This window comes from Suncus etruscus, chromosome 2, assembly GCF_024139225.1.
Source record: "Suncus etruscus isolate mSunEtr1 chromosome 2, mSunEtr1.pri.cur, whole genome shotgun sequence".
Classification (NCBI taxonomy): domain Eukaryota; kingdom Metazoa; phylum Chordata; class Mammalia; order Eulipotyphla; family Soricidae; genus Suncus; species Suncus etruscus.
The window spans coordinates 32,006,624-32,075,585 of record NC_064849.1 but is presented as its reverse complement, the minus strand read 5'-3'; the positions used below and the strand labels follow the sequence as shown (position 1 = coordinate 32,075,585).

General features: G+C 49.4%; 3 protein-coding genes and 1 long non-coding RNA gene across 7 annotated transcripts; 3 read left to right on the top strand and 1 right to left on the bottom strand.

Annotated features, from left to right (window-relative positions):
• Positions 1-13,387: 13,387 nt before the first annotated feature.
• LOC126001208 (tubulin alpha-1D chain) lies at positions 13,388-20,410 on the top strand. The gene is made up of 4 exons (XM_049768417.1): positions 13,388-13,405; positions 17,881-18,103; positions 18,391-18,539; positions 19,384-20,410. The coding sequence occupies exons 1-4, from the start codon at positions 13,403-13,405 to the stop codon at positions 20,365-20,367; spliced, it is 1,359 nt and encodes a 452-aa protein (XP_049624374.1). The 5' UTR covers positions 13,388-13,402; the 3' UTR covers positions 20,368-20,410.
• A 12,530-nt stretch (positions 20,411-32,940) lies between these two features.
• Positions 32,941-40,082, top strand: DNAJB2 (DnaJ heat shock protein family (Hsp40) member B2). 3 transcript variants are annotated; one of them, XM_049768573.1, is made up of 11 exons: positions 32,941-33,149; positions 33,383-33,481; positions 34,041-34,150; positions 35,471-35,524; positions 35,690-35,821; positions 37,342-37,434; positions 37,592-37,694; positions 37,808-37,878; positions 38,578-38,781; positions 39,593-39,621; positions 39,831-40,082. In XM_049768573.1, exons 2-10 carry the CDS (start codon positions 33,417-33,419, stop codon positions 39,613-39,615), a joined length of 855 nt encoding a protein of 284 aa, XP_049624530.1. In that variant the 5' UTR covers positions 32,941-33,149; positions 33,383-33,416; the 3' UTR covers positions 39,616-39,621; positions 39,831-40,082. The 3 variants fall into 3 exon arrangements, 2 of the variants coding, with proteins under 2 accessions (XP_049624530.1, XP_049624531.1); XR_007492873.1 differs by having other exon boundaries at positions 38,578-39,621; XM_049768574.1 differs by lacking the exon at positions 39,593-39,621.
• A 289-nt stretch (positions 40,083-40,371) lies between these two features.
• LOC126001340 (uncharacterized) lies at positions 40,372-40,776 on the top strand. The gene is made up of 2 exons (XR_007492874.1): positions 40,372-40,492; positions 40,560-40,776. It is a non-coding gene; the product is annotated as an uncharacterized LOC126001340 (long non-coding RNA).
• Positions 40,777-42,789: 2,013 nt separating this feature from the next.
• PTPRN (protein tyrosine phosphatase receptor type N) lies at positions 42,790-60,550 on the bottom strand. Of its 2 annotated transcripts, none has more exons than XM_049768397.1 (23): positions 60,380-60,550; positions 58,648-58,698; positions 58,371-58,457; positions 56,162-56,258; positions 55,011-55,266; positions 54,561-54,924; positions 53,830-53,961; positions 53,134-53,168; positions 51,552-51,826; positions 51,319-51,405; positions 50,979-51,058; positions 50,761-50,825; positions 50,088-50,306; positions 48,844-49,044; positions 48,604-48,751; positions 48,396-48,469; positions 48,138-48,215; positions 47,932-48,051; positions 46,790-46,956; positions 44,273-44,326; positions 43,759-43,823; positions 43,539-43,612; positions 42,790-43,421 (listed from the first exon to the last, which is right to left on the bottom strand). In XM_049768397.1, the coding sequence occupies exons 1-23, from the start codon at positions 60,495-60,497 to the stop codon at positions 43,350-43,352; spliced, it is 2,919 nt and encodes a 972-aa protein (XP_049624354.1). In that variant the 5' UTR covers positions 60,498-60,550; the 3' UTR covers positions 42,790-43,349. The 2 variants fall into 2 exon arrangements, with proteins under 2 accessions (XP_049624354.1, XP_049624353.1); XM_049768396.1 differs by having other exon boundaries at positions 58,344-58,457; positions 60,380-60,549.
• Between the last annotated feature and the right edge of the window lie 8,412 nt (positions 60,551-68,962).

Here is a 68,962-nt window from a genome sequence, read left to right as displayed (position 1 = left end):
TGGGAGAGAGGGTGGTGGTGGGGAATTCATCAGGAAGAGCCTACTGTACCGATTGTCACCTCCTTAGGTTACTTGTCACCTGGGACAGTCAGTCACGTGGAAAAGGACTCACCTGTCTCTCCTTTCATGGTGCTTCGCAGAGCCAGGGCTCTCTGACAACATACGCAAGATATAGTAGCAAGCAACAGTGACTGTTCACAAACAGACTTGTTGACAATTTCTCAAGTCAAGTAAAGAAAGGAACTTTGTGAAATAGGATCAAGTCTGTTAGGGAGAAAAAGACTCATTCATGAAAAGGGAAATTGACAAGCAGACTGGAGAGCAAGTACATGGGGTTTAATCCCTGGCACCACATATGGTCCTCAGATCACTACCAGAAACGAGATTCCCCTGAGTATTGTCAGATTAAAAGAAAAAAAAAAAAACAGTTCTATTCCTTTTAGCTACTAAGTTTGTTGCAGTTGATTACAGTCACAAAAGGAAAGCTGTCAGGTAACAAAAGTGGGTATCTGTTTCCTTAGATCAGCCACAAAGCAAAACAGGTTCTTGTTAGAGCCAGAGAGATAGTACATCGGGGAGGAAGGGAGCTTGACTCGCAGGTTGCTGACCCAAGTTTGGCCCTTGGAATCCCATATGGTCCCCCAAGCCCACCAGGAGTGAGTTTTGAGTGCAGATCCCAAAATAACCCCTGAGTACCACTGTGTGTAGCCTAAAAACAAACAAACAAACAAACAAACAGTAAAACCACAAAGACAGGTTTTTGACAGGGCTCTCTGGCACAAGAGATCCTTGTCTTGCCTTTTGGTATCTTTAGCTCACCCACGTCACATCTTTGGTGTTTTGTTCTGTTTGGTTTGGCTTTGATTTTTGGGCCACACCCAGCATTGCTCAGGGGTTACTACTGGCTCTGCACTCAGAAATTATTCCTGGCAGGCTTGAGGGACCATATGGGATGCCAGGGATTGAACCTGGGTCAGCCATATGCAAGGCAAATGTCCTACCCACTGTGCTCTCACTCTGACCACTTATTTTTTGAGGTGGGGGGCATACATGGCAGTGCTCAGAGGTTATTCCTGGCTCTGCCCTCAGGAATAACTCCTGGAAGGCTTGAGGGACCACATGGGATGCCGGGGATAGAACCTGGGTTGGCCGTGTGCAAGGCAAACACCCTAGCCACTGTGCTATAGCTCTGTCTTTGGTTTTATTCTTTAGTTTTGGTTTTGGGCCATATCCAGCAGTGCTTAGAGCTTAATTCTAGCTCAGTGCTCAGGCATCACCCAAAGTGGGCCCTGGGAACCCTATGGGATGCTAAAAATTGAACCCAGTTTAGCCATATGCAAGGCAAGTGCCTTCCCCACTGTACAATTGCTAGTCCAGACTTATTGCAATTTTTTTGGGGGGGTGGGTCACACCCGGCGGTGCTCAGGGGTTACTCCTGGCTCTGCACTCAGAAATTGCTCCTGAAATTGCTTCAGAAATTGCAGGCTCGGGAGACCATATGGGATGCTGGAAATAGAATTCGTCCTGGGTTGGCCACATGCAAGGCAAACACCCTACCACTGTGCTATCTCTCTGACCCCCATATCGCAGTTTTATGTTAGTTGTCCTGCATGGTTTTGGGGTCATACTCAGTGGTGCACAAGACTTACTCTTGGCTCTGTGCTCAGGGATAGCTCCTGGGGACCATATGGGAGGGAAATTGAATCCAGGTTGATGTCGTGCAGAACAAGTGCACTCACTATTCACTGTACTCTTGCTCTGGCCCCTTCTCCTTTTTCTTCTTGTTTTTGTTTTTGTTTTTTTGGGCCACACCCGGCGTTGCCCAGGGGTTACTCCTGGCTGTCTGCTCAGAAATAGCTCCTGGCAGGCACGGGGGACCATATGGGACACCGGGATTCGAACCATCCACCTTTGGTCCTGGATCGGCTGCTTACAAGGCAAACGCCGCTGTGCTATCTCTCCAGGCCCTCCTTTTTCTTATTGTCTTCATTTCCAAAGATTTTGGTGTGGGAGGACTGTGACTCCAAATATTGAACCCAGAGCTCCTGCATGCAAAGTCTGTGCTCCAGCCCTTTGTGCCATCCCCCTGACTTTAAATACAACTGCAATTTTGCACAACTCTGTACAATGTATGTCTAATAGATATATGTAGATATCCTGAATTAGCAACGTCAGCATTGAGTCAGAGTGCAAGTAATGTTTCATATCAGCAAAGTGAAAGCTTCAAGATAGTCACATACCTGAAAAGATTGTGGACATGACACCAGGCACATCGCCACTCCTCCCATTGAGTCACTGCTGTCCAGCAGGCCTCTCTCTCTTCGGCTATCCCTCTTGCACCCTTTCAGAAATTTCCCTCTGTGCTGTAGCACATAGTCTTCTAAATTCAGCCAGTTTCCCAATTTCAGCTGGGTGCAGCGCATGTCTTCATGGTTCCAGGCTATTGCAGCTCCCAACAGGGCTCCTCACAGCACTTTCCCAAGAGGGATTTTGTGTCTCCACCCCATGGACTGCTCTGGTCAATGCCCCAGTTCCCCCATTCTGGCTAGAGCTAAAACCTGTGGCTCTATAGCCATGTCAGTCCCTATGCACAGCTGTTTTTTTGTTTTGTTTTGTTGTTTGTTTGGGGGTTTTTTGTTTGTCTTTTTGGGTCACACCCAGCTGCGCTCAGGGGTTACTCCTTGTTCTACGCTCAGAAATCCTGGCAGGCTCGGGGAACCGTAGGGGAGGCGGGGATTTGAACCACCGTCCTTCAGCATGCAAGGCAAATGCCCTACCTCCATGCTATCTCTCCAACCCACACAGCTGTTTTTATACCTAGTAGTGCTCAGGTTTACTCCTGGCTCTGCACTCAGGGATTGCTTCTGTCTGGCTTGGAACCATATGAGATGTTTGGGATCAAACCCAGATGCAGGGCAATGGGTTGTACTATTGTTCTGGCTCTCCCCTTCCTATTCTAAGCACTTTCTTCTTGGTATGGACAATTTCCACTCATTCTGGTTTGGCTCAAGGTCTTCCTTCCTCACGGCTTACCTCTAAAGGGTATTTCCAGGCCTTCTACTAGTTTTCCCATGTCTTGCCCTTTGTTAGAAGTTGGCCATCTATAGCCCAAAACTATTTAAGGGGGTGAAGGGTGGGCCATTGTAAAATAAAATCACCACATTGAGAAATCACCCAACATGCCATGCTTCTAACCCCTTGACGAACAGGTCTGAATGAACAGGTCTGAAGCAGGTAGGATAGTCGTAAAGGATTAATAAACCAAGCCAATCAGAAGAGAGCCATTGAGTCAATCTGCACCTTGTGGTATCTCTCTGAGCACCTAACAGAACTTTATTAAACCAATTTCCAATTCACCAGGAGGGTGAAGATTGAGAGAGACACACACAAAAGTACTTATCTAGGTGGGCTTTTACATATCAAAGGAGATATTTAAGGGAAAGAGGAAGATAGGGGAACGCCTTTGTTTTGAGTTAATAGCTGGGTGTCATTTTACAGGCCACATCTTATGATTCCTGGGGCTTTCTTCTGACTCTGCTCAGGGAATTACCTTGATGGTGCCCAGGGAACCAACTATGATGCCAAGGATGAAACCCAGGTCAGATGCATGCAAGGCAAGTGCCCTTTCTTTGTACTATCTCTCCAACTGGAAGACAAAATTTTTTACACACATCATATTTTAAATGACCAAAAATTATAGTATGGCAATGTAGAATTTAGAAATCATGGGATTTCTATAGAATGCAAAGGGTTTTCTTCCATGGGGTCAAAATGGATTTCATACTTTGGGAGGAAGGAAAATTTTGTACATGATAGTGGTCCTGGAGTTGACAATATTTATCAAGGGCTATTTTGTAGATAAAAAGTTTATCATTTATTTGCTTTAATCTTAAGACCACACCAGGTAGTGCACAGGACTTACTCTTTGTTTGTTTGTTTGTTTTTTGGGCCACACCCGGTGAAGCTCAGGGGTTACTCCTGGCTATGCGCTCACAAGTCGCTCCTGGCTTGGGGGATCATGTGGGACACCAGGGGATCGAACTGTGGTCTGTCCTAGGCTAGCGCTATTACGCCGGCCCTCAGGGCTTACTCTTTTTTTTTTTTTTTTTTGATTTTTGGGTCACACCCGGCAGTGCTCAGAGGTTACTCCTGGCTCTACGCTCAGAAATCGCTCCTGGCAGGCTCAGGGGACTATATGGGACCCTGGGATTCGAACCACTGACATTCTGCATGAGAGGCAAACACCTTACCTCCATGCTATCTTTCCGACTCTCAAGGCTTACTTTTTTTTTTTTTTTTGATTTTTGGGTCACACCCGGCAGTGCTCAGGGGTTACTCCTGGCTCCATGCTCAGAAATTGCTCCTGGCAGGCACGGGGGACAGTATGGGACACCGGGATTCCAACTGATGACCTTCTGCATGAAAGGCAATCGCTTTACCTCCATGCTATCTCTCCGGCCCCAGGGCTTACCCTTGACTCTGCTCAGGGATCACTTCTGGCAGGGCTTTGAGGGACCATATTGATTGCCCAGAATCAAACCCATGTCAACTGTGTGTAAGGCAAATACTTTACCTGCTATACTATTGCTATGGTCCCTGTAGACAAAAAGTATAAATGCAGAGAAAATTGGAGCCTGGGATGTAGCACAATGGTAGAGGATTTACCTTGAGGTCTTGTATGTACAACCCCCCAGGGTCAATTCCAGCACTGAAAAAATAAAAAAAATTAAGTAGAAATGTAGTCACTTGGCTCTGTGCCAGCTTTCCATATAATCAGTGGTCCCCCATGCTAATGGCTGTCAGTCCTTCCTCACCTGCCCCAAGAGTGATACTGGCTGGGAAGTCAGAGGATGTGGTAAAGCCCTACCGACAAAAACAGAAGAAAGTCTGAGAAGTGTGCAGGGCCCCAGCTGCCTCTGGTGGTCTTGCTCTGGGGGGAAGTGGTCTCGAGCACTCCTGACCAGGCTTCCTTTGCTCTAGTGCTGATTATGAGCAAGACTATCTACTCCATCCAGTTTGCTTCCTTGCTTTCTGCTTTCTGCTGCCCTGTTTGATTGAGACCTGGGCGGTAGCACAGATCCAGAATCTTAAGAGTTTGCTTTCAACTTAAAAAATATTGAGCAGGTGCCTGATCATTGTACAATTGAAAGTCAATCATGAACAACTTTGCAGCTGTGTATCTCTTGGTGATTCAATTTAAAATTTTTTTTTGTTTAAAACAGTTTAAAAAAAGATCCTCCCTTCCATAGCCCAGACCTTCTCTCCTTTTTTTCATTTCCTTTGTGAAGGTAGTGAAGATACATTTGGCTGTGCTCAAGGCTTACTTCTGGCTCTGTTCTCGAGGATACTCCTTTTTCGTTGTTGTTGTTGTTGTTGTTTTGGGCCACAACTAGTGACGCTTAGGAGTTACTCCTGGCTATGCCCTCAGAAATTGCTCGGGGGACCATATGGGATACTAGGGGATCGAACCACAGTTTGTCCTAGGTTAGTGCATGCAAGGCAACAAATGCCCTACCGATTGCACCACCGCTCTGGCCCCTCAAGGATTACTCCTGATAGTGCTTGCTGGGACCATATGGAATTCTGGGGGTTGAATCTGTGTTGGCAACAGGCAGAGCAAGCACCTTATCTTTTGTTCTATCTCTCCAGGTCCACTTTTTCATTTGTTTTAATTTCCTGAGGTTGGAAGTGGGTATTGCTTTGTAAAGTTTTGTTATGTTATCTCTACTTGGGTTTATATTTTTATTTAAAAATTTTATTAAGCTACCATGAGGCCTGAGAAATAGTACAGTGGGGTAGGGTATTTCCTTGAATGCAGATATAACCTCATTTAGAGCCTTGGCATCCCATATGGTCCCCTGAGCCCCACCAGGAGTGATCCTTGAGTACAGACCAACCCTGAACACTGTGGAGTGTGGCCCCCCCCCCACTAAAAATAACCCTAAAAATATGTTTAAGGTTACTCAAAGGAATATACCTTCTCAAATTATTACAAAATAATAATAATAATAATAATAATAATAAGGGAAAAGTATCACTTATGAAGAACTCAAATGTGGAATTTCAATATTTTCCTTTCAAATTGTTATGTAAGCACCAGTGCTGTTAATAAAAAATGCTTTAGAGGCTGAAGAGATAGTACCTTTGGTAGGGCACTTGTCTTGCACACCATCTGTGTTGAATTAGATCCCCAGCACCCCATATAGTCCCCTGAGCCCACCAGGAGTGATCCCTGAGTGCAAAGACAGGAACAAGTACTGAGTGTCAGTTAGTGTGATCCCATCTTCATAATCATTATCATAAATAATATTAAAGCTTTAGACATACAAGACTCATTTTGGGCTATTCCATTGAATTCATCATTTTCACCGCTTGTCATGGTCAAGTTAAAGCCCATTAGCCATTTCAAACATACATCCAGTAGCTTTCATCACATCTCCTCAGCCGATTCCTTGTCAAACCAAGTTTCGGGATCTGAGAGAACAAACAGCACTGCTTTCCACTCTGGGACTTTAGCAGCTCAAAAGCATTCTGCCTGCAAGATTCTCCCTTCCTATCTCTTCCCTATCTTGTTTTAGAACTTATCAAGCAATAGAAAGCCTAAGATCTGTTTGAGCAATAACAATATTTATTACCCATAAGAAATCTGGGCAGGGCAGTTCCAGAGCTGCATGAATGAGATCACCAGAGCTCCGGTCTTTCCAGCTATCTGCGCTGGCATCTTCAAAGAGCCATTGGCATCTCCTCTCATGATGCCAGGGCACCTGCTGTGGCTCTGAGGATCACATTCTCCTGCAGTACATTCCAAGGAGCTTTTGTTCCTCCTCTTTTATTATCAGGAGGAAAACCTTTCTTTATTTTTTCTGTCCCTGGGTCTCCCCCATGAAAACCTTTCTTTCGGGCATCCCTGTTATTGTCAGAGATAGAACAGAAGTACTTGTTTTGTCATAGACACTTCTGTTTTGGACCCCAGCAATTAATATGGTTCACCAGCTCTGCTATGAGTGATTTCTGGGTACAGTAATGTGGGACTAACTCCCCAATCAATCAATAAGGAAAGCATTCTCGTGGGTGGCTCTTAGATCTCACCAGCCAGTTTCTAACTCAGTCTCTATAAGCAGGGCAGAATGAAACAGTCAAGAATTCATGAATGGACTAGTGTGGTTCATGAATGGACTAGTGTGGTTCAGCTCATCTATACTAACCTAGGATCTGGGGGGAAGAACATTGCCCTTGAGGAGTTCTAGGATAGATCATGAAACAGGAGCTGGAGTCTTTCAGCAAAGGAGAAGGGGGCAAGGGTGCAGAGAGTAGGGGTCTGTGCCACACCCCACACTGGCATATTTTGTGCTTCACTTCAAACCAATTCCTTCTCTGGCTTCTTCCAGCCACCTTCCCTCACTTCAGGATGCTTTCCATGAAATCACCCAGTGTCTTGCTTCTGCTCTTGAATTCCTGTAATGCAGAGTTATCCTTGGAGCTACAATAGTTTCAAACGCTTCATGATGGGTGTGGCTCCCAAGCCCAAACCAAATAAATATTGGAGCTGGGAAACAGTACAAAGGTTAGGGCAAGCTAGCATATGCCCAACCCAGGTTTGATTCATTATTATTTTATTTTCTGTTTGAGGGCCACACCCAACAATGATGAGGGGTTACTCCTGGCTCGGTGTTCCATTAGTTTTTTTTTTTTTTTAAACCACATCCTGTGGCACTCAGGGGTTACTCCTGAATTTGTGCTCAGAAATCGCTTCTGGCTTCAGGGGACCATATGGAATGCCAGGAATCAAACCCAGGTCCAACCTGCATTGGCTGCGTGCAAGGCAAACACTCTATCACTGTGCTACCACTTCAGTTCTTCAATGTACCAATTGGGATGCTATTGATCAAATCTGGGTTAGCTATGTGCAAGGTAAAACCCCTACTCACTGTGCTATCTCTAGTCCCAGATTTATTTTTATTTTAAAATTTTGAGGTTTTGGGTTACACCCACCCAGCAGTGCTCAGGGCTTATTCCTGGCTCTGCACTCAAGAATGACTCCTGGCAGTGCTCAGGGAACCATACGATGTGTTAGGGATTGAACCTGTGTCTACTGTGTACAAGGTAAAAAGACTAACTGCTGTACTATCTACAATACACACCAGTTTGACCTTTTCTTTTCTCCTTCCTTCCTTCCTTCCTTCCTTCCTTCCTTCCTTCCTTCCTTCCTTCCTTCCTTCCTTCCTTCCTTCCTTCCTTCCTTCCTTCCTTCCTTCCTTCCTTTTGCTTAGTTTTTGAGCCACACTTGACAGTGCTCAGGGATTACTCCTTGATCTGTGCTAAGGGATCACTCCTGGAGGTGCTCAGAGGGACCATATAGGATTCCAGGGATTGAATCCAGATCAGATGCGTGCAAAGCAAAAGCTTCTCTGCTGTACTACCACTCCCCATTTGATCCTTGCACCACGTGATCCCCAAATTTTGCCAGTGCAACCCTGGAGAACCCCAAACCCTCTAGGATGGCCTCTAAAACAATCCCTATCACTACAGGGCCAGAGTACTACCTGAGGATCTGAGTAGAACCATATCCTTAGGCCCCTAAATCGAAGCTCTGTCTTGGTTGGTTAAGAATTCTTGAGATAGCGGGGCTGAAGTGATAGCACAGTGAGTAGGGCATGTGCTTTGCATGTGGCTGACCATGGTTTGATCCCCAGCATTCTATGTGCTCCCTGAAATCTGCCAGGAGTGATTTCTGAGCACAGAGTCAGGAGTAACCCCTGAGCACAACTGGACACAACCAAAAAAATCTTTGGGATGGCTCCTGGGTGTACCTGAGCACTCCTGTGGACCCCCTAAATTAAAATAAAGTTGCCTTTCCTTTTCTTTGTTGTTGCCACTTACTGGGGTGGCACATCTGTTTGCAGTGCTTAACACACAGAGCCATGGGGCTCACCCAGGCTTACCCCCTTTATGACCATGCTTATAATGGACTCACCAGGAGGTGTATTCCTGGCTGTGGTGCTCAAAATTTTTTTAGTTGCAGTGCTCACCTGGGTCTTATCAGTAGTGTTTGAATCTCCACCTCAGGCCATGGGATGCTAAAGATCACACATTTTGTGGTGGATCCTGGGGTCACTAAGACCAATGTTGCCAGAACTAGGCTTAGCAAATGTGGGTCATACCAGGAACAAACCCTTGGCCTCACACTTGCAAGGAAGGAGCTTTTGCCTCTGATTCATCCACTGGGCCCCACATGCTAGCTTTCATCCCTCCCACCACATTTGTAATGACAGCCTTTCTTCTTCCAAGGCTCCTTCACTTGTGATCTCATCTTGTGGTACAACCTCCTCTGTCCCCCAGTTTCCTGAACACTAGAGTCTCACTGCTACCTAGGAAACTTTGCACTCAGTCCTGTCTCTGCCTGGGCCATATTTCAGACTTAGCCCAGACTTACTCCATGTCATGCAATTCCAGTTAAGTCACTCTTTCTTCCAAAGCTGTTGCTTTTCAATGTCATAATCCTTCTGCCAAGACTCTGCTTTGTTTTCTCTGTGTACCAATGGCTTTCTGAAATTGTTTTGCACTTTATTTAGTATCTGTTTTCCTCCCTTAGTCCATGTATCCTTAGTCCATGTGCCTAAGGATACCAACTCTTACTACCACTGTGCCTTTGGCATCTCTATAGTTCTTGGCTTAAAACAGACACTTGATAAAGATTGCTTGAGGAAATCCAGAGGGTCAGCCATCTCATTTTATAATGGAGATTCTTAAATGTGCCTTTACTATCTCTCTCTCATTCTCTCTCACTCTCTCTCTCTTGCTCTCTCTCTTATACTAACCCTCAGTTCCTGTTTGCTTTTCTGATAATATTTGTTCCATATGGAGTTATAAGTAGGTGGATTTGGAGAGGCCCAACTTGGAAGACCAGTTGGGGGGAAATGGAGTGTTAGGCAAGAGAATTTTGGACCCACCACTGGAACCCAAATTTCCCTGCCCTCCAATCCAAATGCAAATCTCTCAAGTTGATCATTCTTAGGGGCTACCACTTGAAATGTCTAAGTTACCACTTCTACCACCAACAGTTGGTATGAAAAGGTAGAAATGTCACATTAGCAACTTCTTGTTAGGGAACACCAAGGGAAATTCTTCACTGCATTGAGGTCCTTTAGGTTCTTCAGCACTTGAGGGTTCTTAAAAGGGAAGAAGCTGTGCACCCCAAGCAGAGCAATCAGCAGGATTCTGGAGAGTTTCTCTACTCCCTGTTGAGCTGGTGCAGGGTAGGCACAAAGGTGATGAAGAAACAGACTGAGCCAGAGCTGAGACTTAGTGGGCTGGGATTCAGAAGCTGGTGGGGAAGTATAGGCAATGGTGGGGCCATGGCCACAAGTTAGAAATTGAGATATGAAGGAAGGGAAAAAAGTGCTAGAAGCAGGGCCAGAGAGATAGTGCAATGGAAAAGGCTATACTTATCTTGCATGCTGCTGACCAAGCTTGGATGCCAGGCATCCACTATGGTCAATTAGGCACCATCAGGAGTTACTGCTGAGTGCAGAGTCAGGAGTAAGTCCTGAGTACTACCAGGTATGAGCCAAAAAATAGGAAAGAAAGTGAGAGAAAAAGGAGAGAAAGAGAAAGGAGAAAGAAAAAAGATAAAAAGAAAGAAAAAGAAAAGAAAGAAAGGAAGGAAGGAAGGAAGAAAGAAAGAAAGAAAGAAAGAAAGAAAGAAAGAAAGAAAGAAAGAAAGAAAGAAAGAAAGAAAGAAAGAAAAGAAAGAAGGAAGGAAGGAAGGAAGGAAGAAGAAAGAAAGAGAAAATGTGTGTGCTGGCGAGGGCCTGTATACACTCAGCCATATGGAAACACTGAGTCAAAGTTCTTGATGGACCTTAATTCCACCACTAATGAACCCCCATGAGCCTGGGGCACCACCCAGGAGACCTCAATTTCTTTTCTTTATCATGGGATTGGAGGCCCTGCTTTGCCTATTTCATCAAGTTCCTGAGGGACTCAAAGCAGAAGGACTGAAGCTGCCTCAAAAACTACTACAAGGCAAAGAGATCACACAGGAGCTAAAGCACTTGATAGCCAGGTTCAATCCCTGGGACCCCAAATGATCAGAAGCAGTCCTTGAGCACAAAGCCAGGAATTAAGTCCCGAGCACTTGCAGGTTTGGTCCCAAACAGAAACAAAATAAAAAGCTCGGGCCCGGAGATATAGCACAGCGGCGTTTGCCTTGCAAGCAGCCAATCCAAAACCAAAGGTGGTTGGTTCGAATCCCGGTGTCCCATGTGGTCCCCTGTGCCTGCCAGGAGCTATTTCTGAGCAGACAGCCAGGAGTAACCCCTGAATGCCGCTGGGTATGGCCCAAAAACCAAACCAAAGAAATAAAATAAAATAAAAGCTCCAGAGTAAATTTAGGATAATCTGCAGGGCTGTAGCAGTGCTGGAGATATGGATGTTCAAGTTTTGAGACCCGGAATTGCATAACCTTCGAGCATTGTTGGGAAATCACCTTTCCTCCCAACAAAGGGGCAACTAAAAGTACAAAGTAGGTCACCCTTGTGAGACATGCACATTCCTAGTCCTTACTTTTGCCCAGGACCAGAGGGAGATTGTAGCTAGGGAAGTGCAGCCAGGCTAGATCAGCAGGAAGCAGCAGGTCTGGAGCTTGCCAGGACCACAGAGGCACTGCCCTTATCTTACTTTCCCTGAATAACCTGCACTCTTCACTTTAGAAAGTTTATTGAGACTGGAGAGATGGTATAGGGATTCAGGCATTTATTTGTCTTATATTCAGTTGACCCTAGTTTGATCTCTGGCAATACATGGTTTCTGAGAGCCCCCCTTCAAGAGGCTCTGAGCAAAAAGGGGTGAGCCATGAACATGTCCATGTGTGACCCAGAAATCTTAAAGAAAGTTTATTATGTCCACACTCCTACCCATTTGGGAGGGTAGGAATATGACTCAAGAGCTGAAGTAGGGTTCGGCGTGATGGCGCAGCGGTAGGGTGTTTGCCTTGCACTTGACTGACCCAGGATGGTTAGTTCAATCCCCTGGTGTTCCATATGGTGCTTCAAACCAGGAGCGATTTCTGAGCACATAGCCAGGAGTAACCCTGAGCGTCACCAGGTGTGGCTCAAAGTAATTAAAAAAAAAAAAAAAAAAGCTGAAGCACATGCTTGTGTGTATGACTGTGGGTACTACCGATCCCTGGTAAACCTCATGGTCCCTGAGCACTGCTGGCACCCAGGGATATGGCCCCAAAACATAAGAATACTTCTGGGGGCTGGAGAGGTGGTGCTAGAGGTAAGGCGTCTGCTTTGCAAGTGCTAGCTTAGGACAGACCTCGGTTTGATTCCCCAGCGTCCCATATGGTCCCTCCAAGCCAGGGGCAATTTCTGAGCACATAGCCAGGGTAACCCCTGAGCCTCAAATGGGTGTGGCCCAAAAAACAAAACAAAAAAAACACAAACAAACAGAAAAAAAGAATACCACTTCTGGGCCAGAGTGAAAGTATAGTGGGTAGGGTATTTACCTGGCACAAAGCTGACACGGGTTCAATCTCTGGCATCCCATATGATGCTCTGAACCCTCTAGGAATAATTCCTGAGTGCAGAGCAAGGAGTAATCCCTGAGCATTGCCAGGTTTGGCCTCCAAACAAACAACAAATCTAACAACAATAAAACTACTACGTTTGAACAAAGCAAATAGTATAGCAAGTAGGGCACTTGCCGTGCATGCAACTGACCTGAATTCAATCCTTGGTCCCCCTTACCAGGGGACCCTGAGTGCAGAGTCAGGAGTAAATCCTGAGCAACACTGGTGCAGCCCCCCAAACCAACAACAGAAGTATCACCACTTCCTGCTTCATAGCTGAGAAAACAGGCTAGAGAAGGATCAAAATTCTGAAGCTAACCTTTGTCTCTCATATTCTATTATATCATGAAAGGCCTTAGGCTTGATCACTGGTCCAGGACTCATTATTTCTGATTCATTGGTAGCTTCTCCGAGCTCAGTCACACCCCTGGTTAAGGGGGCAATGCCAAGGCTGCAGTGGTATGGGGAGAGATGCCCACCAGTGAAGGTGAAGGTGAAAGTTGTACCCAGGCTGTGAAGCAAGGCAGTAGTTGCCAAGCAACTGCTGGTTTGGATAGGAGGGGTGACAGCCTCCTCTTGCAACACTGCTCCCCAGCCCTTATTCGTGTTTGGGCCCAGGCCTGCTGTTTACCTGCTGCCAGGTAACAGGTAACTAAGCCAACAGGTCTGCCCCCCTGGGGCTGTTTCTAACAACAGGCCCCCCCCTGAGAGCACAAAGAGAGTATAAAAGGCAGCCGCAGGGCTCCCTCACACATGTCCCTGCCACTGGAGTAGCTGTGGATACACACATACACACACAGATTCCCAAGAACCCCCCAGTCAGGCAAAATGGTAAGCAGGAGGACAGCCGAGGAGGTGCAGGAGGGTCCTGCAGTGTGTGTGTGTGGGGGGGAATCAGGGACATTGTGGGGGAGTGTCTGGTTATTCCGATACTGTGTAGGCAGTGAGGTGGGATGGAGGAAAGAGGCTCTGAAAGTGGGTTCTGAGATATGGGGAGTATTAGGAGTAGTGGGGGCCAAGGCTCTGAGCTCTGGGGCTCAGAGTGGGAAGTAGATTCTGAGGCCCTGCCTGCCTGCTGCATGAAGGGTCTTTTTCTGTTTCTGTACTGCCCAAGTCCTTGTCTTTTGGGCTTTGGTCATACCCAGTGGTGCTCAGGGGCTACTCTTGGCTCTGCACTCAGAAATCACTCCTGGTGGGCTCGGCTAACTATATGGGATACTGGGGATAACCTGGGTCAGTCTTGTGCAAGGCAAACGCCCTACCTGCTGTGCTATCATTCTGGCCCCTCAAGTCCTTGTTTTGATGCCATGTTAGGCATGGAGTGTGTTCCCCCTCCCATCAACAGCTCGGGTGGGTGTTTCTTTTGTTTTATTTTTGAATATATTAAACTAACCCTTTTTTCTGTTTTGGGGGGGGGACCACACTCAGCATCACTCAAGGGTTACTACTGGCTCTGCACTCAGAAATTGCTCCTGGGAGGCTCGGGGGACCATATGGGATGCTGGGGATCAAACCTGGGTTCGTCCTGGGTCAGCCATGTGCAAGGCAAACACCCTACCACTGTGCTATTGTCTGGTCCCTTAAACTAACCTTTAAACTAATCTTTTCTGATGATTCTCTCTTTACAATCTTTTGTTTTCTTTTTCCAGATTTTTTGGGGAGGGATGCTGGGCCTTATCCGATGATACTCAGGGCTGACTCCTGACAGTGCTCAGGGATCACTTCCTGCTGGGGCTCTGGGGACTGTATACAGTGGTGGGGACTTGAACCAGGCTTGACTCCTTGTATAGCATGTGTTTGACCTCTCTTAGAGGTGTTTAGCAGAGAATACTCCTGGTGCTGTGCTCATGTGTCATTCCAATTAATGTTGGGGGCCCATGCAGTGCTGAGGATTAAAGTTAGGTCTCCCACATGCAAAGCAAGTGCTACTTGCATCATCTCATCATCTGGCTCTCCAGCAGTCAGGATGGATGGGCAATTATTAGGAACATGGCTAGCACCAGGCTGTCCCTGCTCAGAACAGTCCCAGTTGTGCTCATGACCTTAAATAGGTGGCTGACCTCTCTGGGAGTCAGTTAACTGTAAAATGGAGGTTGTCAAAGTTCCAGGAGTGAAGTGGGTGCAGGGAAAGTTCAAAGGGTTAAATGCATATATGCGGGCCCGGAGAGATAGCACAGCGGCCTGTTTGCCTTGCAAGCAGCCAATCCAGGACCAAAGGTGGTTGGTTCAAATCCCGGTGTCCCATATGGTCCCCCGTGCCTGCCAGGAGCTATTTCTGAGCAGACAGCCAGGAGTAACCCCTCAGCACTGCCAGTGTGGCCCAAAAACCAATAAATAAATAAATAAATAAATAAATAAATAAATAAATAAATGTATATATGCATATGAGCTCCATCTTTGGTCCCTAAGAGCCTCAACATGGCCCCACACCCCCATAAAGGACATTGGGTGAAAACACTTAGATTATATTGGATATAAAGTATTTAGAGCATTACACGGGAGAGGGATAGAGTACATAGATCATTACCCTGGAGGGGTTTAGAGCATTATACTGGGAATAGAGTTAGAGCATTACACTGAATGTGAAGCATCTTGCCAGCACTGCATTCATGCTTCAGATGCCAAATAGCAAAACAAGGGTCTTCTGTGCCTGGGAGTTTTGGCAATAATCTGTCTTATTTGTTTGTTTGTGGGTCATACCCAGCAGTTCTTGGGGCTTAGTTCTGGCTCTACACTCAGGAATCACCCCTCATGGGGCTCAACAGACCATATAAGGTACAAGGATCTAACCTAGGTTAGGTTGTTACAAGGATCTAACAAGGTAAGCATCTTACCTGCTGTACTGCTGCTCCGGTCCCAAGGCAAGTGCCTAAACTCTTGGACTATCTCTCAGTCTGGAATCTTGGGCTTTCCTAAAATCATACAGGTTAGCTTAGTCCCTTAGTCCTGCTTCAGGGGCCAAGAAAGAGTTTTGTGTTTGTTTGTTTGTTTGTTTGTTTTGGTTTTTGGGCCACACCTGGCGGTGCTCAGGGGTTACTCCTGGCTGTCTGCTCAGAAATAGCTCCTGGCAGGCATGGGGGACCATATGGGACACTGGGATTTGAACCAACCACCTTAAGTCCTGGATCGTCTGCTTGCAAGGCAAACACCACTGTGCTATCTCTCCGGGCCCAAGAGTTTTTTGAGCAGCAGCCTTGAGTCAACTAGAGAAGAAATTTCCCTGCCCCAGCTGCATGTCTATAAAGGGGAAGGTACAGCCATGCACAGCCATCACAGGTCCTCTTGTACTGCCTCACTGGCATTTATAGCTGTGACATGTTCTTTCTGCTTTTCTAGAACTCTTATCTCAGAGTCCCAGAAACTTCCCTTGGACCTTGCATGCCTTACCAACAGCAACTCCTTTTCTTCCTTTCTTTTCTTTCTTCTTTCTTTCTTTCTTTCTTTCTTTCTTTCTTTCTTTCTTTCTTTCTTTCTTTCTTTCTTTCTTTCTTTCTTTCTTTCTTTCTTTCTTTCTTTCTTTCTTTCTTTCTTTCTTTCTTTCTTTCTTTCTTTCTTTCTTTCTTCTTTCTTTCTTTCTTCTTTCTTTCTTTCTTTCTTTTTTCTTTCTTTTCTTTCTTTCTTTCTTTCTTTCTTTCTTTCTTTCTTCTTTCTTTCTTTCTTTCTTTCTTTCTTTCTTTCTTTCTTTCTTTCTTTCTTTCTTTCTTTCTTCCTTCCTTCCTTTTTCTTTCTCTCTCTCTCTCTCTCTCTCTTTCTTTCTTTCTTTCTTTCTTTCTTTCTTTCTTTCTTTCTTTCTTTCTTTCTTTCTTTCTTTCTTTCTTTCTTTCTTTCTTTCTTTCTTTCTTTCTTTCTTTCTTTCTCCTTTCCTTTTTCCTTTCCTCTCTTCCCTCCTTTCTTCACTTCTTTTTCTTTTCTTCCTTTCCCTTCTTTTTTTTCCTTTATTTATTTTTGTCTCTTTTTGTTTTCAGCAATGCTCAAGGATTACTCCTGGTTCTTCATTCAGGAATTGTTCCTGGTGTTGCTTAGGGGACTATATAGGATACTAGGGATCAAACCCAGACCAACAGAAGCAAAGAAAGTATCCTATCTGGGCCTGGAGAGGTAGTACAGTGGTAGGGTGTTTGCCTTACACACGGCTGACCCAGGACTGACCTGTGTTTGATCCCTGGCATCCCATATGGTCCCCTGAGCCATAAGCAATTTCTCTGCATAGAGCCAGGAGTAAACCTTGACCACCATTGGGTGTGGCCCCAAAATAAAAATATAAAAAAAAAAAGAAAGTAGCTTATCCACTGTACTCTCTCTCCTGCTCTGGTGTCTCATTTCTTTCCCAGGCTGAGATGGTTGATTATCACATTCTGCCAGAGTTTTCTGAGCCCTTTAATGTTCCTCCAGATGCATAGTCACTGAACAAATTAGAATCTATTTTTTTTCGGGGGGAGGGAGTTTGGGGCCACATCCTGCAGTGCTCAGAGCTTACTTCTGGCTCTGTGTTCAAGGACTACTCCTGGTGGTGCTTTGGGAACCATATGTAATGCCAGGGACTGAACCTGGGATAGTCTTATACAAGGCAAATTCTAAACCCCTGTAGTACTCTCTGATCCTTTTAAAATTGTATGTACTTGGAGTGGGGACACAAAGAGAGAAAGCACAGCAGTGCTGTGGCTAACCTGAATTCAGTCTCTGGCATCACATGGGGCCCCTCATGCACCTTCTCAAGTGATCCCTAAGTACAGACCCAGGGCTACATGAAAGGCAAGTTGCCTTAACCTCTATACTGTAACTGGCCACCCTACCCACCTATTTTGTTTTTGAGTCACTCTGAGCAATACTGGAGGCTATTTATTTCTCACTCCCTGCAATATTCTGGTAGTAACCCAGGCCTCCTGAAAGCAGTGAATGCTTGGGCTCTAGCTCTTTGAACCATCTCTCCAGCCCCTGTAAGATGTTACAATCAAATGCACCTTCTGTTTCCTAGAGGATTTTTGGTCACACCTGGTTGTGTTCAGGGGTTACTCCTGGCTCTGTGCTCAGAATATGCTTCTGGTTTGGGAGAGCATATGGGATGCTGGGAATCGAACCCATGCCTTTCCTGGGTTAGCCACATGAAAGACAAATGCCCTACCACTGTGCTACCACTCCGGCTCCTCCTAATTGTGGGTAGCTGAAGCCTAGGAGATGGGGTCAGGAGAGCCAAGCCTGGGAAATTTTATTCCCCACTCAGAGTAGCATTCAAGGTAGGTGGGCTCTGGCCAGGCAGGGCATTCTGCAACCCGCTTCAGCGTGTTCCCTGCTCTCTTCCTGCTCAGCGCGAGTGTATTTCTGTGCACGTGGGTCAGGCCGGTGTGCAGATTGGCAATGCCTGCTGGGAACTGTACTGCCTGGAGCATGGGATCCAGCCGGATGGGCAGATGCCCAGCGACAAGACCATCGGGGGAGGGGATGACTCCTTTAACACCTTCTTCAGTGAGACCGGAGCTGGCAAGCACGTGCCTCGGGCTGTGTTTGTGGATCTGGAGCCCACTGTAATCGGTGAGTGATGGGCATGGTCTGCCAGGGCTCCCCATCCCACAACCAGTTCATCACCACACCTGGAGACCACCCGGATGGGACCCACAGCTAGAATCCCAGCTGTGGTGCTACTACTTAGAGTCAAACCCTGGGGGCCAGATCACATTCCCTTTCCACCAAGACTTCAAAGTCAAGGGATCTTCTAGGGTTGTATTTGGGGGATGCTGATCCCATTCCTATGGGGGTAACTGGAACTCCTGGGGACCAGCTGTGAGGGGAGGGAATTCCTCAAAGTTGGCTCATTGCAGATGAGGTTCGGACGGGCACATACCGCCAACTGTTTCATCCTGAGCAGCTCATCACCGGCAAGGAAGATGCTGCCAACAACTATGCAAGAGGGCACTACACCATCGGCAAGGAGATCATCGACCTGGTGTTGGATCGGATTCGAAAGCTGGTACAAGGGAGGAGGCTGGGAAGGAAGATGACAGACATCAGATGGGAAAAGGGCAGCTTCTGCCTGGGAAAGCTTCCTGAACAAAGATGGGAGAGGGCAGGGTGCAAGTTCTTCTGGCTTGAAGCTAGGCAGAATAGCCTGTAGCACAAATGTGACTACCTGGCCAAGAATTGGAGATTTGGTTGTTGGAGAGATAATATGGAAGCTAGGGTAGACTGAGGTTCAATCTTGAGCACCTCATATGGGCTTGAGTCCCATCAGGCCTGAGTGCTGAGCCAGGATTAAACACTAAAAACTGCCAGGTAAGGCCCCAAAACTAAAAAGGGAAAAAAAATGTAGGGACCAAAGAGATAGTATAGTGAGTAGAGTTCTTGCCTTTAATGTAGCTGCCCAGGGTTTTATCCCTGGCACCCCATACCTTCCCCAGTTCCTACTGGGAGTAAGCCCTGATCACCACCAATAAAAAAAAAAAGAGAAATAAAGAATGGGGTGTGGGTCCGATGAATGAATAGGTATTGCCAGAATATTATCTAGAACTGTGAGGCTGCAGGCAGAAGATCCTTGGAATATGCCAAGATCCCGACAGCACTGACCCAAGGTGTTTGAGACCTTGAAGTTCAACAAAGGGTGGCAATCAGGCACGTAAATTGTTTCAATCATTGGAGACGCGTGTGAGGTTAAATCAGCTCAGTCTGAAGCTGATTGTATTGACAAGAGGCTCGATTTGCCCAAGTTCAGATCTAATTTGAACCCTTAGAAAAGTCTTTCGTTTTATGATACTTGGGCATTGGAAACAACCCTGGTACACTGAGTTAGTCCATTTCTCTTGGCCTTCGTTCCCCAGGCTGACCAGTGCACAGGCCTGCAGGGCTTCCTCATCTTCCACAGCTTCGGAGGGGGCACCGGCTCTGGCTTCACCTCGCTCCTCATGGAGCGCCTCTCCGTTGACTATGGCAAGAAATCCAAGCTGGAGTTCTCCATCTACCCAGCCCCCCAGGTGTCCACGGCCGTAGTCGAGCCCTACAACTCCATCCTCACCACGCATACCACCCTGGAGCACTCCGACTGTGCCTTCATGGTGGACAACGAGGCCATCTACGACATCTGTCGCCGCAACCTGGACATCGAGCGGCCCACCTACACCAACCTCAACCGCCTCATTGGCCAGATTGTGTCTTCCATCACTGCATCCCTGCGCTTCGATGGGGCCCTCAATGTGGACTTGACCGAGTTCCAGACCAATCTGGTGCCATACCCCCGCATCCACTTTCCCCTGGCCACCTATGCGCCTGTCATCTCTGCCGAGAAGGCCTACCATGAGCAGCTGTCTGTGGCTGAGATCACCAATGCCTGCTTCGAACCGGCCAACCAGATGGTGAAGTGTGACCCCCGTCATGGCAAGTACATGGCCTGCTGCCTGCTATACCGTGGGGATGTGGTCCCCAAGGATGTCAATGCCGCCATTGCCACTATCAAGACCAAGCGTACTATTCAGTTTGTGGACTGGTGCCCCACGGGCTTCAAAGTGGGCATCAACTACCAGCCCCCTACAGTGGTGCCTGGGGGGGACCTGGCCAAGGTGCAGCGTGCCGTATGCATGCTGAGCAATACCACCGCCATTGCCGAGGCTTGGGCCCGCCTAGACCACAAGTTTGACCTGATGTACGCTAAGAGGGCATTTGTGCACTGGTATGTGGGCGAGGGCATGGAGGAGGGCGAATTCTCTGAGGCCCGGGAGGATATGGCTGCCCTCGAGAAGGATTATGAAGAAGTGGGGATGGATAGTGTTGAAGGAGAGGGTGAAGAAGAGGAGGGGGATGAATACTAGGAGAATCCTGTGTGTTCTGGAATAAAGTCCTCTGGCCTCCTTGTCTCATGATTACTTTCTTGGGAGAAACCCTGAGTAGTTTTCTTCCTTCATGAGAAACCAACACTGGTAATTCTCTCTGGACTCCCAGAAAGCAGGTCTGATTTAGATTTTACAAAAGACAGAGCTGGAGAGATGGTAAAAGGTTAAGGAGCTTCTTTGCCTAGGGTTGACCCAGGTTCAATAACTACACTGAATACAGTTGTCTGAGTTCTTCCAGGAGGGATATCCCAATACCTTCATCCCCAATAAGTTGGTTAAAAAGTGACATCAGATTTTATTAAAGAGTGCAATTAGATGACCAGAGAAATAATATAGCGGGTAAAGCATTTGCCTTGCATGTGACCCACCTGGGTTAGATCTCCTGTACCACATATAATCCCATGGGTCCTTCCAGGAGTGATCCTTGAGCAGAGAACCAGCAATCAGCCCTAGATATCACTAGGTGCATCCCCCACAAAAAAATATGGTTTTAGGGAATGAAATAGAGATTTAGGGGAGCAAAGAGCAAAACAGCACCAGAAAGTAGGAAAAATAGTCTCAATTAAATAGGATTTGTTGGGGCAGAAGTGATAGCACAGTGGGTGCCTCCTATGTGGCCAATCCAGATTTACCCTCTGGTACCTCGAGCCTACCAGGAGTGATTACTGAGCATATCACAGTGTAGCCCAGAAATAAAAAAAAAAATTAAAATAATAGCATTGACTTGCAACCCTCTGATTCTGGTAATACTGCTTGGTACCACATAATCCCTAAACACCACCTTTGCACAGTGCCAGAAATAGATCCTGAGCACCATGGGTGTGACCGCCAAACCCTAGTACCCTAAAAAAAAGCAGGTCAGGAAAAAGACTCTCCCCTAAGTACATGGAGGGAATACAGTCATTCCTTGGGAGGGGGAAGGAGGTGTGGAGTGGGGGTGACAAAGGAGGATGTAGGGTGAGGGTGGGTAGGAGAGGAGGAGGTATGGGGGTGGGGTTAGACAATTGCATCACTAGATGAGGCAGGGTCTGCTCAGTTGTACTACAGGAGTGTGGAAGGGGGTTCAGGGAAAGTCTGTATTTTGTAAATGTGAGGCCTGGGGTTTGTTCCATGGCCCCCCAAATTTTAAAAATGGTCCTTGAGTGGACTGAGAGTGGCACACAGAACCAGTAAGGCCAGCAGGACTGAGGGTCCTGAAGCAGGGAGTGTGCTGGTGCTCACTAGTCTGCACTACATCATCTAAACTGCAGTCTGCCAGCCTACTCTGCAGAGTGGGGCCTTGTCTCCTGCATGCAGCTTTCGGTACAGAGAGTCCCTGGCATGAAGACAGAATAGAGTCCCAAGGGATAGCTCACTTACCAGCAATCTCCATCCAGGATCACCACTTTGACTGGGTTTGTTTCGGGAGCAACACTTGGTGATGCTCAAGAGCCATTCCTTCCTGGCTCTGTGCTCAAGAATGACCCTTGGTGGTGCTGTGTTGTATTAAATAATTAACAATGGGGCTGGATGGCGATAGATGGAGGCCTTTGTGCTTAGGCCCCAGCCACGTGGCTTCATTCCCCATCCAGCTGGCGGGTCCCAGGCCCAGGTGAAAGGCGGAAATCAGACATTCAGAGACAGGCATCAGGAAGCATTAACTTTATTCGTTCCCTGACCACCACAGGTGTGTGGCCTATCTCATAATCTTTTAAGCATTCAGCCATTCTAGGCTACCCTGCATCTTAACCCTTTCAGCAATCTTCCCTTTGGCCTCCATGCTGGTCAAAGACCAGAACACAGAGGCCCACAAGCCAGAGCGCCCAGCAGCGCAGAAAAGGCCCGAATCCCCTTGGTCCAAGGCTTATCTAACTTTTCCAAGACCCCTCCCAGGAATGGGCCGGGTCTTGCAGGTAAGGTCACACCTAATATCTGGTTCCCGAGACCCCTCCCAGAAATGGGTGGGTCTTAGGTATCTACACCAAATTCAGGGTCTCAGGTACACTACAGTGCTGGGAATTCAAACCAGCCTTGATGAAATGCAAGGCAAGTGCTTTATCCCCTGAACTTTTTCACAGGTCCCAACACTCACCACTTATTTTTTTTTGGGGGGGGGATCACACCTGGCAGTGCTCAGGGTTTACTCCTAGCTTTGTGCTCAGTAATTGCTCCTGGTAGGCTCAGGGACCATATGGAATGCTGGAATTTGAACCATCATCCTTCTACATGCAAGACAAACACCCTACCTTCATGCTATCTCTCCGGCCCCATCACTACTTATTTTTTGATGAGGAGTGGGAGAGTCACGCCAGTGGTGATTAATGGGACCATATGCTATGCCAGGGATGGAACCCAGGTTGACTACATGCAGAGCAAGTAGCTTCTGCCTGTGTCACTCAGACTCTTCCCCACTTTTTATAAAGAAGATGTTGACCTTAAGAATATAAAAAAAAAGGGGGTGGAGAGATAGCATGGAGGTAAGGCGTTTGCCTTTCATGCAGGAGGTCATCGGTTCGAATCCCGGCATCCCATATGGTCCCCCGTGCCTGCCAGGAGCAATTTCTGAGCCTGGAGCCAGGAATAACCCCTGAGCACTGCCGGGTGTGACCCAAAAACCAAAAAAAAAAAGATATTGACCTTTCAACCTAATGGCCCGTGCACATTGAGCCCAGCTTCAATGACAGCCCAGCTGTCATGCCAGGACTGGAGGAGCCAGGATTGGGATGGTGATGCCAACGACTTGCAATTGGGTCCCTCAGAGCTACCAGAGAAAGCAGATGTTTGGGTGGACACAGAGCCTAGGAAATAAGGGGACTCTGTGCTGTTTGAGGAGCCATCTGACTTAGAGAAGAAATAGCTGGCCTTGGCTGAAAAGAGAGTTTAGCTGACTAGAGTATATACTTAGCATGCAAGGACCTGGGTCTAATCCCCAGTACCAGTGTCAGTCCACTGAGAATGACAGAGTGACCCTGGGAGTACTGAGCCAGAAGTACTACTATGTGTTGGGGAAACAGGAAAGAGAAGAGAGAAGAAGGGGAGAGGAGAGGGGAAAGGTGAGAGGAAAGAGAAAGGAAAGGAAAAAGAGGAGGGAGAGGAAAAAAAAAGAGAAAGAAAGGAGGGAGAGCGAAGAGAAAGATATTCTGGCCTCTTTCCCTCAGTCTACAAACACACCCACCTGCTGTGCTAACCCTAGACAGAAGTTCTATGGCAGGGGGTACCCAGGAAAAAAGGGGTATAACCTATGTGACACACAGTGGGGATTGGGGCTTAAATTTCAGAGAAAAGATGCCAGAAACACATGCTCTGTGAGCTCTAGCACTGGGGAGGTAGGCAGGGCACATGGTTGGGGATCTTGTTTGCTCAGTCCCCTCCCACCCCACCCCTCCCATCTTTGTCAGGCAGTCCCTGTCTTGATGACATGGTATAGGAGAGAGGATGGCCTGGAAGCCGCAGGACAGCTGGCAGTGTCGATGGGGCCCTGGAGGAAATGGGCAGGTCCTACACAGGAACTGGGTCCCTCGATGGTAGCCCAAAAGTTGACATCCCCACCTCTTTTGTGAGGTTTATGGGCAGCTGTGTCCTGTGAAGAAGCAGTGTGCATGTGTGTAGGGTAATGGTGGGGGAGGAGTCTTGCTAAAAACTGAGCATGTCTGGTCCAGGGTCTGGTCCCTCAACGTCCCATCTGATCCTGAGAAAAGAACAGGGAAGGGAGGGCTCTCACTAGACAGAAGGGCCACAGGGCAAGGCCTGTCCTACTGCAGCCTAGAATGCCTGCCAGTTGTCTTAGGCCCAATACATGGAGCTGGTATGTCGTGAAAACACATGTTAGAGGGGCAAGGATATGGTTCAGAGGTGGCTGAGACCCAACCTGGGTGAACCACCTTGTCAGTGGGGGAAGCTGGAACACAGGGACTCTGTTTCCTCACTTCCTGTCTTCAAAATATTAGGTACACTCCACCCACCCCCAAGCTGCTCCCTCTTCCTGGCCAGCCAAATCTTCACCAGGGCAGACAGTGACTCAGAGCCTCAGAGGCAGGGAGAGGGTAAAGTCTGACACACCTCTATCTGGGCCTGTGAAGAAGGAATAATGGGGGGAGGGTCAGGAATCCAGTTTTTGGCACACAACAAAGGCAAGGGTTCCCTCAGGGCTACTGGGGCCTCTGAAAGAGAACACCACTGTTTATACCTTCAGAAAGGAAGGCTAGGAGGGGAAAGGGTCTTCTGGAGTGGTTTGTGGAGACAGGACTCAGTGGCTCCAAGTGGCACTCTCTGATTCTGCTAACACCAGGGTACAATCTCCTGCAAACAGATGTGAGCAAGAGGGCTTACTGGGGTGCCACCTCTGATGTATGAACATGCCTGCCACCAAAGGCAAGGTGCTCAGTCCTTCTAGAACATTCCCTACTGGCCCCCCCCCCCCGGCCCAATTCTGCTCAGGGTCACCATTCCTTCCAGCTTTAGGTCACAATCACCCTGAAGTACCTCCTCCTCTCCATTCTCCCCTACCCCTCCCCAGCACCTACTCTGTCTCTATCACTCCTTGGCACTTGCACTCTGCTGTGACGGTAACATTCCACTCTTACCTGTGGCCCCAGCCCTATATTATTTTAAAAAAACAACATGCTGTGTGTTTGAACAACTACTCCACGTACAGGCTCGATAATTCATAAGATTAACAAACCCAGAAGATCTACAAACAACAAAAATAGGTCTATACTGTAAAGATCAATCTCCTTCAGGCTGCTTCTTGGCAGTCAGCCCTGGGACTTCTCTGGCTAGTGTTTCCTGCCAGTGATATCGTCTATGCAGACACTCAAGTACGTATACATGTTTAGGTACTCTTTGTTCTACTCCTAATTTTCTTCACTTAACCAGAATCTAGAGAATGGTCTAGATCATCATATAGATATGCCTCCTCCTTTTTGATGGGTGGGGTCAACACCCAGTCAGGCCCAGGGCTTACTCCTGGCTCTGTGCTCACAGGATCATATTTGGTCCTGGTGATCAAAATGGGTCTGTTACATGCAAGGTAAGCATCCTAGCTCTCTGTCTAATCTTTCTGGCCCCAGCCACTCCTAATTTGGTGACAATACAGAATTCCACTGACTGTGGGCCTTTGTTCATATAACTCGAGGGCTATGATTTAAGTTGTTTCCAAGTCTTGGCTCTGGAAAAGAATGTTGCAGTCTTTGTAGGTATTGCTTTGCAATAGGCACATTCGTATGTTTTTAGAATTGCTGCTTCAAAAAGTAAGCCCCTGGGGCTTTAGCGATAGCACAATGGATAAGTTGTTTGCCTTGTATGTGGCTCACCCTGGACTGACCTGGTTCGATCCCTGGCACCCCATCTCCTGGCCTGTGAGGAGAGATTTGTGAGCACAGTGACAGTGACCTTTGAGCATTGCTGTGTGTAGCCTGAAAACCAAAAAAAAAAAAAAAAAAAAAAAGTAAAATAAAATAAATAATAAAAAAGTAAGCCTCTTTTAACTTTGCTATATCCCTTATTGTTCCTTTAGAATTTATACCAAATTACTAGCTTGTGTATGAGAATTTCTGCCCCCCACACCTTTGCCTGTTACATTTTGTTCAATGTTTTTCCAACTTAAAAAAAATCCTCACCAGTAAATGAAACAAAATGTTTTGCAGTCACTTTCCTTTATATATTTATTATGACTAAGACTTCTCTTATGTTTAAAATATAATATGAGAAGAAAAGATAATATTGGGGCCAGAGCAATATTTCAGCAGGTAGGGAATTTTCCTTGCTTACCCCAGGTTTGATCCCTATATGGTCCCTGTATGGTCCCCTGAGCCCTGCCAGGAGTGATCCCTGAGTACAGAGCCAAGAGCAAACCCTGAGCACAGCTGGGTGTGCCCTCAAAACAAAAAATATCCTAAAGCAAAAGGCAATATTTTCTTCTGCAATCTCTCTCTTTCTCTATCTCCCTCTCTATCTCCCTCTTCCTTTCTCTATTCCTCTCTTGTTTTAGAGCCACAACCAGCCATGCTAAGGGGTTACTCTTGGTTCTGCACTCAGGAATTACTCCTGGCAGTACTTGGGGAACCATATGGAATGCCAGGATTGAACCTGGGTTTGCCATGTGCAAGACAAGTGCCCTGCTTACTGTACTATAGCTCTGACCACCCCCTCTCTTGCCAGTAATAAAAATTGCATGGACTGGGGGCTAGAATAAGACTGAAAGCACTTACCTTGATTACTGATGACCCTAATTCTTGGCACTGTATATGGTCTTCCAGGCACTGCCAGGAGTGATACCTGAGTAGAGAGGCCATGCATGCCATGTATGTCCCCAGTTGCCTAGTGGTCCATATTGTTAATTTCATTTGTAAACTTTTTGTTCGGGGTGTTCCAGGTAATTCCATAACTATATTTTAATCTCCTGAACACAAAACAAGAGCTTACAATTCTTTCTTTCTTCCTCTCTTCTTCCCTCACTTCTTTCTTTCCTCTGTTATTTTTTTCTCTTGTATTTGGATTACACCCAGCACTGCATAGGAGCTACTCCTAACTATGTGCTGAGGAGCCACAAGCTCTTTACTCCATGTTCTCTCTCTCTCTCTCTCTCTCTCTCTCTCTCTCTCTCTCTCTCTCACCTCTTATTTATATTATTGTTCTTAATCTAGTTTGTTTATTTGGCTATACCTGGCAGTGCTCGGCAGCTATACCAGCTCAGTGTTTGGGGGCTGCTTCCAGTGATGCTTTGGAGGACCATGCGGTGCTGGGGATCAAACCCAGGGCCTTCCATATTCAGGCAAGTGCCCTATCATTGAACCACATCTTTGGGCTCCTATTCTTATTTTTATTTTAGGGGTAGGCACACCTGTCAGTTCTCAGAGCTTATTTGTAGCTTTGCATTCAGTAATTACTCTTAGTGGTGCTCAGAGGACCATGTAGGGTTCCTGGGATCAAACTTAGGTCAGTCATATACAAAGCAAGTACCTGCTGTACTGTCTCTCCCATCCTGGAGAACTGTAAAAAATTTGGGGGGGGTGGGTTTGGATCACACTCAGCAGCGCTCAGGAGTTCCTCCTGGCTCTACACTCAGAAATTGCTCCTGGCAGGCTCGGGGGACTATATGGGATGCCGAGATTCGACCTCCATATTATCTCTCCAGCCCCAGAACTGTGAAATTTTGAGCGATCTAACCTACTCCTTCTGCTTTTACCAAGGCCATTTAGTATCCTTGCAGTTGCAAAAACTTAATTCTGGCAAAAACAAACAAAAACCAAAAAAAACCCCAAACAAACAAAAATCTAAATTCAAGAGATATTGAACTGCATATAGAAATAACAAGAGGGCTACCAAACAAGAACTCTAAAGGGAAACTGGGAAACCAGCACCATGGCCAAGGCCAGGGCACTTCAGAGTTTGGCTCCAAGATCCTGTTTCTCCCAGCACAGAGGGTCCCATCTTACCTAGGCAGTAAGACAGACATTTCCTCCTCCGGACACTAGGGGTCGCTGCGGGCCCCGCTGCTCCCACCCAGGAATTGCCCTAGCTTCTTTGTGACTTGCTCCAGATTCCAAGTCCCAGTTGCCGCTTCCAATTTGGCAAAGCTTTTGTTTTTTGTCCGCATCTTTGGAGCCGAAAAGTCTGGGAGAGCAAACTGGGGTTCTGTGGCAGGTGGTGACCTGCCTTCTAGCCATGGCCTATGCAATGGAATTCCCCAAATGTAGGCCAAAGGCTTAGTTTGTGGGTAGCCAGGAAAAGTGGACAATGATGTACCAGTTTATTTTTCCAACCGCCCTAAACCATACCTGTTTTAAGGAGAAAAAATAATTCTCAGAGATCTTCCCAAATCACACAGTGTAGTGCAGATTGCAAACTCGAGTCTCTCTGCTTCTGAAGCCTGGGTGTTTGCCTGAAGCCTCCAGTATAGTCAGGCTCCCATTTTGCCCACTTGGAACTGTGAAGGCAGGAATTGATCTACATTCTTCCTAATGTATGCTGGAGGCAACGAAAATGTAGAAGATATTCAATTAATACTCATGGGTTGGTTCGACTAATCTCAAGTAGTAGCCAAATTTTGAAAGCTTTTCTAATTCTTCCATGAGACCTGAACCCAGGAATCATTTTCAGGTAAAAGAGGTCACGATAGAATCAAGTTGGGAAGAAAAATATGGAGCACATCTTCCTTTTATCCCTTTTACTCCACTGCCTCCAAATGGGTCAACATTGTCAACAACAGGGGCCAGAGCAATAGTACAGCAGGTAAGGTGCTTGCCTTATATGTGGCCTACCCAAGAATGATTCTAGCTCCCTAAAGGGTCCCCTGAGTCCGTCTAGAAAAAACCCTGAGCACAGAGCCAAAGAGTAATAGGAGTAAGCTCTGAACACAGCAGGTGTGGTATATACACACATGTGTCAACAAGAGGTTTGAATTATGAATCATTCAAACATACATGAACACATTGATTTTTTTTTTTTTTTTTTTTTTTTTTTTGGTTTTTGGGCCACACCCGTTTGACGCTCAGGGGTTACTCCTGGCTATGTGCTCAGAAATCGCCCCTGGCTTGGGGGGACCATATGGGACACCGGGGGATCGAACCGCGGTCCGTTCCTTGGTAGCGCTTACAAGGCAGACACCTTATCTCCAGCGCCACCTTCCCGGCCCGAACACATTGATTTTAAATTCAAGGTGAATGTTTACCCATATCAGAGACTCCAAAATCTTTTCTTTCAAGTCAATTTTTTACCACTTTGTTTTTAGTTTTTGCTGTTTTGTTTGGACTTTTAGCTTTTGTTTTTTTGGGCCACATCTGGCAATGCTCAGGGCTTACTCCTGGCTCTGCACTCAGGAATTATCCCTGTGATGCTCGGGGAACCATGTTGGATGCTGAGGATTGAACCTGGGCAGGCCACGTGCAAGGTAAACAACCTACCACTGGATGGTACATCTCTCTGGCCCCATATTTTTTTTTACCTCTTTATAACTAATTAACAAGATATAAGGGGCCGGGTAGGTGGTGCTGGAGGTAAGGTGTCTGCCTTGCAAGCGCTAGCCAAGGAAGGACCGCGGTTCGATCCCCCGGCGTCCCATATGGTCCCCCCAAGCCAGGGGCAATTTCTGAGCACATAGCCAGGAGTAACCCCTGAGCGTCAAACGGGTGTGGCCCAAAAACCAAAAAAAAAAAAAAAAAACAAAAAACCAAGATATAAAAATTCAAATTCTGGGGCTGGAGTCATAGCACAGTGTTAGGATGTTTGCCTTGCAACATTGCCAACCTGGAATGAACCCAGGTTCAATCTCCAGCATTCCATATGTTCCTCTGAGCCTTCCAGGAGCAATTTCTTTCTTTTTTTTTTTTATTATTATTTTAATTATGACAACAAAGATGCAAAGAAAGAGGACCGGGTAAAGTTACAGTGGAAGCCCAATCACCCATAAACAGAATTCTCGGTAGTCCCATTGATGATATCCCAGCCTTGAACTTTCAGCCAAAGAACATTAAGAAAAACAAAACTGAACCCCTGTACAATACAATTACTTTGTCCCTCAAATCCCCAGTTGTAGTACATACTATTTCTTAGCAGCACACAATATAATCTAAAGACATTAAACTTATGTAACTCCTTAAATATTGAGGGCAACGTACATTTCTCTAGTTCCATGCACATGCTAACTAGTTTAAGTTAACATCAAAAGTTTTAGTGGCTTGTTTTTCTTAAGAATTGGAGTCAAGGGAACATAGTAAAAAATGGAATTAAAGTGGCATTTGTTTGCATAGGCCCACCAAAACATAAGGGACATGGAAAGACAAATTATGGTCTAAATACAAGGAGACCTTACCCCTGAAGTTTCCTGGCACAGGACTGACTCTGGCTCCAGGCAAATTAGTTTGTTCAATTCAAGTCATCGTCTGTAGTGGCAATACACCTCCATTCCTCACATAGTCTCTGTTGTTGGTATCATGCTTCTGTATTAAAGATCCTGGAGTCTGCATCTCCCGTATTGCAGTCGGGAAGGTGCAGAGCATCCTCTCGTTTCACCTCACACTTAAGGGGGACTAGAGAGAACCATGTCCTGTAGAGCAGGTCATTGTTGCTGTCAAGTCTTCTCAGTGTAAACGGAAGTCTCTTTTTAAGAGGTCGATGTCAGACCCTTGGTAGTGTCTTTCCTGGTAGAGGACTGCTTCCAGCTGTTGCTGTAAAAGACCTTGGATGTTTCGTAGTTAGCTTGCCTGTTTCCGTCGTGAATGAAGGATGCCCATTCTTCTGAGGCCTGTGCCAGGTCATTATATCAATGTTCAGGGTGTAAGGTACATTGTACTGAGATTTATTAGATAAGAACTTATCTGTATGTATGATATTTTCCCATTTTAATGCGTCTATGCAAACAAGAATCAATGCCATGGGGCGTTATTGGTGCATCTAGGGGCACTAGGAACAAGACCAGCAATTTCCATGACATAGTTCAATCATAGGCATCAAACTGGGGGACAGTTCCACCAACAATCCTTACTGAACAGCTTACAAAGAAAAGACAAGATGAAAAGTGAATAGAAACATCCTGGTAGAAGACTATATAGAGTGTTACATCAGCTAAAGAAAATACCATTAAAATATTCAAAAGATATATGTGTTCAATTTATGTCCTTCTAAATAGTTCTGGGATTTGTTACATATACTGTATGTCTTAGGTCAGTGATTAGAACTATGTGTTACTGAAGTTAAGAAGGGTAAATCTGGGGTACTGATGGTTCGAAGGAGCAAGTGTTCCGCCTCCGCGCGGTTTACAAAATGTAGACTGGTATGAAATTACCAGTGACAGACTGAGTATAACTAAGCAGCTATCTGCCACCCACCAAATCAAACTCCACCCCCTAAGTCCCACCCTAGGCCTGTCCATGCCGGCTAAAAATCCTGCTCCGGGAAGGGAGGGAGACCCTCCCAAGCCCGGAGTTCAGGGATTTGCTCCCCACCCTAGGCCAGGGACCCGGCCCGGACCGGCCTGGGAGTGGGGAAAACCCCGGGTGCCCCATCAGCTCCTCCCAGGAACCCACCTGGAGATCTGGAGGAATGGGGGAGAGGGGCAGGAGCAATTTCTAAGTGCAGAGCCAGCAGTAACCACTAGCACCACTAGGTATGGATCAAAAACAAACAATAAACAAAAAATCAAGTTCTTCCACATTCTGACACTTGCTATTATGCTGGCTTCTAATCTGAACCTTTCTACTGGGGGTATAGTAGCTCCTGGTAGCTTAATATTTACCTTGCTGTTGTCTAATGATGTGAAGCACCTTTTCATCTTCTAGATGGACAGAGGACATTTGTTTATGTTCTTTAATAAGGGGCCTCGTTTTTATTGGGTTATCTTTTTTGGGAGGGTTCGTTTTAGGCCACCCCAGGGGGTGCTCAGGGCTTACTCCTGGCTCTGTACTCAGGTTGGCCACATGTAAGGCAAATGCCGTATCCACTGGACTATAGCTGTGATTGTAGGTTATATGTCTGTTTGTTGATTTGGGGATCCACTTTTTTGTATTAACACAGTTTAGGTTGTGGGGATCAACCTAAAGTGCCTTATAGGCATATAGTATATACTTTACCATCAAGCCAAATCATCTGTCCATAACACATACAGTGAGGATATGTGTGGATTTTGGAGCTACTCCTTCTAGGCTCAGGGGCTACTAAGTTTCTTGCTTGCTAGTCACTCCTGGCAGTGCTCAGAGGACCTGTGGGGAGAACTGGACACAGCAAAGATGCTCTCCAGCCTGTTGAATTATACCTCTGCCCCCGCCCCCAACCTATTTCTGACCCAGCTACTGTCCTATGTTTTTTGGCTAGGGATGGAATCCAAGACCTCACACATGAAAGGCAAGTGCTTCCCATCATCTACTCCCACACTTGTTTTTGGATTGTTTTATTTTGGGGCCAGCACCAGTGATGCTCAGGCCTTAGTCCTGGCTCAGCTACTCAGGAATCACTCCTGGTGGTGTTTGAGGACCATATAGGATGGCAGCGATCAAACCAGGTCGGCTGTGTCCAAGGCAAGCTCCGTCTAGACTCTCTTCGGACCCTCCCATTTTGCACCTTACTGCAGCCTTTAGATGCTGATGGGCAAAAAACAAACAAACAAACAAAAAACCCTCTATGGAATGTGCATACATCCTAGTGGGGGAGGTGAATTCCAGGAAACATCACAAACATCACACACACACACACACACACACACACACACACACACACACACACACACACACACACAGTAGTTTTTTGTTTTTGTTTTTGTCTGAAAGGTGGACTCAAGTAGCCAGGAGGTGGGGGAGCACAGCCTTTTTCGGGAACCCGAGGCTGGCGGAGCGGGGGCGATGATTACTTCGGATCTAGGCCCTGGGGGGTGCGGCGATGACCTGGGGACTCAATAACCCTCAATCAGAGGCTTGTTTATGGGGATGCGACCGAGGAACCTGGAGGCGGGCGGCTCGCTTGCGGCCAGCGCGTCCACTCCACCGAGTCCCCCACGACCTCCCGAGTCCCGGCCCCGGGTGACGTCGCCCTGGGATCAGCCCCAAATAGCTGGCTCCGCCTCTTCTCCCGGCAGCCCCTGCAGCCGCACCCCGCCCCGAGTGACAGCCGGCCGGGCCTCCCGGTGTCCAGGGGTTGCCGTGCAGCTGACGCACCCTGGTGCGCACCGCGGGACGCCGCGTCCTACGCAGCAGCAGCCGCCGCCGGCAGCCGGGCTGCGGGTGCCGGGCGCTTCCCGGCTCGGGGGGCAGGCGCCGGGCGCTGCTGGAGAACAGGGACACCCGGCCGAGGAGGTGCGGGAGGGGTAACCCCGGTCAGGCTAGGGCTGCCAGGCTATCGGGGTTCCCAAAGACTGGCAGGGCCTGGACCCTAAGATAGCCCTGGCAGCGGCTGCGGGAACCGATAAGGGCGCCTTAATCACCAAATCCTGTGATGTGTTTTGGCTGTCACCTGGGATGGGGGTGAGGGTTTCCAAAGCCCCGGGAAGATGGAAGGGGGCTCGGGTCCGATTCCTTCTCTCCCGCAGCCCCAGAAGGCCCGCGTGACACTGACCAGTTGCTATGGCATCTTACTACGAGATCCTAGATGTGTCCCCAAATGCCTCGCCTGATGACATCAAGAAGGCGTAAGTGCCTGGATCGAGCATAGAAAGCTTCTCTTTCACCCCGTGTACCCGGCCCCCCTGCAGCCAACCTGGGTGCCAGGACTGCAAGAGGGCGTGGGTGGGTATTGGAGATGACACCTGTCAGGAGGAAGGAGACCCCTAAAAGGGGAGAAAAGCCTGGCGTGGTGGCGTTTTGGGTCATCCACGGCTTCCTCCTGTTTCAGTCTTTCCCCACCTGTGGCCTTTCTCAGCTGCCCTTTGATGTAAGCAGGAGCCCGTGCTCAGGTCCCCGATGTAAGCAGGAGCCCGTGCTCAGGTCCCCTCTTTCCACCCCCACATTCCACAGATACAGCATGGCAATCTTCCCCATTCAGCCCTCATCACGGTACCTTATTTTAAGACACATCAGAGGGGACTGTGGAAGGGTGTTTAGATCCCTGCGCAGGTGTGTGTGTTTGGGGAAGGGGTGTAAACTGTAAAGGTCTTGGGTGAGCTGATGGGAAAGTGGGTGCAGCTGGCCCCTAGTGGGCTGCGCCTGCGCTTGACCCCTGACACTTTCCTCTGAACCTTCCTCCTGCAGGTATCGCAAGAAGGCTCTGCAGTGGCACCCTGACAAGAACCCGGATAATAAGGAGTTTGCCGAGAAGAAATTTAAGGAGGTGGCCGAGGCCTATGAAGTGCTGTCGGACAGTAAGGGTCAGGGTGGGCGCAGGACTCACCCATTTCTTACCTCAGGCCCCTCCTCCCAAAGCTCTTGTGGGGTTGTGTGGAAGGTGTGGGGGATACCCCTTTGGAATTTAATAAGCACTTAAATTCCAACCTAGTATTTAAATGTCCCTTCCCCCACTTTTTATTTTTGGACCACACCCGGCAGCACTCAGGAGTTACTCCTGGCTCTGCGCTCAGAAATAGCTCCTGGCTCAGGGAACCATATGGGATGCCAGGGATCGAATCTGTGTCTGTTCTGGATCAGCTGTGTGCAAGGCAAACACCCTACCACTGTGCTACCATTCCTAGCCCCCTATTTCCCCTTTTATGGCTCCAATTCAAGTGAGCACTACATTGTGCAAAGCAGTTTTTATCGCTGTTGCCCAGTTTTCATGTCTGCACCTTGATTGTGGGGATTGCGACTTGGATCCAGATATCAAGGATTAGGGTTAGGGCTCTCTTCCTAGGGAGTGTGGGGTTTTCCTCCTGGGATTCATACAGCCAGGTAGGAGGTGAGATTAATCACTCCCATTTTACAGGCAAGGAAACTGAGGAAGAGAGAGGTGCAGTCACTTGCTCTAGGCCACACAGACCTGGCATAGGGAATCCAGGTCTCTTGTTCCTTCATGCATAGAAACCAAACCTAGTTCCTTAAATGGTTGCAGTCTTGAGTGTCTGTGGGGAACTGGAGAGTAGGAGAATCCAGGTGGACCCAGGTCTCATTCCCATGGATTCTCTGATTCTGTTCAGGGAAGACCAGCATTAACTAAGTAAATTCACCTTCAAGATGCCCCATGTGGGGAACCAAGGAAAAAGTACCAGGGTTCAGGCATAAGCCCTCCACTGTGTGATCCCTGAGCTCTGGGAGCCTCCAATCACCACACAGCAAGCACCACCTCTTCCACCCTCATATTCAACCTCTTGCCAGGTTGACCCCTGAGCATTGCTTGGGAGGTCCCCCTTGCCCCCAAAATGCTCCCTAAAAAGACTATCACAGAGGGAGGAAGGTAGTGATATGACGGGAAATGATGGGTAAGGAAAAGACATTAGGCAGGCCCTGGATACATAGTACTGTGGTATTTAGGGGTCCGTATTGTTGATAAATGTCCCCTATAGACTCTCACCTGTCACCACCAGGCCGATGCTCCATTGTACCCACTTCATAGATGAGCCTCTGAAAGGCTTAGCTGAGTTCCCGTGCACCCCACTGTCTCCTCCTCCTTCCCCAATGCCAGCGTCCATCTCTGGGCAGTCTGAAGGTCTCACCCAGTGCAGGAAAGTGACTGAGAACTCTCTTTGCAGAACATAAGAGGGAGATCTATGACCGCTATGGCCGGGAAGGGCTGACTGGGGCAGGTAAGTAGAGCCTAGGGGTCCTAGGTGAGTGGAAGTGGGGCAGGGAGTGGGGCAGGAGGTTCTTGGCAAGCAAGCAGACTCTCATTTCTGCTTTGGAGAGGGACTAGGTGGGTTCTGGCTCATGGCATAATCCACTTGCCTGTCTGCGCCCCTTCTGCTCTCCAGGATCTGGCCCATCCCGTGCAGGCACAGACACTGGCCAGGGTGGGGCCCCTGGCTTTGTCTTCAGTTTCCGTAGCCCTGAGGAGGTCTTCCGGGAGTTCTTCGGGAGTGGAGACCCATTCTCTGAGCTCTTCGGTGAGTGGATTCACTCTGCCCCTTGCCCCATGGGTGGCCTGACCTTCCAGTAGGGAAGGAGACCTCAGAGTTGTGGGCCAGGAAGGGAGTGATGTCCCATATACAGGAGGTTTAGCAGGGGTGGACCATGTGACAACTGGGACAGACCCTTTCAAGTCAATTACCTATCTGGCCCTGGATGGAAATTTCAGACTCATGCCTACTTAAGTGACAGAAACAGGCTGGAGAGCTAGTACAAGAGCATAGGGTGCTTGCCTTTCACACAGCCAAACTGGATTTGATCCTGGTATCCAATATGGTCCCCTGAGCACTGCCAGGAATGATTCCCGAGAACAGAGTGATGAGTAAGCCCTGAGCATCACCGGGTCTAGCCCAAAACCAAAAAAAAAAAAAAAAAAAAAAAAAAAAGAAAGAAAGAAAAAAGTGACAGCAACAATAGCATATTGTTAGGTCACCACTAGGGCTAGTCACAGAGCATTGTCACATGACATTGGGCACGGCCCAGCATACCACAGATGCTGTTTGGGAGAGCGCTAGCTAAATCGGTCGAGAATTTCCCCCTCAGCTGCTAATGAGTTCTGCAGAGTGGGGACCTGTGTCCCAGTTACAGAGAAGTAAATAAAGGCACAAAAAAACTTGACTCCAGTCACAGAGCCACTGGCAGGCTCTTTGAGACCTGTACCCTGTCTTCCTCATACTGAGCCCCGTTATTCCCCACATTCCCTTTCCCTCCATTTGTTCTTTATTCTGGGAATATCACATGACAGAGGGAATCAATATGAAAATAAGCCCCAGCAAAAACATTAGTAAAAGGATCCGAAGTGATAGCACAGCAGTTGGGTGTTCACCTTGCACGCAGCTGACCCAGGATGGACCCGGGTTTAATCTCCAGCATCCCAGATGGTCCCCCGAGCCTGCCAGGAGTGGTTTCTGAGTGCAGAGCCAGAAGTAACCCCTGAGCGTTGCCAGGTGTGATCCCCCTCCCCCCAAAAAATTGGTTAAAAAAAAAAAAAAAAAAGCAAAAAGCTTAAAACTGGATCCTGTTATTTAGGAGCTTTGAGCTGTCAGGGGCTGGAGAGATAGTACAGTGGTTAAGACCTTGCATGTTGGGCCCGGAGAGATAGCACAGAGGTGTTTGCCTTGCAAGCAGCCGATCCAGGACCAAAGGTGGTTGGTTCGAATCCCGGTGTCCCATATGGTCCCCTGTGCCTGCCAGGAGCTATTTCTGAGCAGACAGCCAGGAGTAACCCCTGAGCACCGCCGGGTGTGACCCAAAAACCAAAAACCAAAAAAAAAAAAAAAAGACCTTGCATGTTGCCAACTCAGGTGGTTTGATCTCTGGCATCCCATAGGGTCTCTGGAGCACTGCCAGGAGTGATTCCTGAGTGCAGAGCCAAATACCACCCCAGCCCCCCACCGAAGCCTCACCCAAATAACTCTGAACTATAAAGCAGGGTTCTCACCTTTTGGTGTCCCCCTTCGCTCCCCCAAATAGTGCCTAATAGTATTGTTTGTTGCAGATGATCTGGGCCCCTTCTCTGAGGTGCAGAGCCGCCTCTCCCCACGCTCTGGCCCTTTCTTCACCTTCTCCTCCTCCTTCCCAGGCCGCTCTGGTAAGTGCTGGATCTTCCCATCTTTGCAAGTTCTGCCCTCTGCTCCAGGGCAGCTATTCAGAGGACACACACCCCTAGATCCCTCAGAGCAGGGTCTCTGTGACTGCAGCTGCTAGGAACAGCTCTGTCTAACAAGCATCTCTTCTGTCTCTGCCAGATTTCTCCTCCTCATCCTTCTCCTTCAGTCCGGGCGCTGGGGCTTTCCGTTCTGTTTCTACATCTACCACCTATGTCCAAGGACACCGCATCACCACACGCAGGTGAGGCCTCCTTCTGGAACCTTCCATGAGCAGGGGAGGGTCGTCAGAGACTAGCACCATCAGGTGCCCCAGGCCCCAAGGTGCTCTAAGAGAAATCTCCCTATGTCATGCAGAATCACGGAGAATGGGCAGGAGCGAGTGGAAGTGGAGGAGGATGGTCAGCTGAAGTCAGTTTCAATCAATGGTGAGAAGCCAGTTCTGCACCCCAGTTCCTGATGGGAAGCTTCCAATCCCAAAGTACCCCAATTCCAAAGCAGGGTGGGGGAACAGGGATGGAATGGGGACACTGAGTGATGGGAATTGGCCACCAGAAACCACTGCATGTCAGAGAGCTGCCTGGAATCCCAGTAATTTTGCATTTGCTGCTGTGCCCCTCGTTTCTGGAGCAGCCAGGGACAAACTCTGTGTTGTGTGTGTGTGTGTGTGTGTGTGTGTGTGTGTGAGAGAGAGAGAGAGAGAGAGAGAGACAGAGAGAGACAGAGAGAGACAGAGAGAGAGACACACACAGAGAGAGACACAGAGAGACAGAGACAGACATTTACCCTCTGTTATTTGAGGAGACTGTGACTTAAGTGATACCCTGTGAGGGCCATAACTGGCTGTCTCACCCTTCCCATGCATAGGTGAACGTGTAAGTGCCTAGGTCTTTGGGGGCAGCAAGTGTGCGTGCATGTGTGTGTGTGTGTGTTGGGTGGCTCATCACCCATCACACACAAAATTAAATGGACTCTCATTTAATCACTGCATAGTTTGCCTAGGGTGGCCTGTTTTTGTTTGAGAGAAAGGAGGGAGGTGGAGGAGCTAGCCCCACATCCCATGGTACTGAGCACTGGCTCATGTTCACAGCCCCTACCGTGGACTCACACCACCTTCCCTCCTGCAGGTGTCCCTGACGACCTGGCTTTGGGCTTGGAGCTGAGCCGGCGGGAGCAACAACCGTCCATCAGCTCCCGGGCCGGGGGCGCGCAATCGCAGCTGACCCCTTCCTCTCTCCGTAATGACATTGACCTCTTTGAGGATGAAGACCTACAGCTGGCCATGGCCTACAGCCTGTCCGAGATGGAGGCCTCTGGGCAGAAGCCGGCAGGTGGGCGGGGGGTGCAGCCACGCCGCCGCCAGGGGAGACCCGCGACCCAGGGCCAAGACCCGGGCATGGGGGGCCACCAGGGCACTCAGGGCGAGGCAGCCAGACCTGCTTCATCCCCAGAGAAGACCTCTCGTTGCCTCATCCTCTGATCACCAACCCCACCTGGTTGCCCGCCCCCCTTAACGCTCAGGCGAGCAGGGTGCGGCCTGGCCTAAGCCCCAGAAAGCCTCTCGCCATCTTGGTGCTCCATCTGCAGGTGTCCAGTCTCCCCCCCTGGAGAGTCCACTCAGCCAGGGTTGGGGGGACCCTCAGGTCATCAGGGGACAGTGGGGAGCCAGGATGTTCTTTATGGCACCTGGGACTTTTCTCAGGCGGGGGGTTCTGGCAGGGTCTTCAATGCCCAGGTCTCTGCCTCCTGTGTGACTGGGGTATCAAGGAAAGAGACTGGACTCGGCTGGGCAGGGCAGTGGGGTGGCTCTGAGCCTGAGCTACGTCTCAGCTCCCCAGGCAGTCCTGCTGCTCTTACTGTCCACACACCTCACTCCGGTCCTGTGGCCACTGCGTGTGTGCACACTGACCATCTCTGCTTCCTCCTGGCGCTGCTGCTCCTTCCTTGCTCGCTTGCTCGCATTTGCTGTCCAGCTAGGACCCCTACTTTCCCCCTCCCCCCCGAGAAGCTGCCTGCGTGGTGCAGATGTGGCTGTGTCCCCCCCCCCCCCCAAATAGGCTAGCTAGGTGGGGCGGGCGCCTCTCTGCCCGTCCAGATTCGGAGCCGGAACCCACTCCTCCTCCCTTCCTCTTGCTGCCTCAGCCGACCCCAAGCCTCAGGACTAGGCAGAGGTGAGGCCGATGAACCTTGAAGAGGTGGGCTAGGGCCAGGGTGACCTGGAGGGAGGCCCAGGATGGGGACTGGGTCCAGACCGACTTGGCCATGCATCAGGGCGCAGGGAGAGGTCACAGGGCTAGCCCAGGTCTGCATGCATGGCTTCTCCCTCCACGGCTGGCCACTGACCCTCTCTTCTGTTGCCGTTTCTTGCTCTTCTTCCCAGATGTGTTCTGAGCACGATGTCCAGGATCCAGAGTCGCTGCACACTTACAACAGGACAGCACCCGCACCCCTGTGCGCTGGGAAGGGGGACCTTCCATTCCTCTCCCTGACCCACCCGTGCAGCGCTAGAGCTGGGCCTGAGTGTTGGGGGGCGGGGGCCGGGGGGTAGGTGCCCGTAGTCTGTCTTAGCCTGTGAACTCTAAAACTGGGTGTTTGGTGCTGTTTCTCGGAGACTACAAGTCCCAGAATGCAACGCCTCCGGCCTCATTTCTGATAGGTCAAGCTTGTGGGAAGCGGGGACGGGGCCTGGTGGGCATCTTGGGATATGTAGTTCCAGCGCAGGTGGCTAGCCTAGCCTGGGGACATCTTCTTGTCATCAGATTTGTCCTTGAAGGTGGGTGGGGGACGGGGCAGGCGGATGTAGATGAAGGGGGACTGGGTTGAGCTAGGGTCTCTCTGACGCCTCTTACTAGTTAGTGCCCTTGTGCCATCCACGTGAGGCTGTTTTCTTGGGGCAAGCCTAGGGTCTGAAGAGCAAGCCAGGACAGGATAGCTGAAGGCTGGCAGAGAGCTTGGAAGGGAGGGCCACTCTCTGGTGGGGTGTGTGTGCGTGAGTGCGTGCATGTGCGTGCGTGGCCGAGGTTGGCATGTGATAGGCGCTGCGTGGGAGTGCATGTGCGTGCATGCATGCGTGTGCGTGGCCAGGGTTGGCATGTGATGGGCGTTGCAGCATGTTGCTGCTTGTCTCTGGCTTTTTGGCCTCTGACCCCACCGCCCAGTGCTCTCCATCAGCACCGCATAGCTGCCTGGGAGCCCTTGGGCCAGGGAGGGGACTTTGCTAGTCCCTGTGATGAGTAGTCTCAGAGACCTGCCCAAGCTAGCCTGGCTGGCTGTGCTGAGACAAAGGGGAGTCTTGGAAGTAAATAAAGCTGAATTGTGAGAATTGGGGTGCTGTGTTCCTGAGTCTCCCAGGACTTGGAAGCCAAGTGGGGCCAGTGTGGGACACGCCTGCCTTTATTGCCCAGATGGCTCCAGGTGGCTCCGTGGATAGAGGTCTTTTCTCTCAGGACTGCCATTGACTGACTCATATAGCCATGGCCATAGCCAGAAACAAGCCAGATAAGATGCAGAGGATGGGGCCCGGAGAGATAGCACAGCGGCCATTTGCCTTGCAAGCAACCGATCCAGGACCAAAGGTGGTTGGTTCGAATCCCGGTGTCCCATATGGTCCCCCGTGCCTGCCAGGAGCTATTTCTGAGCAGACAGCCAGGAGTAACCCCTGAGCACCGCTGGGTGTGACCCAAAAACAAACAAACAAAAAAAAACAAAACAAAACAAAAAAACAAATAAAAGATGCAGAGGATGAGGAGAAGGGGTAACTGGGTAGCAAGAAGCAGGTGATAAATGTGTGTGGCCCTTGGTCTTTCCCCTTTCCTTAACTCCCAGTAGGGGCCCTGACTCAGATCTACCTCTCCCAGCAGCTGTGGCAATTCAGTCTATCCATGGGGTCAAGCCACCTCCCAAGTCCCTAACTATGTTTTTTTCTTGGGGCAAGTCTTCCATGTCACTCTCAGTGGCCCCCTTACTGTCACGCTGAATCTCTATGGAGGGTGGGAGATTATCTTTCAGCTGTGTTAGCTGTGGCTTGATTCAGAAGTACTGCTCCACCTTCTGCTCTCTGGGCATGGTCTGGGGCTAATACTGGGTGCTCTCAGCAGACATGGGAGTATGTCCTGCATGTGCATTTGGAGACGAACTTTGGAACCCACCAATCCAAGAAATGCCTGCAGATGCCCTTCCAGCTACAGAAGTCTTACTGGGCAGGGTGGTCGCTTTCAACACCACCATCTCAGATTGTGCTGTTTGCTTCACCTTCCAGAGCCAGAAGGCCTTGTCTGGATCTCCCAGCTGGAGCTGCTCTGGGGGGCATTTGAGCCTCTATCTCGGGAGACAGGCTGCTAGAAGGCTCTAAGGTGGTGGATTTGTCCCTCGGTTGCCTGTAAAATGTCACTTGTATGGGGCAAAGTCTTGGCAGAGATAGTCCCTGTGTACAACAGACGGTTCACCTCTCCTCACCACAATTTTTAAATTTTTAAAAATTCTTTTGGTTTTTGGGTCATACCTGGCAGCGCTCAGGGGTTACTCCTGGTTATGAGCTCAGAAATTGCTCCTGGTGGGTTCCAGGGACCATATGGGATGCCAGGATTTGAACCACTGTCGTCCTGCATGCAAGGCAAATGTCCACCTCTATGCTATCTCTCTGGCCACCCACCACCACACTTTTTAATTTGCAGAGATGCAGTCTTGGTAGGGTTAAGAGAATGTAACTCCCAGGATGTCTAGTCTCAAGACTTTTTCCTCATTTCTTGCCTTTGTCTTGGGCCATGTCTATTAATTTTGCCAAGGGCTGCCTTGGGTACTACAGAGCAGAGGTTTTCAGAACCTCTGAAAACCTGGAGGGAAGGGGACAATAGAGCCCCTGGCCACCACTGGGTGCCTGATCTCAGAGCCATTATACACACACCAGTGGTGCAGAGCATGGGTGGTCTGAATCAGCACAGGGCTTAGTTCCAACCACCCCCAACCATCCCTGTTTACATTATATGGTTCCTGAGGCTGAGAACAGGAAGCAACTGAGAGCAAAGCCAGAGGAGAGGAAAGGAGAGGGGGTGGGAAGAGGCAGCTTGTGTTTGGAGACCCAACTTTGCCCACCATATGCCTCTCCTGTTCTGTGCCATCACTGAAAGTGTGGCCTGCAGGTTAAACAGGCCATGGAGAGACTCAGTCTGCAGAACAACCTTATTGTGTTATTGGGGTCCCTGGATATGAGTTTTGGGGAATTGATTATATCACCACATGCTCCCATTTGCTCTGACAAAACTGTGTAGTCCAGGTTCAGCCTGGAGACCAAAAGCAGGAGAGACAGAACAGGGTGAACAGAATGTGGAGGAGTCCCAGCCATAGTTGCACACAGACACGCACTTTATTCACATGGATACAAAAGTAGATTTTTTTTTTCTCTCCAAATGTTCTATATGGTGCTCAGGAGAGAGTTGAGCAGAATGTAGTGAGAGGGCCATGGTGGGGAGTGTGGAGGACAAGACAGGCAGGGCAGGGGTTGAGTGGAGGTTCTTGGAGTGGGCAGTAGGGATTGCAAAAGCTGGAAGGGCTGGAGGTGGCAGCCCTTCACCTGGTTCTGCCTGTACTGGAGGGTGGCAGGGGTGAGGTGTGGTGGGGGAACCACAGCTTCCAGAATGGCAGAGGCGGGCTGGGGAGTTCATGGAGGACGGCTCCAGTGGGACAGATCCCCTTGACTTACATCTGCAGATCAGCAGCCAGTGTGCCCCCACCTCAGGTCAGTCCAGGGTGCCCGCAGGGGTGAGGCTGGTGAGTGTCCATGCTCCTACATCCCCTTCTTTACACATTCCTCTGGGAAGGGCTGGACTTGTTCTGGGGGGCCCAGGGTAGGGTGCACAGGTGCTTACAGAGGCAAGGAGAGGAGCTCAGGCAGTCCTGGGCATCACTGGGGCAGCGCCTTGAGGATGGCGTTCACCTCCTCCGCCACGGCTGTCAGGGCGAATTCGAACTGGTCCTGAGGGAGGACCATGGGGCAGTCACAGGGAGGCCTGACCTTCTGCCCCAGAAGGGATTTGGGGGGAGAGGACACTCCTGGAAGATCCAGAAGCAGGAGGAGAGGCAGGCATGGTACCTTGGAGCGGACAAGGCCTGGCCGCTGGTCACGGACGTGCTCAAGAGTGGCGGCAATGTCTATCTCCTTCACTCCTGAGATTGGGGTGCAGAGATGCTCAGGGGGGCATGCAGAGGGACAGCACCCTGAGATCTGGGGGCTGGGAAAAACTAGACAGGAAGTTACATTTTGCCCCTGTATGGGCTTCTAGGGCTTCGGGTCTGGGACACACACATCTCACCTTTGGCCATGCGGTTGAGGACCATGTCGATAAGGACGTAGGTGCCTGTCCGCCCTGCCCCGTCGCTGAAAGCAGAGACAGGGACAGGCGAGGTTGGGGGAACCCAGCAGAGAGGGCACATCAGCATGGGGACTGGGACATGAGGGAGGAGCTGGAACAAGGGTGGGGGCTTGGGGGTGTTACTTGGGCAAAAGGACAACCAAAAGGAGGAATCCAGCTTAGTCCCAAAGGGAGGTAGCAGGAGGGAAGGGAGTGGTCCTTCCCAGCCCCTAGATGGGCTTCAGTCCTATAGATGTGCTTGTTAGTGGCCAGAGAGGAAATATTTTTGGCATCACTCACAGACACACCCCTTAGGAAGGTGAGGCAAGAAGCTGATGGGAGTTGTAAAGGTTTGGGCGCTGCAGTTTACTGGCACTGGTGAACAGGAGGGCATGTGTCCTGAGATGGGGAACTGAGAGAGGGTGAAGTTCAGGGGATCCCCTCCCCAACCAGGCTCTTCTGTCTTCCCACGCACCTGCAGTGCACAATGATGGGGCAGGAACGGCCCCTGTAGCATTTGTTCACTTTCCTGAAAGAAGAAATGGGGAGTCAGACAAGGGTCACAATCTGGGGCTCCAAGCATTGGGGAAGCAGCAAGAGGAGCAATGCAGAGAGACAGGGACTGAGGAGGAGCTACTGTGCAAAGAGCCACCAGAAAACCATGAGCCCCAACACTTCATAGTCATGGCAGCTCTGACCTCTCTGGGACTTGGTTTTCTCATCTGTTGAAGGAGACCATAGTCACAGTTGCTCCTCCTGAGAGTTCTTTCCACCACAATGGGGGGGAATGCAGGTCAGAATGGGGTGCCATGTCTGACCATGAGACACTCCTTGAATGGCACAACTGTCCTCCACATGCACAATCATGCTATCAGTCACTGCTACTCAGGCCTTTTTCATGACTGTCTTCATGACAAACTGCATGCATCTGGCCACACCCCTGCTCTAAGTGTAGCTGATACTTGGCAGCATATGTGGTCCCGTTTCCTGAGCATTGCTTTAGAATCCCTGGGGCTCTGGTTAGAAGCTGCTGCATGTCCATGGAGAGATAGAACAACCATTTCAAACAGACCCCTGTTGATCTAAGTTTTGATCATTCCATTTGCCTTTGTTTTGTAACAAACACTAGGCAATAAATTTGCTGGTGCCTGCCAGGGGGCAGACTATGGTGGTAGGTGAGAAACTGGGGATGTTGGTGAAGGGAAGGTCACACTGGTAGTAGGATTGGTGTTTGAAAATTTAATGCCGTAAGTCTCTATTATAAACTACTTGGTAAATCACAATGTTAAAAAAAACTGCTCTGTGTGTGTGTGTGTGTGTGTGTGTGTGTGTGTGTGTGTGTGTGTGTGTAGGGGTGCTGTGGCTAGGGAATTTGCCCTGCCTGCATTGGCCCTAGGTTTGGTTCTCTGTATCAGCGTTGGAGACCCCTGAACACTGCTAGGGTATCTATCCCAGGAGTCTCTAGTACTGTAGTACTGTACTATATTGTAAGCACCACATCTTTGGGCTTAGTACTGAGCTGCTAGCCTGGATAGCTGAGAATCACTAGGAGTAGCCTTGTGAGCCCCCTCAAAATAAAAGGAAGGAAGAGAAGAGAAACTGCTGTTGATTCAAGCCCCACTCCCAATTCTGCTCCCCTTTGTCCTCTGGGGCACTGGGAGAGCCCAGACCAGCTGACGGGGAGCAGAGATGCAGGACCCGGTAACATGCTTCTCAGCCAGTTGTCTGGAAAGGGAAAAGTTGGGGTATCTGGGGCCTGGCATAGCCGTGTTTTCCTTCTTGTCCTTGCATCCCCAAAATGCAGGGGTGGGGAGAGGAAGGAGAGGGAGACAGAGGGTGTGAAAGGCAGTGGGTGGAAGCAGAGAGAAAGATGGAGAGAGGAGGGGAGCAAGACAGAGACAGGAAGAGACAGAGATGCAGTTAGAGGGGACAGGGGTAGAAAGAGAAAAGAAAGGAACGGACAGAGAGGAGATAAAAATAGAGGGAAAGAGGGGCCAGAACTGGGCCCGGAGAGATAGCTCAGCGGCGTTTGCCCTGCAAGCAGCCGATCCAGAACCAAAGGTGGTTGGTTCGAATCCCGGTGTCCCATATGGTCCCCCGTGCCTGCCAGGAGCTATTTCTGAGCAGACAGCCAGGAGTAACCCCTGAGCACCGCTGGGTGTGGCCCAAAAACCAAAAAAAAAAAAAAAAAAAAAGGGGGCCAGAACGATAGCACAGCGGTAGGGTGTTTGCCTTGCACGCAGCTGACCCAGGATGGACCTGGGTTCAATCCCTGGCGTCCCATATGGTCCCCCCCCCCAGCCAGGAGCAATTTCTGAGCGCATAGCCAGGAGTAATCCCTGAGCATCATTGGGTGTGGCCCAAAACAACCACCACCAAAAAAAAAAAAAAAAAAAAAAAAAAGAAGAAGAAGGAAATAGAGGGAAAGAGGCAGAGGGTAAAGAAAGGGTGAGAGGTAAAGAGGAGACAATAAATAAAACCGGGAAAACATGGCATGTGGAATCTGGATTCTGCAGGTGTGTCTTGGTGCAAGAAGCTTGTAAAGACCAAAGCAGGTTAGGCTGATCCACTGGCTAGCAGACAGCCCCTTGCTTCTTGTCAGCAGAGAAGAATGGGCCCCAAGACTGGACCCCAAGTCTGAATGTAATCCAGGTCCAGAGCACCTGGATTGAGCAGGACAGGAGAAAACAGAAAGGAGAGACGGAAAGGCAGGGGCCCAGAAGGCAGAGTGGGGACTAGAAATAAGGCCAGTGCTTCTTGCAGGGCGGGGAGAAGCCAGAGAAAAGAGGGCACGAGGGGGAGACTGGCAGCAGAGGGCGCAGCAACTGCAGCGGAGGTGCAGGGAAGCGCGTGCATGACAGCGGGGACAGTCCCGGGGGTGGGTGGGGTGTCGTTCATGGAAGGTGCAGGTGGAGGCCAGGCCTGGTGGGGTTGGAGGGGGAGGCGCTGATCCGGGGCGCCCCGGCCCCAGTGTCCCTGGGGAGGCGCTCACCTGCGGAAGTCCAGGAGGGGCCGGGTGGACGCCGGGGTGCCCTCTGCCGGCCAACTGAGGAAGTGGAACTGCGTGAGCGTGCGCGTCTCCTGGGTCTGCACGTTCTTCAGGTAGAAGCTCCGCACCAGAAAGTCCTCACACCAGATGTGCTCCGACACCAGGTTCACCTGCAAAGCAGGCAGGTCGAATTCTCCCAGTCTTGCAGCCAGCGCCAGGCCCGCATGTTCATTCCAGCCAGTGTCCCTGTCCCATATTGCTCAGGGCAGTGGGATGATACATGCACCACAATCTTGAATGCAATGCTGTAATATTTCTATTTGGCCTTTTATTTTCTCCTTCCTTCTTTAAAAAAATTTTTTTTGGCGACATCCTGCGACGCTCAGGTGTTACTCCTGGTTATGCGCTTAGAAATCACTTCTGGCAGGCTCGGGGGATCATATGGGGTGTTAGGAATTGAACCCAGGCCGGCTGTGTGCAGGACAAATGCTCTACCACTTTGCTATCACTTTGGCCTCCCTCTCCAAATGAAAAATGGCTGCTCAGTCAGCTTCAGCCACAGCCAGGCCTAAGGGGTTTCATCCTTACTCTAGTAAGACAGGATCAACTGAAGGAGGTGCTAATCTTGGTCATGGGCTGCTTATCTCATCTTTTTATGCCTTTATTTACTTATTTTGCCTCTCTGGTGGTTTTAGAATTTTATTTTATTTTATATTTGGTCACACCTGGATCTGTGCTCAGGGACCACTGAGTACTGGGAACTAAGATTCACAGGCAAGCAAATACTGTCGCCCCTACACACTCTCTCTCTCTCTTTGATTCCTATATCTTTCTTTTGTTTTTGGGCAATGCTCAGGGATTACTCGTGGCTCTGAGATCAGGAATTACTCTTGGCAGTGCTTGGGAGACCGTAGGTGATGCTGGGGATAGAACCCTGGTCAGCTGTGTGCAAAGTTAAGTACACTACCTACTGTACTATGTCATTTTATAGTCCCTACAAAAGCTTTTCTAGTGAAAGAGTACATACTTCACACACATATCCATGTGCTTGTATGTACCCACATGTGCCTGAGGGTGCTGTCCACATATACTTGACATGCATGGGTGCCCCCTCTCCCATGGTCCCTCTGTGGGGTCCTGCTTACCTCATACACATGGTAGAGAGAGGAGCCCTCGTCCGGCCAGTATCGGTCACATTGTTTGACCCCATCCTCCACCAGCGGCGTGAGCATGACAATGACACTGCAGCCACTTTCCCACACCATCTGGGCATGACACCAAGAAGGAGAAGTGGGCAGCCGGCACAGGACCCAGAAAGCCCCATCACACCTGCCCTTGCCACAGAGCCCACCTGCCAGAAGTCCGCGATGGTGTGTGACAGCGGGCCCTGTGTGGCGATGTAGGCGGGCATCCGGGGGTCGTGCTCAATCTAGGGGGCAGATCAGGTCCATCAAGAAGAGATGCTATCACAGAGGGCCAGGGCCAGACCCTGTCAAACTCCCCTTTCCCTGCATGTAGTCAGGCCCTGCTCCTGGAGTGGAGGGGTGGGGTGGTCTGGAGCATGGTGTTTAGGGGCTCAGCATGGGATGGGGGGCCTGGAAGCACTCACAATGGGGCTGGCGTTGATGTAATCGCTTCGGGAAGGGCTGCCCTCCACCTTCAGTTTGACACGAGCATGGTCATCTGTACGAAACCTGTGGTCACACTGGGATCCTGCTGGGGCTGTCTCCAAGCCCTCTCCGACACCCCCCCTTACACCCCAAGGCTTCAGAGTTGCCAGTAGAGATGGGAGCCAGAGCACATCAGCGCTTACTCACAGGGCAGAAAGTCGGGATGGCGATTCTTTTTGATGTTACTCTCCCCTTGGGCAGTGGCACAGGCGTTGGGCTCGGCCTGATAGGCGCATAAGGCCTGCCACTCCTTGGCAAGGCGGTCCCGGTTGCGCAGATGGTCCTCCATGTAGGCCTGCGGGGGGGGACGCCACATAGGCTCTGTCAGCTGCTGGGTGCAGCAGGGTGGTCCCCGACCACCACCCCCACCCCAGGGCTGGGCCTGACCAGAATCATGTGGCCCGTGGAGATGTCCATGTTGGCCTGAGCCGGCTCCTCGCACCAGGACGGGGTGCTGCTGTGTGAGCTGGGGCTGGCCTGCGCCGCATCGCTGAACTGCGATGACACGCTGCTGACGCGGGAGGGCTCTGGCGGGGCCTCCGTGCGTGTGAACAGGGACTTGGTGGCCATGTGCTGGCGACACAGATCCTGCGCGGGGTGGAGGGGTCACTCCAGGCTCTTCTGAAGCCTTTTCACAGGGCCCCTCTACCCTCAGATGCAGTTCAAAACAACCCCATCAGGGCCGGAGAGATAGCATGGAGGTAGGGTGTTTGCCTTGCATGCAGAAGGACAGTGGTTCGAATCCCGGCATCCCATATGGTCCCCTGAGCCTGCCAGGAGCAATTTCTGAGCATAGAACCAGGAGAAACCCCTGAGCGCTGCCGGGTGTGATCCCAAAACAAACAAACAAACAAACAAAAACACAAAGAAAAACAACCCCATCTCCAGGACAGCAGCTTTTTTTTTTTTTTTTTTTTTGCGGGGTAGAGGAGACTGTTAGGGTCACACCAGGAAGTGACTCTCAGGACTTACTCCCGACTCTGCTCAGGGCTCACTCCTGGCTTTGTGCTCAGGGGTTTTCTGGCTCTGTGCTTAGGGGTGACTCTGGAATCTGTGCTCAGGGCTCATTCCTGACTCCGAGTTCAGGGATCACTCCTGGCAGTGCAATGTTGGGTTCAAACCACTGTGAGCCATGTGCAAGAGGCGCCTTAATCTCTGTGCTATTTCTCTGGTCCAACTTTTTCCTTCTTGTTTTATTTATGTATTTATTTATTTATTTTTGGCTATACACAGTGGGACTCCACGATTACTTCTGGCTCTGTTCTCATTGATTACTCCTGGCTGCTAAGAGCACTGTATGAGATGCTGGAACCTGGGTTTATCGCCTGAAAGGCAAGCACCCTAACTACTGTATTGTTGTTATCGCTCCAGCCTGTCCCTTGTCTATTTAGGGTTTTCTCTGCTTGGTGGGGGGCTGGACTGTCTCCAGTACTGGAAAGGAATTTAAGAAGCCCAGAGCCATAGCACTGGAAAGAACCTTCAAAACAACCTGTACCCCATCCCTCCTTCCATCAGCATGCCCTGACAATCTCCCTCTCAGACTCAAGCAGCTGCCTGGGGAGAGCCTTCAACTCTCAAGAGCCCTCACCTCACGGGCTCCACTTTCCAGTCAAGCTTCTGAGTTTACATACCTGATATTCAAAGGTAGTGTCCCCCTGTGCCCCCTCGGGACCCAGGGCTGCCAGGCGCTCCTTGTCCCGCTGCCTCGCATGGTGCCGCATGCAGAGAGCCACAGCCAGGGCCACCAGCAGCCCAGCCACACCAGCCAGGGCCACCAAAGTGAGCAATATGGAGCGCAGGGGAGAGGTGCTGCGGGCGGGCCGGGGAAGGTCAGCGGCTGCCTCCTCCCTCTATAGGAACAAGGTTAGAATAAAAAGGGGATATTTCCGGGGAGGGCGTATCCCTCATACTTATCACCTGCCACACTCCCTGCTGGACCTCCCAGGCAAAACTGGGAAGGCGGGCCATGGAAACACAGAGACACTGGTCCCTGTAAGGTACCAAGGTAACCCCATTCCAGTGCTGGGGACTTAGTGGATTACCCACACCAGAAGATTTGCATTTAAAAATATGCACAAAGATGTGTAGGCGGAACCCAAGGAATCATGAATTCTAGAAGCATATATTGAATTCTAGGAGCTCCAGCAGAGAAGATGAGCTACTGGCGCCATCTACTGGTAATAGGGAAACTGCAGGGGTGCTGGCCAGGTATAGAATGTTCTGGGGCCTGCTTCCAAATGTGCTCCATCTTCCCTGGGCCATGTAAGCCTTCAGGGACTTTGTTTATCCCGTACACACACATACCTGTCCCATTCCTGTCTGCAAGATCTGCAGGCCAGTCTGTGTTTCCAGTTCGGACTTCACCAGCCCTGCAAGGCGACAGAAGTGAAGTTCTTTCCAGCCCTGAATCACGGCATGGCAGGTGGCAGGCCTAGGGGACTGTTTCAAGGGCAGCAGCAGCAGTCTCAGGCCTGAGGGAGGGTCTCTGTTTGGGGCTGGGGCTGGGACTAGGTGGTATTTACCAGCTTGTTGGGTTATGTCCGCCAGAGACAGGTTTTGTTCGTTGTGCCGGATGCGGAAGGTGAGGGCTGGACCCACCACACTGCCAAAAAGTAGAGAGATTACTGCCTCATCCAGCCTGAGTCCAGGCTCTGAGACATAGCAGCTCCACCCTGGCCTGTTACAGCCCACTACAGAGCAGACAGCAACCAACCATATGCCAACGGAGGCACTGGACACCGGGAAGGTCATGCAAGTGTCAGAACAGGTAGGGAGGGCTGGAACTGGAGCATTTCAGCCCACCCTGGCTCCTTCCCCTCCTGCCCTGCACCCCTCCAGCCACCTCCCTGCTCCTAGCACCACCTGATGTTGATGAAGTGACTGGGAGACAAGTGTACGTGCTCTGCCAGTATCTCCAACAGTTTCACTCCTGCAGCCAGACTCAGGGGCCTGTAGGGGGTTGCAGAGAGGGGGACACTTGGCCACTTTTAGGAAACAGGCCACTTCTTGCATGCAGAATAGCACACCCCACCAAGTTACTCTGTGTCTGGATTTCTGTGATGTTTCTGCCCAGGTGGCCATGGAGGCACCCTTACTTCTGATTGGTGACAATGTAGCCGTACTCCTCGGTAGGTGTCTGGGCTGGTGGCCGCTGCTCCTCCAGTGTTTGGCTCTGGCCCAGTGGACTTTTTTTCTCCAGCAGAATGGGTGTGGCAGTAGGAGCAGCAGTTTTGGGATACTCAGAAGATCCAGGGCTCAAAACTTGCTGGGTTTTAGGGGAGGTGGGGCTGGTAGTGGGGTACCCTGATAAGGAGGGTGTGGGGGGTGAAGGTTCTGCTGTGTCTCCCCCCTGCACCTGCTCCTCCATCATCTGTTTGGAAGAGAGGAAAGTGGTGGTATCTGGACAGTGACGAGAAGAGTGACAGGCGGGGTAGGGGTTGATAGTTTGGATTCAGAAGTGCTCAGAACCCAATGCTCAATACTCGCTTCTATGTCCTTGGAATCCTCGGCAGTATTGGGCACAGAAAAAGTGCCCAGAATTATGAGCTGCATGGGTAAATGAAGGGATGAGTGTTGAAAGAAGGGTGACACTTGTTCAGTAAGAATCCATAGGATGTGCCTAGGCTGAGCAGCATTTTTGCAGGAAAGTGATGTTGGAAAGTTTTTGCAGGAAAGTTTTGTTTGTTTTAGGCCATACCCGGCTGTGCTCAGGGCTTACTCCTGTTTCTGCACTCAGAAATCATGCCTGATGCTATCCAGGAACCATCAGGGATGGTTTGTGGGATGCTGAGAATAAAACTCAAGTTGAATGTGCAAGGCGAACACCCTACTCACTGTACTATTGCTCTGACCCCATAGGGTTAGCATTTTGGGGAGGCCATACTTGGTAGTACTCAGGGGCTACTTCTGGATGCTTTGCAGTCATTCCTGGTGGTGTTTGGAGGACCAGACAGTGCAAGGGTGAAGCCTGGGCCTCCAGCAGGCAAGGCCTGTGGTCAGCTTCTTGAGCTTACTCCCTGGTCTAGGCATTTCATCCCAACATCTATGAACCCCAACATGTACAACAGAGCTTCCCAAGTTTCTGGATGGGCACGAGTGTCTGCTCATCTGTTCCCCCACCATATCCCTTTTGCCGGGGATCCGATATGACTGTTTTGAAAAAGCAGGCACTGGAAAATTCCAGCTTCTAGACCCAGCTCTGCTGCCAGCTTCCAGAGAGCCCTGAGTTGAAGATGTGAAACCTCTAAGTGTGGGTCCCCCAAACAAGGAGGTGGAACATAAACAAACCAGGTCATGATACTGAGGCTCACCCTTTGGCAAAGGGAACCTTAGGGCTGGCTCAGCAGCAAAAGCACTTATATTGCGAGTATGAGGCGGGAGGTTTGATCCCCGGGGATGCCCATGTGTGCCAAGTGCAGTCCTGACAGCTCTCCAGGACTCCTGTGGCCAGGTATAGGTGCAATCCCAGGCACACAGGTGGTGTGAGTGCCACAACTAGTGCAGTATATGTCCCCTCTTTACCCCTGCTCTGCCACTAAGAAAATATGTGAGCTCTCACACATGGACTCTGACCCAGGCAAGCATCTCTACCCAAGTAGGAGCACAGGAAGGGAGGGGCAAAGATGAATCATTAATAAATAAACCTCAGCCAGGGGGCAGGGAAGAGAAGGTACTCACTTTCTTGATATCAACACCAACATTTACAGCCCCTCCTGCAGAGATAGGAAACACAAGACTCTGGGCACAGGGCTAAGGCCAAGAGAAATAGTACAGGCCAGAGAAATAGTACAGTGCAAGGCAAGAGAAATAAAGGGCCTGGGTCCTGGCTTTGACCTCTCTTGGCAGAGGGGCCAAGTTCCTGTCTTTGATCCCACCCTAAACCCAGTCCCCTATGTCCTTATCATTCATTGTTTCAACTCCTCCCCTGCCCAATGCCACAGATGCAGTGCTGAGAATCCCTGGATGGAAGCCCGGGCTCTGGCATTCACTAAGCTCCAGCTCTGTGAGTTAGTAATTTCCCCTGGTCCTAGAATCCCTTTATTATTTCTCCCAGTGCCCGTCCATTATGGGCGTCTCCCTAGAGATTGGTTACGCCCCTAAAAGAGTTCCACCTTCCGGCTCTAGCCTGAGCCCCAACCTTCGCACCTTCGCCCTTCCCCGGTGGGTACCCCTTGATCCCGCTTACCCCGCCTCTTGCCTCTTTCCAATTCAGCCCATTTCCAGCTCACAGGCTTCAGCTCACACAGAGCCCTCCACAGATCTCCACTCCCTGGATCCTGACCCTTCCTTCCCCTTCTGGGCTTTCCTCACACTCTTAAGAGGAGGGGCAAGAAGTGGCCTGGTGCAGCTGGGGGTCGCCAGAGAGTCACTCACCCGGGTTCTGGCCCGGGGCCCTGGGCAGCAGCTGCAGCAGAGTGGAGAGTGTGGACAGCTGCTCGGGGCTCAGCTGCCGCAGCTCCACGCCATAGCCCGCCAGCAGGGTTGCCAGCCTCTGCGGTGTCGAGTCTGCTGGGAGCCAGACAGAGCTCAGGGCGGTGGGGAGTCAGGCTGGGGGTGGGGGAATGCACTGGCAGGAAGCCAGGAGCAGAGCTGGGGAGCTGCCCTGCCGAGGCATGAAGATTTTTGCCTCTCTTTGGTTCATCTGCTTGATCTATTTTTTGGGTCCTTTTTTTGGTTTAGGAGCCACACCTGGCTGTGCTCAGTCAGGACTTAACTCCTGACTTTGCTGTCCAGGGGTCATTCCTGACAGTGCTCAAGGGACCCTATGGGGTGCCAGGGGTTGAAGCAGGACGGGCAAGTGTCTTAACCGACCCTGTCTATGATTCTGGCCCCTAATAGTTTCTCTGATGCAATCTCTTTCCTCTCTTTTGGGGAAAGTACTTCCTGGGGCTGAGGTCAAACTTTTCCATCCAGAGATGAGGATTGCCACCCCATCCCCACAGCACCCCACTGCTTGAGTGGTGTCCAGAGCAATCAGGGCTTCTGGAGATATTAGTAGTTCAGGGTTGAATGTGTATAAGGACCAATAAACAAATGCATGGACAATTGGGAAGGGGTCCCCTACAGGCTGAGGTGATGATGATGATGATGGGGGTGTCTGTTACCTGACTTCTCTGCCTTGGAAGGAGGTGTCTCCCTGCGACCCTCTAGGCCTTCCTTCTCATAACTCTCTGCAGGGTCCCCTGTCAGGCTGCTGCCCCCAGGACCCCCTGTTTCTGGTGGCCTGGGTGCCCTAGTCCTGCCAGATACTGGCCGGTCCTGGGTCAGATACAGCAGCCGCGAGTCCTGGAAGAGCTGAGCAGGCGAAGGCCCTGGAGGGTCCCCATAGGAGTGAGCAGGGTGAGCCCCAAATACGCCCTTGGGGGCAGTCCTGCTGAAGAGGGCTGGGGGCTCAGCCTTGGGCAGGGGGCCAGCACCCGTCATCCCAGGGGGGCTCTCTGCACCTGGGGCGCCATCGCGGGAGGCAAACTGTGGGAAAGCAAAGATTTGGGTCAGAGCAGGGGGACAAGATTGGGGGCTCTGGGGCGCGATGGGGAGCAGAGTCTAGAGCTCACCTGATGGAACAGGTAAGGTTGCAGCAGGGCGGGTTCGTAACTCAGGGCAGGGTGCGGGGGCTGCGGAGGCAGCAGCAGGTGCTCCAAGAGAGGGGGCAGCAGCTCAGCAGGCAGAGGAGCAAGGGGGGACCCCGCCCCAGCGCCGTCCCTGCCCGCAGGAGGCCGAGAAGGCCGGTGCTGGGCGGCAGGGGCGGAGCCCGTGGGGACACCCTGCATAAGCAGTGCGGGACCAGGTCTCCGGGGCACCAAGCCAGATCTGAGAGGAAGCAAAGTGCGTGCGCGCGTGCACTCGCGTGTGTGCGCGTGCACGCGTCCCCCGGGGTGGACTGCATGTGGCAGAGGCTAGCACTGCCTCTGAGGACCAGACGCAGGAGTCTGCCTGAGCTAAGAAAAGAGGTCCCTGGCTAAGATCAGGGGCCCCATAAAGCAGGTCTGGGTCTCTGAACTACAGCTGCAGAGGTGAGCAAAGGGCGTGGAGGGACAGGGTGTGCAAAGGAGGAACGAAAGTAGAGAAAGGCAGCCAGGACCCCTCTAGCTGAGCTATGCCCGTTGCTCCAGGAGCACGTCCCACACCTGGCTGACCAAGACTATATTTTATCTTCTAACACGCTTCATCAACATTATCAACCAGTTACCCCCCCCCACCAAATCCCTTCCTACTCCTGCCTTCTTCTTGCCCAAAGTCCCAGGATCCTCAAAGACTTCTTTTTAGAATGACAAATCAATTATGTTTTAAAATCATAAATCCCATGTTCAAGTTTATTGGGATCATTAAAATCTTAAAAAAAAAAAATCCAGGGTCAGGCCAGAGTACAGCGGGTAGGGCATTTGCCTTGCACGTGACCAACTGGGATTCCATCACCGGCATCCCATAGGGTCCCCTGGGCCCTGAATCCATCAGGAGTGATTCCTGAGTGCAGAGCCAGGAGCAACCTCTGAGCATTGCCAAGTGTGGTTCAACAACAAAACAAAAGCAAACAAAAAGGCACCTTGGCTAATCTGTGTACATGTTAGTTACACCAACACTCTCAACTGCCCATGACTCTGGAGCCTCTCAACTAAACTAGATGACCCCTTGCCTTCCAACTCTGTACCTCAAGAAACCCGCAGCCCCACCAGCCTGGCAGGGCACTACTTGCAAACATGCCTACCTGTCCGGTGGGTGGGGCTCTGCAGGGTGCAGGCGGGGGATGCGCTCCATCTCCTGGGAGATCACATGCTGGGTGAGGGCATCGTGCCAGGACAGTCCTGCCAGGGGACAGGAGAAGGGGTTGGCCTGAAGCATCCCAGGGTTTGGATATGGGGCAAGTGAGGCCCAGCTTTGCCCAGTGGTATGGGTCTGGTGAGTAACTGAGCTCTCTTCTTAAAACTTGAGGTGCATCCTGGGCGGTGAGTGTGCCTTTACTGCCAATTAGGGTGGGTTTAAGTCAAGTTCCACTAAGTGTGTGATCCTGGGGCAGCAGTTGAGCCTGTGACTCAATGCTCTCCTCTGGAGAATGGGGTCAATTCTTCTTAAGATTGTCCTGGTAGGGGCTAGAGAGACAGTACAGTGGGCAGGGTACTTGTCTTGTATGTGCCAACCTGGCTTTGATCCCAGCACCATTTATGTTTTTGTTTTGTTTTGGGGCCACACCCAGTGGTGCTTAGGGCAAGCTCCTTGCCCTTTCGGCATCTACCCAGCTGCATTCATCTCTTACAGGAGTTGTAGAGGCTTTTAATGGCCTCTCTGCTTCTATCAATGACTCTCTATGTTCTATTCTCAACCCAGCATCAAAGAATGATCCCCTTAGGGGATGGAGAAATAATACAGTGGGGAGTGTGTTTGACTTCCATGTGGCCACCCAAGGTCCAATCCCAGGATCCCAATGGTCCCCCAAGCCCAGGAGTGATCCATTAATATAGAACCAGGAATAAATGCTGAGCATCACTGGGTGTGTCCCCCAAATAAATAAGCAAAATTATCCTTATGTATAAGGGGAAAATTGCATCTATGTGCATAGGCCCCTGAGATTCTGAGTAAAACCCATGATCATTTTCTTACCATTTCTCAGGCTCTATGAACACTCAAATCCCTTCTCCCATCACCTGTTTCTACTACAACTTCTACTCTTCCTCCCCATAACTCTTTTATAGCACAGAAGTGCTCCCTGTGCTGTTCATCCAACTCATGCTCCTGCTTTAAGACTTTTTGGGGTTTAGGTGTTTTCTTTTATGTTTCTTCACGTCTGGTGGTGCTGTAGGCTTACTCTTGGCTCTACATGTAGGGATCACTCCTGGCAGATTAAGGAGGGCATATGAGATGCAGAGGATTGATCCTGGGACATTTGTAAGCAAGGCAAGTGCCCTATCCACTGTATTATGGTTCCAGTTCCTGCCTTAGGACCTTTGTTCTAAACTTGTATTTGGCTTGAGATGCTCATCCCCCAGATATCCTCTAGAGAAACACTTTCACCTATTTGATGTCTGTTCAAATTTCAGTCTCAATAAGTTTTCTTTTAAGCACTTGATTACCAGTCATTCTCATTTCTGATTTGTAATATTTGTCTGTGAACCTCACATAAAGCCCCTACACCTTATAGCTACTTTATGTTTTCCAGCTTATATAGTATATTTCCTCCCAATGGTAATCCCTCAGAGGCAAATCTCTATATCTGTTTTATTCCCTAATACACTCAAAGAACCTCAAACTGCTCAATGCACAGCAATAAATTTGCAAATACTTCTTTCTTCTTCTTCTTCTTCTTCTTCTTCTTCTTCTTCTTCTTCTTCTTCTTCTTCTTCTTCTTCTTCTTCTTCTTCTTCTTCTGGTTTTTGGGTCACACCCAGAAGTTCTCAGGGGTTACTCCTGGCTTTGCACTCAGAAATTGCTCCTGGCAGGCTCAGGGGACCATATGGGATGCTGGGGATCAAACTCAGTTCATTCCAGGTTGGCCACGTGCAAGGCAAACGCCATGCCACTATGCTATCACTCTGGCCCCAGAAAATACTTCTTAAATGAGTAAACTGAATATGTGAACTGTTCTGTCAACTGAGTTTATGGATCTGGAGCACTCAGACCATTTCAGAGAAGTGGTTTGTCCTAAAGAGATGAATGCTAGTCTCTTCAGTGGCTTCTTCTAGAAGCATCTGGATCATTCCAGAAAGTCTGTGTGAACATTTCAAGAACTTCACTCACCTCCTGTCTTGCCCCCTTCTCCAGCAATGTCTGTGAAGACAAGGCTCCAGAAGTGGGTGTGACTGGAATGTTCCACGATAAGGAGCCATTGAGTCAGGTGCCTCCCCCCACCACGTTTGACCAGTTTTGGGATTGGTCCCAGTGCACTTAGACCTCACCTTGGGACATAAGCTGTCGGAGCACACCTTGTAAGCGCTGAAGAACAGGAGAGGTGACTTGCAAAAGGGGCCGGACCTGCCCCACTCCCACCTGGCACTGTCCAAACAAACCATCTAGGAGCACAAAAGTAGGGTCAGCAGGTGGTGTGGACAGGAGGCGGCCCCTGGGTGTGCTCCCTATCTCCTCACCTGGTTCCTTCAGGCCCATCCCCCTTCTCCTCAAGCCAAGTGCCGTCTCTCCCTTCTGGGCTTCTCTCAGTTTAGTTGAAGCCCCAGCTCCCAACTATGCTTGGGCCTCACTCACCCTGAATGCAGACTTCAAAGTGGGAGCAAAGTCTGCGGTCGAACAGACAGCCTGCAGAGGCGACAGCGAGAGGCTCAGCCATGCATGCAGCATCCAGGGGCGACAGGAGGGAGACATGGAAGCAAAAGGGTTCATTCTTTGTGGGATACATCACAAGGTAAGCCTCTGCTTACTCCTGGCTATAGACTCAGAGATCACTCAGGAATTACTCAGACATCACACTAAGCTCAAACCTGCTTGGGGGGGGGGGCTGGGCATGGTGCTAAGACTTGAACTCAGATGGGCCTCATGCATGGCAAATGTTCTACCTGCTGTTCTAGCTCTCCGGGACCCATTTTCTCTCATTATCCAGTTCTAAAGAAGATTTTAAATCAGGAGAAGTGGAAAGAGGCCTAGAATGCTCTCCTCTACCCCACAACCCTAGTACAGGGGCTGGAATCCAGGATCTCGCTCAGGTGTTCATTCACTGAGCTGTATCCCTGCCCCTTGAAGACCAGGAATCCGTAAAGTAGGTAAAGCTCCAAAGCTGGGCTTAGAGCAGGCAAGGATCTACGAGTCTGGCCCTTTCTTTTGAAGTCGGTTACAAATAAGTCTTGCTTGCGAGGAGACAGTGATGATGGAGGGGCATACACTTCTCGGTGCATGGCTTTCGGGCAGTCTGGGCCAAATTCGGAGGCAGGAGAGACTATCCTTACTAAATCTCCTAAATGCAACGCCCTTGCCCACAGAAGAGATGGGATCCCTTCGTGTGGGATAGGGGTCGCGGCAGGGATGGGAGGGATTCGACATTGCGGGCTCCAGTTGGGCCAGGACGGCGAGCGCTGTCCATGGTGCTGAAGCACACATCTGGAGCTGTGGACGCTTTCCCGGAGAGCAGTGATGGTGGTGGTTGGTGGGCGGGGAAGGCAGCCCTAAAGCCCTTCACTGCTCCAGCCCTCACGTTACCAGCCCACTGCAGCACAGGAAGCACCCCGGATTGGCTTCCAGGGGGCCGGGGCGGGGGATGGGTAAGGGATGGAGGGCGCCAGACGGCAGGCAGGGCTGCGCCCCTTCCCCCGCGCGCCCCCTTCTCCCCTCCCTCGGCCCGTGAGTCAGCTCCGAGAGTCTCGGTCCGCTCAGACGTGAGTCAGCGACTGGCCTGGCAGTGGGGAGGGGGGTCGAGAGGGACTCTCTCCCCCTCACCCCTACCCTGTCCCCGCTGGGGCCTCCCCCATCACCCAGTCTTCGATCTTCAGACAGATCTCAGCCATCGGCCTCGCTAGTTCTAAAACGAAAAGCCTGGTCCTCTCTTTCGAGGCCTGATTATGCACTGAATTGAGGGGACTCCTCACCCCAATATTCACAGCTCACACTCCTGCTTAGAGATCAATCTGTCTCCCACCACCCTCAGTCCCTAGCCGTCTCCCCATCCCTCTGCGCCTATGCCCCCTGCTTCTTGAGGCCCTGGGGGATCCGGAACCCCCTCCTCTGATTCTCTGATTCTCTGGGCCCCTCATCACCTGCGTTTCTCCTCCCAGAGCCCCCCTCTTCCCCTTGGGTCCCGCCCCCGTCCTTCCAGCCCCACCTCCAGGCCGACGCCTCTTGCCTCTCCTCTTCCTCACCGCCCAGAGCTCCCCCGAACCCGATCCCACACTCAAGACTCCCCTGCGCGCCTTCCCTTCCCTCGTGACACTTCTCCACCCCACCCCCTCCGAGTTATGCTCCCGCACCCGACACCCCGTTTCCTCCTGACCGTGAGCGCTCACGGCGCTGCAGCCGTCCGGGCGGCTACTCAGCAGCAGGAGACAGAGGAGCGTCCGGAGACCGCCGGATCCCCCGGGCCCCCCGGGAGGCCTCCTTGGCCGCCTCATTCTTCTGCGCTCTGCGCGCTCGCCCGCTCGCCTGCGGGTGCTGCCGCGTCTCCAGCTGCAACCGGCGGGGCCGAGGCGGGGCCGGGGCGGGGTCCCCTCTGCTCCCCGCCCATCGTCGAGGTGGGGTGTCCACGCCTCTCGGACAGCTCGGCCAACCCGGGCCGGGCACCGACGACGCCCCCCACCCGCTGCTCTGACTCAAATTTGCGTCATCGATGGCGTCAGAGCTTCACTTACGGGGGAACCCACGCACCCCCTGCGCGTCTTCGCCAAGTAGTAGGCGCCTCCCTAGAATTCCCACTTGGCTTCACACCCCTGATTGACGCAAACTCTTCTCCAAGAGAGAAGGTAGAGGTGGACACCCGCCTCTACTAGACTGGAGGAAAGAATGACAGTTGAGTGGGGATGCTAGGAAAGAGCGGGATCAACACAGTTCTCTCCAAGAAGGCTAACGCAGGTAAACAGGACAGTAAATATGTCCACGAACAGCCCCCCCTAGAGAGCAACAATTGTTAGGGGTGCTCGCCTCCATTCCAGGTCTGGTAATGCCACCAACCAGGGGTCTAAGTCTGGGCCAGTTGTTATGTTCCTCTGCGTGCCAATTTTCAGCTCTGGGAAACTAACTACCACCCCAGTTTTTGAGAGTCAGGAGTTGAACTAGTGTGGAATTCTCAACAGAGACTGCACTAGTGCAAGGTCAGTGCTGGACGGTGTACCTTAGTTCTTCACCTAGAACCTCCTTTCCCCCTTCCTACCACTCGCCTCTTTCCATACTCACCAGCCTGTCTGGACCTTAGTTCCATAAGGGCAGCTGCTCATCCAACTGACATTTTGTTTCCATTCTTCTGCTCCCATAAAATTTCAAATCTGATCACTTTTTGTTTGTTTGTTTGTTTGTTTTTGGTCACACCCGGCAGCTCTCAGGGGTTACTCCTGGCTCTGTGCTCAGAAATCGCTCCTGGCAGGCTCGAGGGACCATATGGGATGCCGGGATTCAAACCACCGGCCTTCTGGATGCAAGGTAAACGCGTTACCTCCATGCTATCTCTCCGGCCCCAAATCTGATCACTTTTCAATCTGCTCACTTGATTCTTTTGCCTTTCCAAGGGTGGGGGAGTCAAAACAAGACACACAAGAAATAGTAATGCGCATTATATACTCATGTAAATGTAAATTTGTGCCATCTTCTTCCTTTTAGTGTTTAAAAGCAAGCAATAGGTAGCATAACCCCCATGATTATTTCAACATGTGCCTCTGAAACAGTGGTGGGCAAGCCGCTGCTCACGAGCTACATGCGGCTCTTTCCACTTTTGAATGCGGCTCTTTTGTGTGCCGGGTGACCACTCCAGGAGTCAGGACTCTGCTCCTCGCCTCTGTCAGTGCGCGCCCTGTGTGTCTCAAAATAAATTTCAATCGTGGTTTTGGCGAGATTTGGCTCAGTTGAAAATAAAAGGTTGTGGGCCCGGAGAGATAGCACAGCGGCATTTGCCTTGCAAGCAGCCGATCCAGGACCAAAGGTGGTTGGTTCGAATCCCGGTGTCCCATATGGTCCCCCGTGCCTGCCAGGAGCTATTTCTGAGCAGGCAGCCAGGAGTAACCCCTGAGCACTGCCGGGTGTGACCCAAAAACCAAAAAAAAAAAAAAAAAAAAAAAAAAAAAGAAAGAAAGAAAATAAAAGGTTGCCCACCACTGCTCTAAAATATAAGGATAGTTGTCCCTGACCAAACTGATCCACATCTCATAAAACTTACTATTCCCTAATCATAAATTCTGAGCACAGAGCTAGGAGTACGACCTGAGCACAGTTTCAGGACTTATTCCTGCCTCTGCACTCAGACATCACTCCTAACAGGCTCAGGGACCATATGAAGTGCCTGAGATTGAACTTCAGTTTATTCTGTACAAGCGCTCTCCCATTGTTTCATCTCTGCAGCCCAATTATTATTATTTGTTTTACTTTTGGGGGAGGAGAGACATAATAGTAGTGCCCAGGACTTACTCCCAGGGCTATCATTAAGGGACCACTTCTGGCAGGACTTGGGAACCATATGGGGTGCTGGAGACTTAATCTGAGTCAGCCACATGCAAGGCAATCATCCTACCTGTTGTATTAGCCCTTTAGCCCCATACATTATTTTTTCTAAGATTGCAAATGGTGATTGTGTACAATCTAGCATTATGGAACTTGGCCCCAAATATATGGCAACTCAATAAGAACAATAAGAACAAATAAGAGTTAAATGGAGGAATTACTTACAAAGGTCCGGAGTAATAGAAAGCAGAACTCATGTCAATTCACAACAAATCTCTTGCTCTCTTCCTCTATCTTTCCTCCCTTTATTCTTTATTCCAAACTGAAAACCCATCCCAGGTGAGATTAACATAGGACATTGGGGGAGAGGTTCCTTACAGGAGAGAACCAGAGAAACAGATACTTTGACCTCTCTCCCTGTTTGGCTTTAATCTCTTATCAATAACTACTATTTGACGTAACATGTCCCATCATAAGCCAATCAGGGAACAAATAGCATTAGTGAATACAATCCACAGACTATAATCTGGGGCATAGAGAAAATAAAAAAGGATGGATCATGAATATGAAAGGGGTATGAGGGAATATTTAGTTTAGCTCTAGCTCCCTCCGTTTTGTTTTGCTTTTTTTTTTTGGGGTCATACCCAGCAAAGCTCAGGGATTAGTCTGGCTTCACACTCAGGAATCACTCCTGAAAGACTCAGGGTACCATTTGGGATGTCAAAGATCAAACTTAGGTTGTCTACATGCAAGGCAAGCACCCTACTGGAGTATTATCTCTCTGGCCCTTTCTTGCTTCCAGGCTTGTCCTTTGGATGAAAATATTGAACCCCTATGACAAGTGATACAAATTCCTAATTCACACATATTCTCACATTTGCAGCATAGAACATTGCTCAATGCCAGTGTTCTGGAATAAAGAAGCAAGGAAAAGCTTCTCATGCTATTGTTTTTGTTTATTTAACTTGGTCAGCTTCTATGCTACTTCCCTAATTTTGTATATTTCTACTAGGTTGTCAGTATTGTGGAGTTTGGGATTGTAAGGTGGCTGCATATTTGGCCACAACCTCCCTGAACTTGAGGCACTGTAGAACTGGGCCCATTAATTGCAGCAAGTTGGCTTGGTTTGCATTTCTTTCTAGATTAGTGGTAAAGCTGTGAAGCTGGGTTGTTGCTTCCGTGGCAGCAGCTGTGGGATGTGGCTGTGGCTGCTGAGGCTTCTGGCACTACTGGTAGAAGAGGCTGCCCACCATCACTCCAAAAAGATATTAGAGTTGTGGGGCCAGAGAGATAGCATGGAGGTAAGGCATTTGCCTTTCATGTAGAAGGTCATTGGTTCAAATCCCGGCATCCCATATGGTCCCCCGAGCCTGCCAGGAGCAATTTCTGAGCCTGGAGCCAGGAGCAACCTCTAAGTGCTGCCAAGTGTAACCCAAAAACAAACAAACAAAACAAAACAAAACAAAAAACAACAAAAAAGATCTTAGAGTTGTATTGGGTTTTAGAGTCATATCTTTATTTATTTATTTATTTATTTATTTATTTATTTATTTATTTATTTATTTATTTATTTATTTATTTATTGGTTTTTGGGCCACACCCGGCATTGCTCAGGGATTACTCCTGGCTGTCTGCTCAGAAATAGCTCCTGGCAGGCACAGGGGACCATATGGGCAACCGGGATTCGAACCAACCACCTTTGGTCCTGGATCAGCTGCTTGCAAGGCAAACGCCATTGTGCTATCTCTCCGGGTCCAAATCTTTATTTTTGAAAAACCTGAATCTATGGAATTCTTGATAACTAGATGTGTATGTGTGTGAATGTGTAATGCATGTGTTTACATTTTACTATTGACATAGTACTGCTAGAAAAGACTACAGAGAACCCAAATTAATTCCTCTGAGTCTAGTAATAACTTCTAGGGGGAGGATCCACACCCAGCAGTGCTCAGGGCTTATTACCAGAGAGATAGTATGGCAGGTACTTGCCTTGCAGGTGGCTGACCTGGTTCAATAATTAAGCATCCCATATAGCCCCTTGAGCCTCATCAGGAGTTATTCCTGTGTACAGGGCCAGGAGTAAGCCCTGAGCATATATGGCTGTGGTTCAAAATTAAAAACAATAAAATAAATTCAGCAGAGTGACTAGGGAAAGAGGATGAGTGATAATCTTGGCATGAACCCCCTCTTAACTCAATCGCTGACTTATTTCATGTTTCCACAGTTTCTTTTTTTTTTTCTTTTTTTTTGGTTTTTGGGCCACACCCGGTAATGCTCAGGGGTTACTCCTGGCTATGTGCTCAGAAGTTGCTCCTGGCTTGGGGGACCATATGGGACACGGGGGGATCAAATCGCGGTCCATCCAAGGCTAGTGCAGGCAAGGCAGGCACCTTACCTTTAGCGCCACCGCCCGGCCCCTTCCACAGTTTCTGACATCTGAAGAGCATCTATCCAGAGCACCATGACTGTCTTCAAACTGCATGTCTGTTCTGAATGATCTATCCCAGGCCTCTTGCCACAGAGCCTCAGATCAAATCCCAACTCAGCCCGCTCCCTGCCAGCTATACATGGTGTATTAGGCTGGAGCCATATCTCAGCTCGTTTCTTGTTCCATTCCAGGTGGACAACTATCAACAAAACTTCCCATGAAAGGAAGTTCTCTTCTCCAATGCCATTGAGAAATGCGTTATACAGAGACACTTGTTGGGCTGTTCTACAACTGACTGATGTTCGCATTTTGCACAGACATCTGCAAATGAGCCCTGCACTTTCTCCCTTATTAACTAATCACAATTCCCCCATGGGGCCATAATATGGTTCTGAAAAAGGCAGTAGGAACTTGAATATCCTGACCTGAGACAATTATGCAATTTGTTTCCTCCAGATACATCTATACATAATTTCCAATTGACAACAGGAGGCTTGAGGAACTTCCAAGTTTATGAATTTATGATTTGGTAGATAAGATAATAACCAGTTCGTTATGATTTGTGGTCCATTGACCATCTGTTCAATATACTAAGTCCCAGGAGGAAGCCAAGAACTGTCTTACTACCAAATCCAACGAGTCTACACAACAGTATTCTTCCTGAGGCTTGAAATGAATTCTTGTGATATCTTGCTCTGTCTCAGAAACTTCTTGCTTCTCCTCCTCCGATTTCTTGCTTTTTGTTTGTTTGTTTGTATTTGTTCTTTGAGTCTTAATCAGCAGTGCTCAAGACTAATTCCTGGCTCTGTGCTCAGAGATCACTCCTGGAAGTGCTAGGGAGACCCTCTCAGGTGCCTCATACTGAACTGGGGTCCATAGCATGCAAGGCAAGTAAGTGCCTTAACCCTTGTGCTATCTCTTCTGCCTCTCTTTCCTGTTTTTTTTTTTTTTTTTGCCACACAAGGCGGTGGTCAGGGGTTACTCCTGGCTGTCTGCTCAGAAATAGCTCCTGGCAGGCACGGGGGACCATATGGGACACCGGGATTCGAACCAACTACCTTTGGTCCTGGATTGGCTGCTTGCAAGGCAAACACCGCTGTGCTATCTCTCCGGGCCCCCTTTCCTGTGTTTTAAGTTGTCATTAAGTTTTGATTTTTTTTAAATTTTTCTGAACTTTGTACTGAAAAGATTTCTCTTTCCTGCAGTGCCACCTTTATTTAATAACCATCTGCATTGTGTGGGTGTATTTAGGATGCTGGGTTCCATAGCACTGACTGCCTACCTTGTTAGCACCACATTTTCTTAGTTACTAAAGCTTCATACTAGGTCTTGATTCCAAGTAGAACAAATCATCTCATCTTTTTTGTTTGTTTGTTTGTTTGTTTGTTTTTGAGACACATCCTGCGATGCTTCTGGCTCTGTATTTAGGAATTACTCCTAGTTTACTCCTGGTGGTTCTTGGGTGACCATATGGGATGCCAGGAACCAAACTGAGGTTCACTGTGTGCAAGCAATACCCTACTTGCTGTACTATCTTTTCTCTTACCCCCTCTTCATTGCAAAATTATTCTTCTTGGGGCCAGAGAAATAGCACTTACCTTGCACACTGCAGTACTGCTGGGAGTGAACCCTAAAAGTAGAGCCAGTAGAAAACCTGAACACAGTCAGGTGTGGCTCTTTCCCCACCAAAAAATTCATTCTGCTTCTTGCCCCCTTTTTACAATTGCATTGTGAGGAATCTGTAGTTGTTAGTATTATTATCAAAGAATGTTATATCTGGTAAAGCATGGGATTTTGTTTGTAATTCCATGATATGTAATCACTAGATGTATATAACTTTGTAATAACCACCAACGTCATTATGTACAGCATTTATGCATCCTGAAAATTGTTTTCATGGCCTTAATTAGTTAGAATATCCCTACATATTCCCTAGCCACTATACTGACTTCAATAAAAATCGATTAATTTTATTTATTTTTTTAGTTGTTGTTGTTGTTGTTGTTGTTTGGAGTCACACCAATGGTTTTAAGGGCCTTCTCTTGGTTCTGTGCTCAGGAACCATTTCTGGTAGATTTAGGGGACCAAATGGTATGCCAGAGATTGAACCCTAATCAAATGCAGGCAAGGAAATCACCCTGCCTGCTGTACTATTGCTCCAGATCCATCCCACATTTTATTTACCCATTGACTCATGGTGGTTTGCATGAATTATTATGTATCAAGTATACAAAAAACAATTTTGGACATTGAATATGAGTGGTGTGTTCATGTGTGTGAGACAGAGACAGAGAAAAAGGGAGAGAGAATAAGCACTCATTTCTGTTTGGTGGTAGAGTAAGGATCTGAGAAGACTGGGGTATGTTTTGAAACATATGCTGATTTGTTTCACAGAATTACTTTATCTGAATATTTATTGTTAGGGTAAACAATAAGAGAAACTAAAAAATATATCATATTTGCATAAGACATAAAAAGCAGACATGTTGGGGGTCAGAGTGGCCAACCCAAGTTCATTCTCTGGCATCCTATATGGTCCCCCTAAGCACTGCCAGTATTAATTCCTGAGAGCAGAACCAGAAATAATTCCTGAGTACTGTTGAGTATGATACAAAACCAAAATAAATTAAAATAAAATAAAAAGAAGACATGAAGAAAGAGTCTTTTAAAATTTTTTTATTGGGGGAGGGTTCTTGCATCACACAGAGTAGTACTCAGGCCTTATTCCAGGCTCAGGAATATACTCCTGCTGGTGTATATGAGACCATATTGGATCCTAGGAATTGAATCCAGGCCAGCCTTGTCAAAGCCCTACCCACTGTACTATACCTCCAGCCCACAAGAGTCATTTTAAAATGTGATAGTTGGAAGGTTGAAAAAGGAACTTTTGCAGCTCCAAGACTCAGGCTTGACCTTCAGGCTCACCACACTACGAAGAGTTCCATCTTCTCCTGGACCCTCCTTTTGCCTCTGGGTACTTTCCTGGGCCAGGATATTTTTTTCTGTGTACTAAAGAAGGTTCCCTCTCTTCTCTGCAGTGCTATCTTTACACAAATAATGGAGTCTATTTTTAATTACTTGTTTTCATAGGTCTATTAAGTCCCAGGACTTAATAGGGCAGGACACTTGGTTTTCTGGGTTGAAAGAAGAGGAAGTGACACAAATTCATGACCATAGTGGATACCTTTTCCATATTCTCCCTTACTTCTTTCTGCTTTCCTTCCTGTCTGCCATGAGTATCGGATGGAAAGACAACAACCTTAATTGTCATGCAGAGACTTAGCAAGAGCTCCCAAGAACAATAAATCTAGTTCCCTTCTCCAAATTATCTCTCTTTCTCCCTCTCCCCTCTTCCTCGATTCCTCTATTTTTTACCCCCATTATAAGGCATCTTTTAAAAAAGGTTCTGCTTTGTGTTTGTTGTTTGAGGGTTTATTATGGGGTACCTGGGATCCAATCTGGGTCTGCCCTACTTGCTGTAGGAATTTCGCCAGCCTGAAATTCTGAAATTCTTTGAAATTCTTTGAAACCACTATCAAAACAGAATTGTAGGAAGGAGCTTTCTGAGGCTTTTCTGTTATGTAGTTCTAGTTTGATTTAGAGATATTTTTCTCTTTTCTTTCTGGGATTTCAGTTAAATGAATGGTGGACCTCTTCACATTAACCTTTGGCTTTTCTTTCTTTTCTCTTTTGCTTTATTCCATTAACACATTTATTGAGGACCCTTGATTTACAATCCTCCCCTCCCCATCTCTGACCTCCCATCTCTATCTCCTCCCCTTCCCTGTCTTTGCCATGCTCTGTGGTGCCAGGGAATCAATCCAGGTTTCGTGCATGCAAGGCATGGACATGTACTTCGCCACTGAGCAGCACTTCTTCCCCTTGGTTTCTTTTCTTTTTCTTTTTTCTTCTTTTGGCTTTTGGGCCACATAAGGCAATACTCAGGACTTATTCCTGGCTCAGCACTCAGGGATATTGGCGGCTCTAGAGAACACATAGGAATGC

Excerpts from the sequence above, each read along its gene's own strand:
- PTPRN (XM_049768396.1), bottom strand. The coding sequence starts at position 60,497 with ATGAGGCGGCCAAGGAGGCCTCCCGGGGGGCCCGGGGGATCCGGCGGT. Across the intron at positions 53,169-53,829 it reads GGCCCCGGGCCAGAACCCGG|GAGGGGCTGTAAATGTTGGT; the intron begins GTGAGTGACTCT and ends CTATCTCTGCAG. Across the intron at positions 48,470-48,603 it reads CCATCCCGACTTTCTGCCCT|ATGACCATGCTCGTGTCAAA; the intron begins GTGAGTAAGCGC and ends GGTTTCGTACAG.
- DNAJB2 (XM_049768573.1), top strand. The coding sequence starts at position 33,417 with ATGGCATCTTACTACGAGATCCTAGATGTGTCCCCAAATGCCTCGCCT. Across the intron at positions 34,151-35,470 it reads CTATGAAGTGCTGTCGGACA|AACATAAGAGGGAGATCTAT; the intron begins GTAAGGGTCAGG and ends CTCTCTTTGCAG. Across the intron at positions 37,435-37,591 it reads CTCCTTCCCAGGCCGCTCTG|ATTTCTCCTCCTCATCCTTC; the intron begins GTAAGTGCTGGA and ends TGTCTCTGCCAG.
- LOC126001208 (XM_049768417.1), top strand. Across the intron at positions 18,104-18,390 it reads TCTGGAGCCCACTGTAATCG|ATGAGGTTCGGACGGGCACA; the intron begins GTGAGTGATGGG and ends GGCTCATTGCAG. Across the intron at positions 18,540-19,383 it reads TGGATCGGATTCGAAAGCTG|GCTGACCAGTGCACAGGCCT; the intron begins GTACAAGGGAGG and ends TTCGTTCCCCAG.